The 72089-nt window shown below is 41.2% G+C and overlaps 1 long non-coding RNA gene across 2 annotated transcripts; it reads left to right on the top strand.

The window, feature by feature from the left end:
* The first annotated feature begins 12201 nt into the window (after window positions 1–12201).
* On the top strand, window positions 12202–51365 carry LOC142015861 (uncharacterized). 2 transcript variants are annotated; one of them, XR_012646235.1, is made up of 4 exons: window positions 12202–12249; window positions 38719–38801; window positions 47362–47461; window positions 50896–51365. It is a non-coding gene; the product is annotated as an uncharacterized LOC142015861 (long non-coding RNA). The 2 variants fall into 2 exon arrangements; XR_012646234.1 differs by lacking the exon at window positions 50896–51365 and having other exon boundaries at window positions 47362–47811.
* The last annotated feature ends 20724 nt before the right edge of the window (window positions 51366–72089 follow it).

Here is a 72089-nt window from a genome sequence, read left to right as displayed (position 1 = left end):
CAGAAGTCTTCTAATTTTTCTTTATGAAGAAATATGTTTATATCCATATAGAATGATTTATAGCCATCCTGCCTTCCTCCGGTTCCGTGTACACCCTAATATACTTGTTGGATCAACAAACAGAACTTCTTCTATCATTGTATAGAACTATATCAGCTTCATCTGAATGGGATTGATTGAGTGAACTTAATAAAAAGGCCACTATAAAAAGGAGACTATTTTTATTGTGTATGTGGGCCAAGTCCTGTTCACATTAAAGCAATGTTAAATTTTCTTGCACTGAACTGTAATCACAATAGTGCCCATAATTAGTGATGTTTGCCATTTACAGAGAGCAAAAATGGGTTTAGAGTCAACATGGGGCAGAATTAGGACTTAAATTTCACCTTTGCATTTCTAGAATGTATGGTAACTCGTCCATTAAGAAGGGACATAAAGAACTACACACTGGCTGCAGCCCTGTTCACTAGAGGTTGAACCTTTCTAATCTGGCACTCTCTTGTCTAGCAACATCCATATTCCAGCATGATTTTAGTTAGCCAGATGACATCTTATCATGGGTGTAGCCAAGTTTCCAATGTCACATAGGCTATGTCTAGATTACAGTAATCTGTCGACAGACATTTTTGTCAGAAGATACCTTAATGAGCGGGTCAGTGTGGAAGGGGGATGCTAAATTCCCAAGGCACTTTTGAAAATCCCACCCTAAATTCTCAATCTTAATTCCATGATGTATGTCTAGCCTAATCCCACTGATGTCAATTTCTGACTCTCTGTCAGAATTCCTAGCTATTAAATGTGCATAGAACATACTTAACTGGCTCAGAGGGCCACAGGGAGAGGTAGCTTATGAATTTCTGTACAAAGCTTTTGAAGAGCTAAAGCAGCCTGTAAATATTATTAGACTTACTATTTAAAGTACTGAGTTATCACTGGTAACCATGAATGCTCTGACCAGATTATGAACCCTTACTCCTACTAATAAGCAATTGTTCATATGACTAGTCCATTGAAATTCAATTGGGCTGTTATTGAAACTAACTGCTCACTAACAAGAGTAACGATTTCATCTGGGCCTAACTTTGTAGGTGTGTGTATATACAGAAATTTCAGAAACATTTTTTAGGAGAGTGTCTGATTAAAAAAAACAGCTTTTTTATGAAAATAGCAATAGTATGTACTGAAGTTTCTTATGTTTCTCCATAAAGGAAAAAAATTAAATATGTGAAGGCTGAATCAACAAGTCAAGATTTAGGCCTGAGCTCAGCAAAAAAATCATACAAATAAATCAATAATCTGTGTCACACATTTCAACAAATGTGCCAAAACACAATCTCAGGTGTGGTCCTCAAAAATCTAGTATTTCACAAACTAAACTCCTTGTAGCACTATTGGACAGACTTAAATTATAAAAGAAAACAGTTTGTATATTCTGATTTTTTTTCTCTTCAGGAAACCTTTGTTAGTCTGCTAAAATATATCCCATATGTTTGAAAATGCAACTGGAGTAAAGTGGTCCAGATCTTTAACTGGTATGTAGTTCCACTCAAGTCTGTACACTATGCTATATAAGTCATAAAACTAAAAGCGTCCTTTTAAAATCACCAAGTGCTTCAGAGTCATACTAATGACTTTGTGGATAGGATTTCTAATGTAGGCCTCTGACAACTTCCCTTTCCTGTCATATTTATTTTCCCCCCGCACTAGCTAAATATTAATAACAGATTATCAGAGGCCCAGGTGAGAGATATTTTTAAGGATTTATACATTTACTTCTCAAGCAGAGAAGTGACCTATGACTACTAAATGTAATATTTTTGTCTGTATCCCAAGAAGTTCTGTCTTCCAGTTATTTTGACCATTACACTTAGGGCTTTATTTTGCATGGATCTTGATGTTTGCTGTCATAATGCAAATGTTGGAAGTTAGGCCAATGAAATCTGAAGAAACTCAGAACAAGTGAAATTACTTTGGGTGAAAGTGGAGGAAATGAAGCAAAATAAACAAACCTTATCTTTTTATGGTCTTGTTTACAGTACTGTACAACAAGAAAGTAACAGTGCTGGACCAAGCTCACCATCAGTAGGGAACACAGGTGTGCCCTTAGTGGCTTGTAGCTGAACGAAACCTTAATGGGCAAAAAGAAATTCAGTGATTTGCTATAAGGTGATTCACCTCAGCTCAAAAATATGCTCAATGCAAGGAAGAGGGGAAGTTTCTAAGAGCAAGTTATTCCGCTCACAATGCTTTGGATTCAGCCATGACTCATCAGTGCAATTTCGAGCCATTTAGGTACGATCTATACTGTAAATTTATAGTGGTAACGATCTGTCTCTCAGGACTGTGAAAAATCCACACTGCTGAGAGATGTAACTATACCGACTTAACCCCCCATGTAAATGTAATAAATCAGTGGAAGAATTCTTCTCTGGGGGGTGGATTACCTGTGCTGGTAGGAGAATCCTATTGACATAAGCGGTATCTACACCAAAGCACTACAGCAGTGATGCTTCTGTACCATTTTAAGTGTAGACAAGCTCTCAGAGGCTGCTCTGACTTACATCAACTGACCTTCCGCCAGCTGTGACTTGGCATAGCCTCGACATACCGAGTCCCATCTTTTCCCGCTTTCAACCCAGATAGGATGCATTCCACCACCCTGAGACAGAGCTGAGGCAGCAGATGGCAGAAGGGCCAGTTGCCGCATTACACCAGCTGAGAGCTCTCCTGCACAGGGGAAATTATCAACTGACTGGGGAAAACCAGAGTGCAGATGACACACCCCAGACCACTTGGAGTGCAGAGCTCTGGTCATAGCACGGCCTGACTGGAAAAAAGTGGAAGATCCACGAGGGAAGGAGCTGGGGCATTATATCTTTTCCCACTAAGGCTGTGTTAACCTTTGCAGAGGTTGGATCATAAAGAGATGAACTTAACTTCTTATTATCAAATTTAAATGTGAACCTCCAAAGGGAACCCTCCCCACAACATGTACAACCATCTCCATTGAACTTCCCTGGTGATGCTCCTTCCAAATTTCTTGCCTTCGGGGAGGCTTAGAGTTTGGAGTTGGAAGGAAGAATAGGGGATGGATGAAGGAAGGTCATCTTGAATGAGGGATTTTTAATGCTGAGGCATTGCAACAGTCTCAGCCTATGTGCTCTATGCTTTTCTAGGCAGGGTCTGACATTTGCAAATGCACCAAACCGCAAGCCCAAGGTTCAGTTAGTAGAGACAAAAATCCCAAACTTGATAGTTACAGAGATTGATGCAAATGTTCTGCACAGCTTTAGTCAGCATCCATTTGTGTTCCCACAAAACTAACACCTTAAAACTCAGTCAAACCCACCAAGTCTCACCTACACTCATGTTGAAATCAAGTGAAACTGTGAATTCCATATGACTGTGAAGCAAAGCTATAAAATGATCTGAAGTTCACCAGTAATTTTGCTGTTTTTAACTTGAAAGTTTTGTGTACTTTAGAGAATCTTACAAGGTATGCAGTCTGTGCAGCAAAAGCCAAAGCCCAAATGTTCGTACACCATGACAATGTCAATCCTGCTTACAAATCTAGCTAGACAGACAGACCAGATGCAAGTTTGGAGGATATTACACAGCTCTACAAACTAATCTTTCTGTACATTGTGGGCTTTTTCATAGAATTATAGAACACTAGAACTGAAAGGAACCTCGAGAGCTCATCGAGTCCAGACCCCTGCCTTCACAGCAGGACCAAGGACCATCTAGATCAGGGGTCTGCAACCTGCAGCTCTTTAAGGACTTCTCTGTGGCTTCCAACAAAGTGAAAAAAAAAGAAAAAAGAAAAAGTCCCTCCTGGTTATTTTCTATAAAAGGTGAATGGCTAAAAGCCCACAAATGAACAACTCAGTAGCTAACTGGCAAATAATATGTGATCTCTAAAGGTTGAATGATTCCCCTAGTGGCCTCCAGAGAGAGAGAAGGTTTAGGAGTGAAAGTCAGGAAGACAGTGGTACAAACACATATGTAAAGTATGAGAAAATAAAATGTTTGTGAACATCCTGAGGTAAACATATATCACATTACCAATCATGCTGTGCGCACTACTCTTGAAATAGGGGTTACAAAAATTATGGTTTGAGGGTATTTATTAAGGACCATCTTGTATTCACATGCATAGTGGCTCTTGAATTATTGAGTTTTTTACTAAACTGGAAAAAAAAGCTCTTCTTGCTATTTTGGTTGCTGACCCCTGATCTAGACCACCCCTGATAGATGTCTATCTAACCTGCTCTTAAATAACTCCGGTGATGGAAATTTGTGGTGACCATCCTCACAACAGGGACTGCAACAAAAATCTACATAAATATTATATTTTTTTACTGGCATGATGAGCTGTATGTGCATCTATTCTGTGGTCTCTAAAATCATCCTTAATCAGACTTCTTCAGATATTTTTTCTGCCCATTGTGTGAAAAAGTACCACAAGTAGCAATAGAGAGGGTCATTGTTGAAGATGGCCACTGCTAGAAGATGCTCACATAACATTTAGAATGGCATTCTTTGCTGACTGAACTATCCCAGGGGGCAGGCTCTTGCTACCCCCTAAGAAGGCAAGTAAATACATGAATAGCTGCTGTATACCTTGAAAATGTTGTTACGTGCTGTGTTAAACCTCATGGAAACTAACTGTACCCCCCACCCCCCACACACACACCACCCTTCATTTGGGAAAACAGGAAGGAATAAGTAAGCTCTTTTATAAAATGAAATAGTTAAACCCATAGCCTCCACAACTGAAAACACAGGCACATGTCATCACCCAGAAAAAAAAAAGTGTGCTGGGTATATGCGCTGTGGCAGAAGGGTTTTGTTGGCATTGTTTGAGAAGTGAGATCTATTAGAAGGAGAAGATAGCAAGGCTTCACCAGGCATATCCACAGAAGGCTGGTGTCCTGAGAAAAAAAGCTAACAGGCAGTTTTCAGGCCTAGAAAGGGGCTTGCAGCTATTTGGCTGTTTGAGTCCAGCTACAGCTGTTTGAGTCCAGCTGTGTTTAGGAAAACAGGACTTGTCACATTTTTTGTAAATAAACAAGACTGCATCAGAAAAACAACTGAGTCCATCACCATTTCCTCTTCCTAGTGGAAACAACCATCAGAACCCTTAACTTTAGCTAACTGCATGGGTGCAGAAAGGGGTAACAGTACTTCAGTGGCCTTCATAATAAAGACCAAATTATGCCCTGCCTGCTAAGGCTGACAGAACCTTCCACAGAAATGCAGCTAACCAAAATAGGATTTCATACTTTGCTCACCTTCTGAACATTGTATTGTATTTCCTGGGTACTGAAAGCATCTGTGTGCCATATCTGACATAGCCAGCTTTCATGTGTCCATTCCCCTGGGTTATTGGTGAAGAGGATGGTCAATAATCTCTTTTGAACATTGGGGAGAGATTCTGCCTAATTGCAGTGCACAGGGGAAAAAATATGCCTTATTGTGCCCTTAGTTCATGTCAGCAACAGAGGGCAAAGAGTAGACTAAGATTTTACCAAGATACAGTAACTTTTTATCTCAGTTTTCTTATATGTATAGAGGGATTGAATGAAGATGAAACATCAGAGGAGAGAGCAAAAGAGAACCCAGAAGGAAAAGAAGAAATCAGATAGAGAAATTGAAAACAACAGGAAACACACAAGGCATTGCTCATCAGGACTCCATTCACAATTCTTCATATGCAGATACATTGGGAGGTTTTGACTTTAACAATGGAAACTATAATGAGACAAACCATATGTGAGAGGCTCTTGCTGATATGCGCTAGACAAGCTATCCCTGGGGTTGCCAAAGGCCTAAAATGTAGTGTAAATGTTCAGTTTCTTCTGCTAGGAAGAAAATACAGTAGGTAAGGTAACATTTTTATTGAACCAACTCATGCTGATGAAAGAGATGAGCTTTCGAAAGAGATTGGTCTACCTGACTCTCTAATGTCATCAGACCAACACAGATTTCTGCTTCAAGTAATCTATTTGGTGTTACAGATCTCAGCATGTAAAACAGATTTCTAAATTCTTAACATGACTTCCTTTAACATCCAGGATTTATTAGCCAACGTGAGCCAGAACACCTACGCAGCTGAGCTCAAATTGATTCAACTGCAAATAAGGCTTCACAAAGCATTTCTTTGCTTTCTTTCCCCAAACCAAAACATTTAGTTTGAATAAATTAACCTGTTTTGACTGGGCAATACAAAGAAATGGCTGACACGATATGGAAAAATATTGTCCAGAGTTGGCTCTAATTTTGCTGACCAAAGCACTGTAAATATTGCTAAAGCATGTGTGTTCATTTTTGCTGGACTTCTGAGGTAAGCCTCATGGAGGTTTGACTCCTAAATTACTAACAGAACCCCCAGAAGACTGGTGACTGGTGGAAAAGTAAACTGAATGTACTGTGCATAGGCCCTCAGCCAACAATACCTGGAATAAATGAAAATAATATTTAAGTGGAAATTCACACAATAAATGTGTCTAATCCTCATCCACTGCATGCGAGCCCTTATTAGAAACAGAAATGAAGGAAAGATCTATGTAGCATTGTATGTAGGGCAAAAATTAATAATATTTGGTTGTCTCTCAATAACTTGTTTGATTATTAATTATTATTATTATTTGAACTATTATGTTTCCTATAAAAAATCCTGGTCTTTTTCAATCAGAACCTTTTGGAATAAAATACTTTCTGAAAGAGAGCATAAAGTTCCTGGAAAAGAGAAGATTGAGGGGAGACATGATAGCAGTTTTCAGGTATCTAAAAGGATGTCATAGGGAGGAGGGAGAAAACTTGTTCTTCTTGGCCTCTGAGGATAGAACAAGAAGCAATGGGCTTAAACTGCAGCAAGGAAGGTTTAGGTTGGACATTAGGAAAAAGTTCCTAACTGTCAGGGTGGTCAAACAGTGGAATAAATTGCCTAGGGAGGTTGTGGAATCTCCATCACTGGAGATATTTAAGAACAGGTTAGATAGATGTCTATCAGGGATGGTTTAGACAGTACTTGGTCCTGCCATTGGGGCAGGGGGCTGTACTCGATGGCCTCTCGAGGTCCCTTCCAGTCCTAGTATTCTGTGATTCTATGATACTTTATGATTGTCCATATGTGCTGGCCTCCCGTCATTTACATTTTTATTCATGGAACATCATGACTACAGTTACACTACAGCGTTCTGTCAACAGACGTCACTGTCAGAAGAGCTTTCCCAACAGAACTTCTGTTGACAGAGCGCAGCCACACACAAAAGCAAACCTGAGAGTGCTCTGGTCTGTCGACAGAGCAGCTGGGCTGCCCAGCTGCTCTCTTGATGAAACAGGCACCCGGAAGCACAGCAGACAGGGCTACCCATTGTTGTGGATGCCCTGCCTGTTGAGAGAGGCCCCGTGGGGGCATTAACACAGTTTTTTTGTTGAAAGAATCTGTCGACAGCAATGCTCTGTCTCAAAGCTTTGAGGCAGAACATTGCTGGCAAAAGTGTTTTCTCAAGATATTGTCGACAAAAACCCATTTTGTGTGTGCACATGCCACGAACTTTGTCGACAATACCGGGGTTTTGCGGGGAAAACCTGCTAGTGTGACCATAGCCCATATTTATTGTGCTTACTGTGCTGTGATCCACACTCTACCATGAACTAAGAAAAGACTCCAAAAGGAGCTACAATATAGGCGAGGATTCCAGTTGTATAGCAGGGGATGGGGAGCATAACAGCTCAGTGTGGGACTATGAAGTGCAATAGACTGAATTTTGTTTGCTCATTACAGGCCTGATCCAAAGCCTACTGAAATCACTGGCAGTCCTTCACTGGGCTTAGGATAAGGTCCCATATATTTTTGTTGCTTAAGAATACTGTTGTGCCAGGTTCCCATTTCATGCATGCTGGTTTCCCATGCAAACCACATTTTGTATGTGTGTATGGGTTAAACAGTGATCATGTGGGCCAGAAGCAAAAATGTATAAAAACCCCCTCCACCTCAACAAGACCTGTACACACTGTGTCTACACGTGCCCCAAACTTCGAAATGGCCATGCAAATGGCCATTTCGAAGTTTACTAATGAAGCGCTGAAATGCATATTCAGTGCTTCATTAGCATGCGGGCGGCAGCGGCGCTTCGAAATTGACGAGCCTTGCCGCCGCGCGGCACGTCCAGACGGGGCTCCTTTTCGAAAGGGCCCCGCCTACTTCGAAGTCCCCTTATTCCCATGAGCTCATGGGAATAAGGGGACTTCGAAGAAGGTGGCGTCCTTTCGAAAAGGAGCCCCATCTGGACGCGCCGCGCGGCGGCAACGCTCGTCAATTTCGAAGCGCCGCTGCCACCCGCATGCTAATGAAGCGCTGAATATGCATTTCAGCGCTTCATTAGTAAACTTCGAAATGGCCATTTGCATGGCCATTTCGAAGTTTGGGGCACGTGTAGACACAGCCATACACAGCTGTCTTGATGAGTGCAGCAGAATGTGTTGCAATTTGTACTCTGCACACTGATTTCTGATTCTTTCTTTCTCAGATCATTCCCTTGGGATTTAGAGGGGAGGAATTTTTCATGCCATTTCATTAGCTAGTAGTCATATATTACCAAGAGGTTGTCTAAGAGCCTGGTACTGCTGAGTTCCTTTAGACCTAGTTAACATTAATGGGCTTTGAACACAATCAGCATCTCACAAGACTGGGCTTCATGCGTCCACAATCTCATCTCCTGTTTTCAGTTGAAAAAGGAATGACTGAATGCACAATAACTTATGCAAATAGTCTTGTGCTGAAATCAGTGACATCCAATAGCCTAAGGAAGAATGAAGTTGAAACTATGATGAGAGTCATTTTTCACTGAGGCAGAGAGAGAGGGGTAGCCTTGCTTTAACTAAAGGAATCCATGACAATGCTAACAAATAAAATTTATGTAATTTACTGGCGAAAAAGCAAGTTGTGTTTCTCGGCTGTTAAGATGCAAAATTGTGTGATTAAAGAAATGAAAGCTAATTGCATCATTTTGCATTGAAGCATGGATTTGTTCTCCACATACCAAGCAGATGGTTAGCTTCCTGCAATCGTGCATTATTGTAGTGTGTTTGAAATGGAAGGGAGAATTCCTGAAGAGAAATGGTTGTTTTTTGCTGAAGGAGGGATTTCAAAATGTTTAAAAGGATGAATGTGTAACATAAAAAGGAAGCTAAAGAAATGTCTATTGTTCATTTGACTAATCTTTACATTAAATCTTTTCTTCCAAGGAACGGATGTAGCATCAGTTACTGCTCTATCAGAGCATTCTTGCATTTTTGTAGAAAAGCCAAAGAATATTCAATTTTTGGAAATGTTGACAATTGCTTCAGGACAGATGACAGATACAGTACCAGCAACCTCCCTCCTGCCTTCCCCCCACCTAATAGCAGAGACCAACCAAAGCAGCAGGTAAAGAAGTATTGAAAACTGATATTTGAATTGCACTTAGTGTTCAGGAAAAAGATACAAGATGCAATCCTAGCTCCATAAAAGCCAATGGCAAAACTGCTATTTATTTAAGTGGAGAAAGGATTTTACCCACTGTATAAACTGTAATGTGAACCTTCATAATTTTGGGGGCAATAATGAAACAACCAAAAGAGGAGGCAAAGGCATTGTAGAAGTGGGTCTGAATTTCATTCCTGAAATCAGAAGAAGTTTCCTAGATCTTCTTTTATATTTGACTGACAAACCACTGTAGAAGATTAGCAGATAGCAAATATGGAAACTTCAAGCCCACGTCACCACGTATTCCAGTAGGCAGCAACTAAACATTTTGTGACTCTGCTATCAGGCCTTTAATAGGGGAATCCGACTACATAAGAGCCACTTAACTGGAAAATGGTAAGTCAGCTGCAAAATGCTTGCTTAAAAAAGCACTGTTAACTAAAGATGATGACATTTTCAACTCAGAGAAAAGTTGTCAAGGAAAATGGCAGTCACAGTGTAGTCTCTTCTCCAACCAATTCCCCACTGTTTGTTGTCACCGTGGACCAGCGTAGCTACTCTTTGAGAACATTTTGCCCACATCAGAAAACCACCTTGTAACATGGCTGAGTTTGAAATATTCAGTCACCTCAACTCAAATGTAGGTGGTCTTACACTTGTGGTACAAAACAGGATGGAGATTCATTGGCAGACCCTTGTAGGAAATTTGCCAAGCACCAGTCCTAACTAACAATCTCCAAGCTATGCTATCATAAGCAGTAAATTCAATCACAAATATTCCAGATTAAAAGAGGGAAGAGTAGAATCATGAGGTCAAAAAAGAACCAAAACTATCTGCTTTCCTCCAGTAGAGGAGGACAGAAAATACCAGCGACTGAGAGAAGTTGTGTATGCCTGTTTAGATGACTTCAGAGGATGCCTGTTTTTTTATTTAGAAGCTTACTACATCAGGAACTAAATATTTTCCTTATAAATAAGTAATATGACCAAGTGCAGATCCAAGCTTTCAGAGAGCTCAGAGGGATTTGGGATCCAGGATTTTGGCTAAATCCACTACAGAAGCAAATCAGTAGCAGATGATGATCTGGATCCAAACCTCCTCACTGTCTTAGAATACTCTGCTCTAGGTGCTTGGTTCTTTACCTCAGAACAATATGTTTTTCTTAATATGTTTGGGTGGCATGCCACACACCATTTGTCATGAATGTAATATGTACTATTGCATCAGAATTTTATAGATTCAGGATAATCCCATCCTTTAAAAATATCTCAGCTCAGTTTTACTCCTCATACAAAATTCTGATCTGGACGGAAGCTTCCTGCCCAATCCTGCAAAATAATGAGCACCTTTGACAAGAATCTCTAAGTAGTTGAGATTCTTGTCAATGAAGGTGTGCAACATCTCCCAACATCACTTGTGTGTAGCGACTTTTCATTCTATGTCAACAGTGTGTTACCATTGTTAACACCCCAGACCTCTCATAGCAGAGTTTGTGATGGTTCTGTCCATTCTGCATGATACTGATCTCTCTAGCCCAAATTCTGCAAGGCACTTAAACACATACATAACTGTAGGCACATAAGCAGTCCCATTAATTTCAACAGGTCTACTTATATGCTTATATTTAGGGATTTGCCTGGCTAATCCCCAGTGGGGACATTTTATTTAAAAATCTGAGTGCTTGTGTTTTCAAGAGGAAAACATAACTCTGTCTAAATTAAGCAATCTAGGAGTTAACATAGTAATTTGCTTAATAAAAATAACTGTAAGCTCTCCGCCTATGTAAATAGCCATAGGCGATGTTGGAACATCTAATGTTTTTAACTTGTTGCCAGGTGTTCTTTAATGTAGCCAAGAGGCATCGTTTATCTTGTCAATGGGAAAAAGATTCTTTTGCATGTAACTCAGTCCTTTCTTCTAAAAGATGTGCCTATGGGTTACATATGGGAATTTAGTCACAAGGCCATCAAGCAAGACCATTTAGTCTAATATGGAATATACCTTTGGCACTGGCATAATCTCTTTCTAGTGGAATTTTGGCCCAACATGCAAATAAATAATGGCTGACCCCTTTAAAAGAATCAGGTTCTTCATCTTTAAATTTACTTTGCTACAACAAATTTTATGAGAGCTCTTGGAAATTAATGTGCAGTAAAGTGTAAAGGTTCCGAATACTACTTTCTGAATCTTTGAATGTTTCATGAACAGGTACTCCCAAAATGACCTGCTTTCCTATTCCTTTCACATGGAGCCTGAATTTATAAACAGCGACACTTACTCAAACCCATTTTAGCACAGTTAATGGAGACAAAACACCATCTACTAATGCCAATGACAACTAACATGTTATAACATTACTTTTCCTGCTTCCACAGTACGTACAGTAAATCTCAAAATTCAGCCTACGATACATAAAAAAAACAAAACAAAACAAAACCTAACATCTGTTCTGCTTGTATGGTAGACATCACTGTACAAAATTATATTTTAAGGTCTTTTTGGAATTGCTGAGAATTACAACACACAAAGAATAAGGTGTTATGGCTCTTTGTCCTAGTGGAAAAAAAAAAAGAGCCAATGGCTGAAGTTAAAGCCAAGACAAATTCAAATGAAACTTAAAGCACATATTTTTAACAGTGAGGGTAATTCACCATTTGGATAATCTGCCAAGGGAAGGAGTGGTTCTCTATTTCTTGAAGCCTTCAGATCGAGACCGGATGCTTTTTGGAAGGTATGCTTAAGTTACATACATGTTACAAGACTCCAGATAGAGGTAAGTGTGTAATTTTATGGCCTATGTTATACAGGAGGCGAGAGCTGATGATTTAGTGATTGCTTCTGTCCTGAAAAATCTATGAAAAAATATGCTGTAACAGACTTACTATCTCTATCTTGTGAAGATATGTCTGCTCATTCACTTGCTGCACACCATAGCTCAGGTTCTCACCTAGTGACACGTGGCTGCTATTTTTGTGGAAATTATGATAATACCATTCTTCCTTCACTGTCTTTGCAACAGAAACCGATAACTATTTGCTTAGGGTCACTGAAGAAATGGAGATATATCTGTGAGCTTCACTGGGCTATGGATCCAGTCTTTAATTCAAATCAGGGATGAGGACAGAGCACAAATGTGTTAAAAATCCTGGCTGTAGAGTAAGCTACAGTTTTTGTCAAACAAAATAGCCATGTTAATTTAATCTCCTGTAAAAAAAAAAAAAAAAAGGAAATGAAATGCTTGCCATCTGGTGAAAATATGTTAAACTTCAAAGAAAGGATTAAAAATAATTAAATAAAACTTTAAAAAGTTACTTGACTTTTTTTAGGTTAGAAAATTATGCCACGTTTAATGTTATAAAACATAACTACACAATACTGTTGTAGCTCTTTAAAAAACTAAAGGAAGCTTCCTGACTAATTCAAGCTCTTTGGTCACAGCTTTTGCCTTTATCGTTTTATTTATTCTGTAAAAAAGCCTAATACAATCATGTTACTGGACTTTGCATGAGTGTGTATGTTTTCTTCACTGTACATTAACAACTGAAATTCACTCTTTAGGCAAAATCTATATGAACAAACAAGCCTAAACAGGTCAAGGTATGCAGAAGAGGAATAAATACATCTGCAAGCAGCTATGAGATTTTAAAATTGCACTCAGGCCCTGAGTCAGGAAAATATCCTTATTTAGGAAGGACACATACTTTTTAGCACAGTACTTTAAACATGTGCTTAATAGGAATAGGCTCAAGCTCATTCTTATGTGCTTTCCTGAAGCAGAAATCTCAACAGGCTATGGAAACTTGAGAACAAGAGCTAGAATTGTATCATATCCCTGCAACTGAAGTAAAAACTGGGTAATCCGCCCTGGCATAAATCATGGCTTTCTTCGTATACTTAGTGGGGGAGAGCACCAGTGTAGCTACATTGATGGCTGCTCATCACTTGATGGAAAAAGGACAACTTCCAAAAGTAGACAAGGCCTCAGCCATCTGTTCTCCTTCTGCTTCTGTGACCCTCATGCACAAAGCTGATGATACATTGGGGACTATGAACACCTACACAAATAAGCTCAGTGGCACACAAATGCATTTGCTCACACATAAAATACCTGTGTTTGTGCATAATGCCCAACTTCCTGCAAATAAAAGCTCTTTCCCAAACATTTGTTGGAACAAACTCAGTCACATGAATGTTTGTGGAAAGCTAATAAAAAGGTAGGCATATGGCTGAATAATTTTCCCCACTTTTACGCTTTTCTATTCACAAAGAGCAAACAAATATGGTACTCTCTTTATTGTATATTAAAATGTCAATAAAATGAGAAAGAGGAAAATGTTGTCTCTGTAAGTGAGAGAAAATTGTCTCTCCTCCAGAATAAGTGTCTGAACATAAAATAAACACTCCTCTATAGTAAGTAGGGGACACTTCTCCATCCAAAGGCCAGGTCACAGAACACAGACAATAGCATCTGTGGGAGATTTTCAAACAGATGTTGATAGAGGCTGGAAACCAGACTCACAATTTCTTCTCTGTAAACAACCATGGAGAACGTCCACTTCACCAGTGGTTCCCAGGCCTTTTAACAACACGACACACTTCAATGAGACAAAAAATTCCACAGCACACCCCACTTTTTCAGCTGAATCACTGCTCAGAGCTGTCACATTTACTTACATTTACTATGGTTACAATCTTCCTAGAGAGGTTTGCAACACAGCAGTGTATATAACAAGCTGAACAAGGATCAAATGCATTAATGTTCCAAATCCACCATAGGACACACCATTTTAGACAGCGAGCACAGGCACATTTTCAAACCCTGCTCAACTGTACACTAGGGCTGTATAAACAGGTAACCACTGACAGCAGGCTCCCCTCCCTGCCAGTTCGGTGGAGCGGGGATTTAGCATTTAAACTGCATTACAACTCCAGCGGGCTCCCACCGTCCCTCCACCCCCCCTTGCCACAGCAGGGTGTGGGGGTGGCAGCTCATTTAGACTAGGAAGCAGCATTTCAGCTGCCTCCTGGTGCAAACAGGGTCTGGTAGGATCAGGATTTCTCTTCACGGTGGCTCTGCAGTGGGGGGATGGGAGGAATTGATGATCCCAGCACCAACCTGGGACTCAGGCAGCCTTGCTGCTTGAGCCCCAGCTGGCACTGGGACATCAATTCTCTCCCAGCCCCTACCCCCCCACACCCTCCCGGGGCTCTGTAAAGAGCTGCAGTGAGGGGAAATTGGCAAAATTTCACTGCACACTTGGACAGTTCTCAGCACACTTCAGTGTGCTGCAGCCCACTGGTTGAACACCACTGTGCTACACTCCTCTGCTGTCATTTAAAAATAATACATGTAGACATATGTAGTGTTATGTATCCTGTGCTATGTACAAGGAGGCTGACAGATTTACTGGGGGTGGCGCCGCAATCCTTGAAGGGGCAAGGCAAAGGACAGCCCACCCTCAGGGCTACCCAGATCATACCATGCTCTTAGTGATGTCTAGACCATGCCACCCAGGCCCCTGGCAGGGATTTAAAGGGCCCAGGGCTCCAGCCACCACCACTGCCATACTACATCCCTAGTGTGCAGTTGAGCAGAGTTTGAAAATGCAGTAACAGCCAGGATCACTTTTGAATCACTGGGCCCCAAGGCAGTTGCGCCTCCCCAACAGATGTTCAACTAAGTAATTGTAACAGTCCCTTCTAGCCTTAACACGGGTCTTGTGGGAGATTTCCATTTTTATTCTGTCCAATGGCACTGGTCAGAAAAGCATCTGTTGTCTTCCTTGCTGACAGCATTCCATGCAAGCTGAGTGCTTGGGCACCTGCCCGGGAGAGATTCAGGTGCCACCCAGCTGATGAGTGGAGCGCCCTCAGCCACCCACAGTGAGCAGCCTGGGTTTCTACTGGTGGTGCACATTTGCACCTGCCTTGGTGCACATAAAATTTATTCCATCCATCAATTTAAAAAAAATTAGAGGAAACACTGTTTGCCAATTACTGCTAGTTATTACTTTGTGGTAGCACACGGAAGCCTCAATTAGGACAGTATTGTTCTAGGTGCCTTACTAAGATACGGTAAGTGATAGTCCTGTCTCAAAGAGTTGAATTCCTCATTTGGATTTGGAGATTAACCTTTCCATTTATAATCCTCTGCAACAATGAAAAGTGCAGTTACTTTCTTAGCTAGTAATTATACCATCATCATCTCAAATGCCAGGGCCTGTCCCTTTCTGAACTTTTATCATGTCATAGCTAGTATGTCTTTATCATCTTCCTCTTTATTTCCACCAGGTATGTCACTGGTTCCTCACGCACCTACTCCTCATCTTTCTTCCAGTATGTAGCAATTTAGCCCTGTTATTTAGTTTAGTTATTGGACCAGATGCTCAGCTTGTGTAAATCAATGTAACTGGCAGAATCTTCGGTACTGGAGTTAGGTACTGGAGTTAGGCCAACTTACTCCAGAAAGGAATCTGTCCTTTTAAAGCCAAATTAAGTTTTATTGAGTGTGTTTTGAGGTCTCTGGACAAAGATCACTATGGAAGTGCAAAATATTATATTTTAATATTTAAAAAGCAGCAGAAAGAGTGAAGAAAGCCCTTTAGGGAAGAGAGAAGAAAAAAGGGAGCTATGCATTTTTTTTTCCATCCGCATGCACCAAACAAAGAGATACACTGTTTTCTCCAGCAAAATGAAACGCCAAGTTCCATGAAGCTCAGTCACAATTCTGGCTTTTCTGAAGAGCTTTCCTAACATGTTTCTAAAACATATTCCTATGGGTGGTCTACCTACCACAGGATTTCCAGTGCTAGCAGGTTTGTTTATAAAAGTAAGTATAATAACAACAGTTGTGTACATATACATAGTTGATGTTTTTATTCTGAAGGAGAAAAAAAGGAATGATAATTGAATATTTCTGTTTTATAAAATCATATTTGTTTGTTATATTGAAGTAATAATATGAATAGCCAGGATGATTTCCTGTAGAAAAGTAAATAATAACTGATTCTGTTATTCTCTTGGAGTAAATGCAAATTCTGTTGTGTCTCACTCTGAACAATATAAAGCATAGTCATCCAAGGGCAACAGCACTGAGGGTGGAGGTTTTGTATACTATCGAAGAGAACACAACAGAAGTGTATGGGTGTTTTGGGAAGCCTGAGCTAGATAAGGATGTTTTGCTGTTACTGCCTAATGCTAAATAATTTCGCCACTAGTGGTCACATGCTGCACTAAATCAGCACGTTTAACTTGCATAGGTAGAAAATTAGCCTTGAAGCTTGGCTCATTGTTTACATAAATGAAAAAGAGCACAAAGCAGTTATGCTTGGACCTGATTGATATAAATGAGTGTACACATGGAGAATCAGGTCCTTAAATTTATTTATATTCAGCTTCTTCAGATCAAATTCATATTCATTTGCCGGTTCCCTGCATTCTTAGGGACTGAACCTCAGCATGAAAGATGCATGTTCAGTAAAGATGCATTTTGCTCAGTTGTGGTTTAAGATTATGCATTCATTTCTGTATAAAATGTAGACAACATGCTTTGGATATCTTCGGAAATGTGTATGGGAACTTTTCTTGCACAAAACCCCGAATGTGGATGTGAAGATGAAGTAATGGTAAAAGAAGGTTTGGTTTTTTTAAAGGAGAAATAGCTCTTCCCACCTTATTGACAATTTCCATGCCATCTCATGCAAAGGAAAATACAAGCTATTCAAAAAGAAAGCAATTATGAGATAGCTGTGGAGAAGAGCAGAGAGAGAGACTTAGAGGCCACTAACTCTGAATGTTTGACATAAACCAGGTCACCTAGATTAATGTTGCCACTGGGCTGTGTAACTCATGTTTTACACGATCAGCTTTTAATTTACAGAACCATCATAAAGAATTACAAACTGTCCTAAGGCTGTCTGTGCCAGGCTGATACTGCTGTATGATTTCCAACGTGATGCAAAGAGCTCTTAGAACAGCTGTTGGATCATATATCATCCATTTAAATTAACAGCATTAGTATATATTCATTAAGACATTCTTATTTACAGATCCACCTTTTGGAAACCTCAGAAAGAAATCCACCATTCTGCTGAAGAAACTACAGTATTTTAAAAACATCCTACAGCAATTCTGACCCAAATCAATGAACATTAAGGAGTGTTAGGTGTCTAAGTACTTTAGGATATGTCTACATTGCAATTAAACACACTTAGCTGGTCCTTGCCAGTTGGCTCAGGCTTATGGGGCTTGTGCTTCAAAGCTGTAGAATTGTTGTGTACGTGTCTGGGCTGGGTTGGGTCCTCTGGAGCTTCAGTTTTTTAACATCTGCGTTGGTTTAGAAGACAATCCCAGTTTGTACAAATCTTATTATTATAATGGAAGAGAAACACAAGTAACTGTAGGGATATGCCATGAACTGAGCCATCAAGTTTCATGTAGGAAATTGGAGTTTGAATCAATGGAAACTCTAGGCACCTGTGGAAATCAGACTGTGTATGCACTTACAGTAAGGAGTTTAATTTCAGCAGCAGCAGCAGTAACCATGGGCTCAGCGCCCGTTAGTGTCTGATGCCTCTCTCATTATTTCCTTCCATCTTTCCCTATCCAGTGCAGAGTGGCTTAGTTTCTGTAGACTAGCTCCACACCAATCTACTACATCATCTACCCATTCTCTGTGGAATCTGCATCTCCTATGTGAACCATCCATTATACTGAATACCAGGGTCTTGTTTTTTTCATTTGTCATTCATTCTTCAGATATGCCCAAATATCTATAACTTCTGTTGTATAACCTTCTGCAGTAGGTTCTCTTTCAGCTATATGTTCCTATATAATTCCTCATTGGTGACCTCCTGTATCCATCCTATTCTCTGGATCTTTCTATAACTCCTACTGAATGCTAATATCCTTCTCTTCAAATCTTCTATTATCACCCATGTCTCACATCCATACAACATGCTGCTGAATACACTCATTTTCAAGATGCTCAGCTTTGTTCCTAAGCTAATCACTTTGCTTTTCCAGATCTTATCCATTGCCTTCAAACTCACTTTTGTTTTTGCTTTTCTAGTCGCTATTTCCTTCTTACGGTCTAGATCATACTTTACATTGCTCCCCAGATACATGAGCTTCTCTACATTTTCTAGTTCAGTCCCATCTACACTGATCTCCCTTCCTGTTTCCTTATCTCTAAATACCATTGTTTTTGTTTTATCAATGTTCATAATCAGTTCCTACCACTTCCCTTCCTCATTTAGCATCTGCACCATTTTCACTAGCTTCTCCTCATCTTCCTCAATTATAACTATGTCATCTACAAACTTCAAGTTGTTAATTCTTACCCCATGTGCATATAACCCTTCTACCTCTTCTTTGATCTTGTCCATGACTCTCTCTAGATGCGTGATGAGGATACTCAGCAATATCTGATCTCCTGGTCTTGTACCTCTACTCACTCTAAACCAACTTCCCAACTCTTCTGCACATTCTCACTGCTGTCTCCACATTATCATTGATATCCTTCAACAACCATATCAGTCTGCTATCCACTCCGCGTGACTTCAGCACTGCCCCAGTTCTGATTTATACTGTCAAATGCCTTCTGAAGATTGATGAAACAACTGTAAATGTTCTTGTTCTTTCATTGAGCTTTCTCCACTCTCAGTCTTACTGCCAATATCTGCAGCACGGTACACCTCTCTTTCCTGAACCCTGCTTGATTGACTGCTATATGTTCTTCTATCTGCAATCTTAGTCTCTACATCAGTATCAGCAGCAGCACCTTGCCTAGATGACTTGTTAGGGCAATTGTTCTGTAGTTCTTCCACTCCAATGCACCTTCTTTCTCGTGTATTGTCACTAGCATGGATCTTTCCATTCCTTAGGTGCCTTCACTTCTTTCCATGCTACACTACATAGTGTATTTCCTGAATCTTATTTTCTTCACTATATTTAATCATGTCTCCCATGATCTTATCATTTCCAGGGCTCTTGTTCTTTAGTCATTTCACTGCTCCTTCTATTTCCTCCTTCGAAATATTGGTCTCACTCTCAATGCTCAGTGGAGATATCTCTTTCAATTCTTTAATCAGTCTCTCTGAGACACTCGGGTACAACTGTGCTTTGTATAAATAGGTGCAATATCGCATCCATTGCTGCACAGTCTTCTCCTTGTTCATGAGCACCTCTTTGTTCTCATCTTTGATCACCATCTGCTTTGGTTGCTACTTCCTATTAATAATCTTGATAATCTAATACATCTCCCTGGTCTTACATTTGCCATGATACCTCTCCATATCTTCACACTGCTCCTCTAACCTTTTTGCCTTATTCTTTTTGGCCACTTTCCTGAGCTTATTGTATTTCACCCTATATTGCCTTTCTGCCCTCTTGGAAACATCCCTTCTGATCTTCAGTGCTCTCTTCTCTTGGGCCAACTTCAATGTCTCCTGCATAATCCACTTCTTATTGATCTTCTCTTCTTCTGGAAGAGTCTGCTCAATTGCCTCTTCTATTGCCATGGCTATCCCTTTGACTCTCTTATCTAGGTCTTTCTCTGTGGCCGCGTTCCTAATCTTCTCTTCAAGAGCCACTCTGTATGCATTCCCTATTTCTTCCTCATCTATCCTCACCACATCCCTTCTTTTCTTAAACTGTGTCTTACACTTTCTCTTAAGTTTTATCTTGATGTTTGTGATCCCTAGACTGGTCCAAGTGTATATCCACTCCTTAGAAAGTTAAGCACTGCTGTACTGAGGTTACCCATCTTCTTATCAAAATTATATCTATCATGTTCTTGGACTTCCAGTCATTTGATCCCCATGCCTGCTTATTTCATTCCTTTTGTTGGAATCTTGTGTTGCAGATCACCATCTCATGCTCCATAGCAAACTCTAGTAGTTTCTCATCTCGTTCATTTCTTTCTCCATTTTCAAACCTTCCCATGACTCTCTCGCAACCTTTGTTATCTGTTCCAACCTTCGCATTCCAGTCTCCTGCAATGATCAACACATCTCTCTTTGGTATCTCCTCCAGCATCTTTGTCAAGTCTTTATAGAATAGCTCAGTCTCTTTCTCCATTCTGTCCAACATGGGTGCATACACCTGAATGACAGAGCTGTTGAACGGTTTTGCTTTGAATCTCACTACTATCATTATTGCACTCACCGGTTTGTATCCTAATAATGCTCCTCTAGCTCCTTTGCTAAGAAGGAATCTGACTTCTGCCCCATGCTTTGTTTCGTTCCCTGACTAAATGACTTTGTAACCTCACATCTCTCCCAATGCAGTCGAACTCATCTTTGCCAGTCCAAGTCTATCGCGTCAATATCTCTCTATCTCCTTCTGAAGAAGCTCTAATTTTCCAGTTGCCCACAGTGTTTGGACATTCCATGTTCCAGCTGATAGCATATGTGTTAGTTCTAATTTTCTTTCAATAGCCAACTTATTGACCCAACCCTGATTGCTTGGTTGGTGTCATGGACCTTGTTTATCCTGGCGACGTTCAAGCCAACATCTTTTATCATTTAGTCAGGTTTCATTCATATTGTTTCACGGTCAGTGTATTCTCACTCATCTGACCAACCCTCCTCCTCTGTCCAGGCTTGGGACTGGCATGGAACCCCCGGAGGCTTCATGGCAGAGTTTAATTTGGGACTCCCAAATGTGAACAATTTATCTAAACTTTTGCAAAGTAAAGAGAGTTTGGGGAAGAAATGAGCTAAATTTTCTCAGTCAAAGGCCACAAAGACATCCTAGAGGGGAACTGGAGGGCTGAAGCTAATTTGTACATAATGCAAATGATTACCATCACTCTCTCTTTCATAATAAAATGCAGCCTGAAGAGACCCTTAGTTCTAGCATACTTTGCTTTCAGCTTCACTCAAACAGTCTGGTTGCTCAGGTAAAGCTGAGTTTTGTTAGAACATCCAGCTCATATAGTCTTCCATATGTGAAAGCTGAAGCCAGGTTTCACTCAGACTAGTCCTGATTTCAGCTGTGAATTTTAAAGTAGAGTTTGAATACACTCTGTGTGGTTAAATGTATATAAACTTTGCTCAGAAGCAAATACGGAGATCTAGTACTGGTAAAATGAGGAGTAGCTGGCTAAGGTTATTCGCCTTGAGTGACAATCTCCATATCCTCTAATGCAATCAAATGCCTAACCAGTTCAAACAGAAAGCAACTATTGGAGATCTGCAAGACAGGGAGAGGCCTACGGGCCCCTCATTCCAAGACTGTTAGATATAAACCAGGGCACTTGTTTGATGTTGCCGCCAAACTGCCTAGCCCACATGTTTTACACTCTGGAGCTTTTATTTACAGAGGCTTCATAAAGCAGTACAATCTGTCCCAAGGCTGGCTATACCAAAGCAATACTGCTGCATGATTTCCAGAAAGAAATAGCTATACTCCTTCAAAAAAATAAATAAAAAAGCAGTTATACAACATGACCTAGTTCTTTTTAAAGTGGTTTTGAGGAAAATACATTTTCTTCACAGTGTTTGGGGTTGTTTTTATTTTATTCTGAACCAGCCAGACCAGATTTCCCTTTGATTTAGTCACCTGTAATTTTTACAGACCCATTTTTTCTGGCTAATAGAGCTTAGATATGAGATCTTGGTAAATTGCAATAAGCAGGAGCTGCATATAGCCAGGGTTCCAACCCTGTGATAGTGGGGATGTCATTTTATTACACAGGTTGTTCTTTGAACAACCCCACTCCTCTCACATTTTCCATCAGACAGATCACCTCCTGCCATTAGCCCAGTGGCAATTCTATAAATTGTTTATGTTGGGACATAACATTAGGAAAGCATTTTTTGTATCATAAACTATGGTCTGAAGAAGTGGGTCTGTCCCACGAAAGCTCACCTAATAAATTATTTTACTAGTCTTTAAAGTGCTACTTGACTGCTTTTTGTTTTGATACCTTCTAATAGGCGGTAGGGGGAATATCTCTGGATCGCCAGCAGGTATTCTGCAGGTCACCAATGATCCTATGACCATAGTCTATTAACCATTGGCTTATCATATCTGAATATATGCAGAATTACTTGAAAAAAATTATTGTGCGAGGAAAAAACACTACCAACCTATTGCTCCTGAGCAATGCAGTTTTATGACACTTTGTGCACCTGCCCAGGGTGACCTCTTAATTTCTTTGGTAATAAGTTGCTGCTCAGTGAGCTGAGTCTGCTCTGACCAGCTCTGCTTTGCATCCTCAGAGGAAAGGTAACCTCCACAACTTATAAATAACTTGCTGCCTACTATAAAATTTTTGAATAGAGTTCTTGCTGAGCGTGTTCATGCAATTAAAAACACCCCCTGATCTTCACATTTCCGCTGTCTTTCCACCTTTTGTTTGGCACATTCCCTTGTTGTTTCTTCTCTTAAATTAGATTTTGAAAATAGCAACGCATCTAAGGGGCGGGGAGGAGCATTTTATCTGTGGTCCATCTGACATCTAACCTGAGCCCTATGGATCTAAACCACAAGCATCTATTTTTTTGAGCTAAAGGGCAGTTACATCAGCGCAATGGCAGTAGTAGACTCATAAGCCTTTGAAAGTGGCCTAGATGTAATAGCAGGAGAGAAAACCAAACTATGATAATATGAGTCACATGGACTCTTTGGAGGCAGGGGCCATCTTCTTTGAGCACAGTGCTCAACAGAATAGGGTCCCCGTGTTGACTGGAGCCTATGACTGCTAAGACACTACAAATCAGAGTGTGGCAGCTGAGTTTTGGACCGTAAGAACCATTTCATTATAGCAGGTAGTTTTGATGTTCCTCCAACAGAGCAGGGACAGATGGATGGCGGTGTATTCCTATCCACAGACAACATTGTGGAGCAGTTCATCGCCAGCCACTTTCCCAGAATAGCTAGAAATACATATTGTTTAATTATACCTCCTATTTTTTTACACAATTCTTAGCAGGCTATTTATGCGTACTATTTCCAATAAAGCCAGATTTATTTCTAATAAAGCCAGGTATATGAGCAAAATTAGCAAAACAACCCTATCCCAGGAGGCTGTCTTGGTTACGACAATCTTGCTGCCTACTGAGATGAATGAGGGCCACTTAATATGGCACACACACTAGCCTACATTGACCGTCACTGGTATAATATCTCCTGAGACAGCTCCTAAGCTCCTGAGCTGCTGCTAACTGGTCACTGGTACAGTGAGGGTGCAGCTTTATTTATATGGAAAGAGAAAGGCATTATTACACTTGAGCTATCCTCAGTTTGGTTGCTGTCAGACATCTGATTTGCACCCCGACCTGGGGCCTCTCGGCTCCTCAGCTGTACTGGACGTGCCTCAAACACAGCAAGCCCATTGTCTCCCCTGTCTCAGGGTGGAACTGTTCTCTGACGCTACCTATCATAGGAGTCTAACTCGGGATGTTAACGTTTCACTCGTTAACCAGTAAACCTTATCCTAAATGGATAGGGATTACCAGTTACAGTTAACTGATGGGGGGCTGGAGAAGCCCCCCACTTGCCACAGACAGGGGGCTGCTCCAGCCTCATGTGGCCTGGTGTGGCCAGGGAATGCTCCAGCATAGAGCTTGTCTACTAAGTCTGGCTCAAGAGCCCTTCAGGAAGGGACACTCCAGCCTGCCTGGAGCAGCCCACAGCTGCCCCTTTCATCAGTTAATAGGTTAAACTTAACATTGCACCTGTTAACTAATTAAATGGGATTTTATATCCCTGGGTCTAATTTAGATTGCAGAAGTCTTTTGGACGGTCATCTTTGCAAAGCACAATGCACCGTCTGAAATTACAATAATAAAGGCTATAGGAGTGGTCTGCTGATTTTGTAATGATTAGAGTGAGGCTGGAAGTGGTAATGTGTAATAAAAAATAACTCCAATCAGGATGAAAAGTTAAAATCTGGAATATATTGGCAAAACTGTGCAAACCAGAATTTTGTTGCCTCTTTTAGGTCAGTCATTTTTTTCCATTTAGCTAACTTGGAAAGGTTTTGTTTCTATTTTGACTTTTTTTCTTTTGTAACTATTTTTCTCATTTAATTAGTCAAAAATTTTAAAGGTTCTTTTGTACTGGAAAACCGGAATTTTTAATTTTGAAATTGCCAAAATGAAGCATTCTCAATTATAAAACATTTTTTTGCAACGTTCTTTTGAGTCAGGAAATTCCTTAAACTCAATGGCTACTTCATGAACATGTCAGTTTGGGCAAAAGGGGACATCTTTTTATTAAGAAAAAAAAAAAGAAGAAGAAGAAGAAGAAGAAAAAAAAAAACCTGAGCAGCTTTAGCACTGATTACATGCAAGTGACCCTGAATGGAACCGCAGTAACAGTATTTGTAAGTAGTTTACTATTATCCTTTGGAAACAGGAATTGTAATGGCCCATACTTGATCCCACTTGAGAGGAAAAGATTAAAATGGTGACTTTCAGTAGCTAAAGTAAGGAAACAAGAATATGCAAGTGCAACCAATTATATTTCAACTCAAACCAGTACCTAGGCAAGGCTGCAACTCCATTGTCAACAGGGGTGTTATCATAAAAGACCTTTGAACACACTGGGACCATTAAAGAGATATCTTGCATGTGCAATTACTCAACACATCTTTAAAACTGCAAACACTTGTTAACATGTGGTGAAAATTAGACCTGTGAGCGATTGGGAAAAAAACATCCCACCTGGCACGCATGCTCACTTATGTTTTATTTTTATAGGTGCTTTCAGAGCCTCATGGTCCAATGAAAGCAGAACCAAAGTCAATGGAGGAAAATTTGAAAGGGGAAAATGACTACGCAGAGAACTGTGCTATTTTTTTCCTAAACTCCACAAGTTTTCCCTTCTCCCAGACTGGCCTCCCCTCATAAAAAAGCAAATAAATGCATCTCTAAGTCTAACTATATAAATATTGACAGGTCCTGGCTTCTTTCTCTGCCTGTGTTTGACAGACAAATGGCAGGGAGTTTGCAAGCTTTTCCAAACAATCCCACTGGGCTCTTTCTGTCAGCCTTCAGGTAGGTCCAAGCAGCTCTAGTACAAACAAGGTACATTCCAATACCTCGTAAGCATTCTATGGTTATAACTTATAGGGGGACAACATTTGCACAAGTCAATCATATACAGATGAGACAAGCAGCAATAGTATCTATAGTTTTGCAAGCTATGGTGTGATTTTTCACTTGACTAGAAAATAAACATCAATCTCTGACTCCCAGATTCAGAGAAGCTGTTTTCAGTGTTGACAGATGACAGAACAAGATGCAATGGTCTGACGTTGCAGTGGGGGAAGTTTAAGTTGGATATTAGAAAAAAGTATTTCACCAGGAGAGTGGTGAAGCACTGGAATAGGTTACCGAGAGAGTCTGCAAAATCGCCTTCCCTCATGGTTTTTAAGTCCCAGCTTGACGAAGCCCTGGCTGGGATGATTTAGTTGGGATTGGTCCTGCTTTGTGCAGGTGGTTGGACTTGATGACCTTCTGAGGACCTCCTTGATGACCTCTTGACCCTGTCCATCTTTCTTGCACCATGCAAGCAGGTCCTGATTTGAAATTATTCTTGGCCAAAAAAATAAGGAGGATCCTCCAAAGGCTTCTGGTGTGAAAGGTCAACAATTTAGCAAGGTCATAATCTGTCATCGACCAGTATTCTGTTCCATATAATAATGTTGATAAGACATAGCTCTGATAAAACTTCATTTTGGTGCGGATGCTGCACTGTGATGACTTTATGCAGAATTCAGACTTACGAAGATATTTCTGGCTTTACTGAGTCTGATCTGAATATCGCTTCTGATGCCTCTATCTTGTCTGATGGTGCTACCCAAGTACATAAAGCTCTCTGTGGCAGGTAGGTCATGGCTATCAAACTTGAATAATGCTGGTGCCTCAATGTTTAGGGTCACGTTTTCCAAAGGTGCAGAGTCAATTTGTCTTCTCTTGCACATGACAATGCATATGGCAGAGCAACACAAGGGCTGTTTGATTTTCTCTGTTAGACCAGGTTTAATCCTACCGTGGACTGTATCTTGGAACAAACTGCATAATTTCACATGATGGTGCAAGAGGAAAATTTCTTATTTTACAGAAAATATATCATTTCTCCTGCAAAAATCTCCCACGTTTGCCAAAAGCAAAACCATACAATGATGTAGGTGAGGGTTTCCTCCCAGTGCTGTTCAATATATCAGCCATGGCCTAAAACAAAGGATTCATTTCTAATGTTAGTGGTCTGAGTGTTTTCTTTACTGAGGGTTAGTTAGCTGTAGAAACATCAGCTGTGGGGATGGACAAATAATTCCATATTTCGAAACACTCAGAATACTGGGTGAACTTTTCATCATCTCCCTGTGTATAAATAATCTGACATATTTATTAGTGCATAAATTTTAGCTGGAATTGATAATACATACAAAGGGACACTGAAAGAACCATTTTAAACTTTTTATAACTGTGAGAACCTTAAATGAAATGAACCTTAGCTGAGCTGAAGACAGGTATTTTAGAGCCAAAAAACATAGGAAGTGTTGACAGTTTAGAGAAGGAAGTTGGAGTCAATTCTCATTTGTTCTAATAACTTTTGAGTCTATCTGGAATCTTATTAATATTACCGCAACATTTTTCCCAGGGGTCTTATTACAATTTGGAGAGTAGCATCAGCCTGTTTCATCAGTCCTATTCTTTTAGTTTTTATTGTGCTGACAAAATGTTTCTGGTCATATATCAGCCTGAACTCAAGTATATATCTTAAAACAAAGCTGGAATAATGTTTGCAACAAGTATAAATATTTGCTATGTCATGTTAAAGAACTGGAAAACACTGTCCGGGTATGTTGCATTTTGTCTAGGGGTTTGTCTACGCTTGCTGTTGGTGGTCAGTTTTCCAATGTTCAATTTAGTGGGTCTAGTATGGACCCACTAAATCAAATGCTGAGGGAACCCCTGTCAAACCAAGTACTGCTGGCAGCCACGTGCTGTGGGGATGGAGGAGAAATTCCACCTAAGGTAGGGCAACTTTCTCTACACTATTCTCATAGCTGGAGTTGCATATCTTAAGTCGACTTTCTCCTCTAGTGTAGACAAGCCCTTAAGCAGCATGGACAGAGACTCTAACAGTCTATAATAGTAACTATCTTGGAACAACTTGATTTGTAGCAATCAAACTCACAGTCATGCAGCAAAATGGCTTGGCTTTCTACCACTCTTATGCCAAATACCTCCATCTCCTGTTCTGTCTATGCGTACTAATTAATAAATAATAAATGATTAACACTTTATTCTTTAGATGTGTGATATTGAAGCTTGTCAGTAAAATTCCTTTTCCTACAACCACAAACTTGGTATGAATGCATAAACATAATATTAGAGTGGTTGTGCAGTTTATACTGGGCTCCTAAGAATTATCAAGTCCCATATATAGGTGCTTTATTTAGTAACTTCCCATATAATTAAGAGCTCAGTACTCTGTTACCTAACGCTGCCATGGATATTTCAATAGTGGTGACATACGTGAGGCATCATGTTACTGCCCCTGAGACTTGTTTGTAATACCAATTTACCAAATGATGTGGCAATTACATTAAGTTCAGTCACATACAAAATCTGCTTTTGAACATGTATATATTGCTACCATCTGTTGTTAGTGTTGAGAAAATTACATTGATACTAGTTTAAAAGTCAATGTTCACAGCTTTCTAAGATTTAAAAAAAAAAAGAATAATACCCCTTTCAAAAAGACTGTGAACCGGGAAGGGCCACTGCATGTTAGGTTCATTCAGTAGCGCAAGGTAGAGGTATAAGAAGATCGCAAGAAGGTCAGATTGTGCAGTGACAGGAAAAGGTCCCATATCTAATAATTAATGTTTTTTCCCTCTGATATACACTTTGAAGATTGCAGGTTAAAACCAGAAATCAATGCACAGACTGAAAAAATGGTACAGATACTCTAAATGCATCTCTATAAAACTAGTTGTATAATTTTCATTCAAGGGATGCCATTTTAAATGAATACAAAAAGAAAAAACTCCCACTCACAATAAGGGCAGATGACTTTGCAGGAATCATTGAGAAAATTTACATTTCTATACCAGAAAATGCGATACATTTCAGAAGCTTTAATTCCAATCAGTGCAGTTCCTGGCACTGATTTTCAAACTTAATATGGTTATTGAATGATCATGGCCAATTTTCTCTTGTGGAATGCAGCAAGGGGGGGTCTAATGCTTCATATAAATGATTTGATTCATTTGTTATAAGCATGAGTTCTAGGACTGTTTTGTTTTAAAGGTTCCTGATTAGCATTAACTGAGCAATTCACTATCCAAACGGAAGAATCATATTTTCAAAAGACAGCATGTGAAATACATACTGACAAACTTTTACTCCAGAGATATACACAGAGAGTACTGGATAGCTTCATTTTTGCAAAGATGTTTTGAAGAGCTTCAAAACTTCTCCCTCTTGGACCCAGTAACATGGATTATGCAATTCAAGGGGTCAATAGGAGGCTGCATATTAAACATCTGGTACTTTTTCTGTAGTTCCCGTTATTTCTCTTGCTTTGCTTTTTCCATATTGTCCTTTGTAAGCTATGCCTTTTTAATGGATATTAGTTTATGAGGTCAGATTAGTTCCTGGTATAATACTTTTCAAGTTTTCCTTCCAACTATGGCAGTTAAATCCTGGACCACTGCACCATTTCTGAATATATAAGCGTGGCACGGCCTTCTCAGTACCACCCAGTACACAGATTACCAGCTCCACTGCCACTAATGCAGATTTCCGCTTGCAATAGAAAGCACAGTCCCTGCAGTTCCATGGGGGTAGGGAAGAAATGAACAATGGTGCTCGCTCATTGTGCCACTGGCTCTTTCCTAGTGATTCCCCCAAAACTCATCTCCACTTTGCTGTGGAGAAAAATGCAGCATGACATGCAAAGAAATTCTATCTGCATGACCTTTAGCTGGCACAGTCTTCTTACTGCTACACTGTATGACTTCTGTCAAATAGTGTTACAATGGTATAAATACTACCTAATGTTCATAAACTCCAGCTATGCGTTAAGCACAGTGGAGACCCCCCAGTGGTCCAGGAGTACCACATAGTTGTGGGATTATTATTTCTCTAATAGCAGCAATTGCCTATGTGTGACACATTCCCTTGGTACACAGTGGGCCAAACCTTACTCTGTTATACTTGCATACTGCATTGCTCCACCTCTAGTCCTGTCATTTGCCATTTTTAAAGCCCTTTAAAATATTTAACGTGGTTTTAAAATTACATTTTTACCAAATTGATGTGAGTATCCCTCAGTTATTTAACTCCATCAACCACCAGCACAATAAGCAACACTTCCAGCCACCCTGGCACTCAGCATTACATCTAAGTTACCATTTTTTGCCTCTGTTCTGCTTCTCCTCATTTGAACAATCCTTCTTTGGCCAGCAAAATGACTACCTGCCACCCTAAATCACAACACTGGAATGGCACAGCTCCCACTACTGAATCATGTGCCAGGCAGGACTTAACAGCAACATCACATTGTTAGGATAGTAAGTCAATATGTAAAATATGAGGTCAGGAGAGTGAGAGGGAGACAGAGAGGAAGAAAAATGATTGCTTTATAAATTCAGAATGTAAAATTAAAGAGCATTAAATCAAACAGCAAGCATCCAAATACACTTTTGAAGTGAGTCTGTGCTTACGAAAGCTCATGCTCGAAACTTTTCTGTTAGTCTATAAAGTGCCACAGGACCCTTTGTTGCTGTCATCCAAATACAGTTATGTCTTTTATATCCATCATTCTGTCATCCGGAACCCTCCAATAACTGGCATTTTAACCATAAGTACATTTTAGTTATGTTTTCCATAAGTACAGTATAGTGAAAGTAAATACAAATAAATACAGTAAATACAGTATAAGTTTACAGTTTACAGAAATGCTGTCGTTCGTACATAAAGTACCCTGCATCCATTTTGGTTTGTTTCTTAATATCTAATCTTGTTTTTCTTTAGTGTTATGAATTGCTAGGTATAACTCTCTATTATCCAGAATATTTGAATATTCGGTAATCTCCCAGTCCCGGGAGACAGATATGAAGAGTTTACTGTATGAGATGGAGCTGTTTTGCACAGCAGACAAAAGAAAAATACAACACTAAAATGAAATTCAAAGTTATAGTTAAAATTCCACACTTAATTTAATGCCACTTTCTTTTTTAAAGGACACTCTGCAACTTAACTGACAGCCAAAATGTAGGTTGTACGATGGGAGTGGGAATGAAATGATTTACGAAATATGCATAAAGTGAAATGGTTTCACCTGGAGGAAGGATTTCACTACAAAGAAAAGAGAGGAAAACTGTAAATTTAAACATTTCTGATCTCAGCACTATACAAACACAGAGCAAAGTACAATTACTATGCCAGACTGCTTATGAGACAAGTAAAAGAGGAGACAACAGAAGGATGCAGACAGGCAGGAAGGTACAAGTAAACATTGAGATAATACTGGTCAACATGATAATCAATGTATCAGTGTAACCGTGGCCTAAACATTGGTGAGTCTTTGTTGGACTTACAGCAAATGAGCATTTTAAGGGTGGTCCAAAGGAGGGTAAATAGGAGTTTGGAGCGTGGTGTCATCACAACAGTACATGAAAACCCAGAAGTGAATCTGACTTGCAACCAAAATGAAAGCGTCTTCAGTTGTCCAAGACAAGGGTAACACTAAATGCGAAAAATTCTGTGACTCATCCAAAACAATACAGGTTAATACCAGCCCTCCTTCCATCAATACGCTGATTGCTATGGTAATGAAGAGGCACCTGCGATGCTAATGGAGAGTCTCATAGGCTGGCGCCTCTCACGTTTTATTAGTAACAGTTGTCTCCTGAATCACCTTCTCTCTCTGTTTGCACTTGTGTGGATCCCCTCTCTCCCCATTCACTATCCCATAACGTCTCTTTGGCATCATAAATACAATAAATGGACATCTCTAGAAGCAGATGAAAATTAACTGTGCCTGGCCACACTACCTGCAAGTATCAACAAGTGCTCCATGACCTACATGTTGGGAAGTGATGCCCTAGGACTTTGGATAGGGGCTGAATTACCATGTGCCTACTGTCAGCAACCTCCAGTGATGTTAACCCTGCAGTACTGGTGTCTTTGCTCTTTCATCTCAAAAATATTTCAGAGGATGAGACAAACAGCTGCTCCCCCTAAATGATTTTCATCTATAGAGTTACACAAGGCTTTGTCCTATTGCCCAGTATGTGTAACATTAGGATAGATCCTTCAATCTAGGATTCTCAAACTTCATTGCTCTGCATCCCCTTTCTGAGAACAACAATTACTACACAACCCAAGGTTGGAATACCAAAGCCAAAGCCCAAAGCATTTGAACCCAAGCAGCAACCTGTAACCTGTACCCTGCCACTTACGGCTGAAGCCTCAGGCTTCAGATCTGGCTTGGTGTGGTGGGGTTCAGGCTTCAGTGTTAGGCCCCAGCAAGTCTACACCCACCCTGACATCTCTATTACAATGTGGTTATAACGCACTTTGGGGTCAGGGCACACATTTTGTGAACCATTGCCTTAGATGTTATGCACTCCGACTGTAACCCATACACCTTCTGGCTTTCACTGCCCTGTACAGTGGTGCCTAGTCCACTTACAGAGAAAGAATGAGCACAGCTCCTGCTGCTGAATTGTGTGCAAGACTTTTAGCTCAAACTGTAGCGGCTCCTACACTAAGCTGCAGAGGTTCCAGGTTCAGTTCTGCCTGTTGGTGGTTACACAACACCGCCAAGAGGCTATTTAATCTCAGACCTGCTCCTTCTTATGAAGCACAGTATGCACTTTAACTTTGTTCTAATCCACCTAGCTAGTGGGATGCTGCTAGGTATAATCAAGAAAAGTTAGTACAGAGTTCCACTCCTAACTTAGTGAGTTCTTGCTTTATCCAGGGTCTGATCCTGTAGCTTCTACACATACAGATCTTCCATTGTATCTCTAGTCCAGAAAGTGGACTTCTGAAATATGGACATATATGTATCTCATAGAACTAGAAGGCACTTCGAGAGGTCATCAACTTTGTTATCTTACTGTAACAATATGCAAAACAAGAGGCCCACATCTACCCAACCATGGGTGGCTATACAAGGTGGACCAAGAAGGCAGAATGACACTGTGGCTCCCATAGACTCTACTGGGATGATGTGCTTTCACATGGTCTTCTGTTAAGAATCGGAGTTTAATGCTACAACTCACTCCCAAATGTGTCATGAAGGGGTACAACAACTGCTGTGATACATCCTCCTTTGGGAAAGTTAGGTCTATTATGTACCTTATGTCTTAAACTCTATCAACTAAAATTTCTTGCCTACCTCCTGCACTAAGAGAAATACGGAAAGAAAAATAAATATTATATTTCCTTCCAACCCCTATTATGATTGTTATACTTAGTTAAAACTAGAGTCTCGCACATTTACTGATGCTAGATAGCACTTTAAAAGTAAACTTCACTTAAATCTGTAGAGCTCTTTGTGGATCAAGGTATTGTACAACATGAATAAAGGTGATTACATGGCAAGAAATCACACGGATCTAACAAGAGCGTGCAGGTTCACTGTCTCATTAATTTACTGCCTAGAAGGAATAAGCGCCCCTTTGTATTGTCTTACCAGTGCAGATAATGCTAACTAATGAAAAGAGAAACTGCTTGCTGAAGAAAAATTAAATACAGGAATCCCTTGAGGTGTGCAGGATAATGTGGAATGCAACCCTCGCGCACCTTGAATTTCATGTAAGTCAGGGAGGGCTTGGGGAATGGGAGGGAGCAGGAGATTAAGCTTGGGTGGGTCAGGGCTGCAGGGGTGATGGGAGGATGCTGTTGAGCCAGGGGGTGCAGGGGGTTGGACTCAGGCAGCAGGGGATTGGGGTGGGGGTGGAGCCCAGCCAGGGGGTTGGAGATGGGGTCACAGGGGTGGTGGGCAGGGGCTAGGAGCTGGAGCTCTGCACATGCATGCACGGGAGGTTGGGAACCCTGGGCACAGGTTGAAGCCGGAGCCCCGTGTGCTGGGGTGGTGTGAGCTGGGGCTGCAGGGGGTTGAAGGGAGAGTTGAATGGGGTGAACTCGGATGTGGGGGTTAGCTGGGGGTGTAGTGCCTCATGCACCTGCAATAGCTGACAGATGGACCCCCACATGTGCTGGGGGCAGTGAGCTGGGGACGGTGGAGGGGTTGAGCAGAGTGGAGGAGGGATTGAATGGGAGTTAACTGGATCAGGGGAAGTTTGAGCTGGTGAGGGGCGGGGCAGGTGGTTAGAGCCCCTTCACACGCTGGCAGTGGCTGACAGCAGGAGCTCCACATGTGGGGTGGTGAGATTGAACTGGGCGGGGGAGAGGATTGCATAGGGGTGCACCAGTGCAGGGTGCTTGAGTGCAGGGAGGGTGGGAGCCTCACGCATGCTGAGCAGGGTGGGAGGAGAGCTGGGGCTGCACAAGGGTTGGTGTGTGGGTCTGGGTCTGCGGAGGGAAGGGCCAGGTGTGGGGCTTGGGGCCCAGGTGTGTGGGGGGTTAGGAAATGGGGGTTGGAGCTGGGTCTGTGGGGGCTTGGAGGGGAGCCACAGGCATGCGTCAGGAGACCCCAATGGGGGGAAGTGAGCCGGAGCAAGCGCAGGGGTGAGCTGGGGCCACGGGGGCAGGGGAGTTGAGCCAGCGGGGCGTTTAATGGGGGTGAATCAGCGTGGCTGTCAAGCAGCACTGCTCTGGGAAGCAGGGGGACGGCGGGGTTTAGCCCTCCTGGCAGTGGCTAGGTGGGCTAAAAGCCTTCCCCCTACCTCCGGTGCCGAGCGCTGCTCTGGAAAGGCAGTGGGAAGGGGCTCTTAGCCTGCCTAGCTGCCCACAACTGCAGGAAGCTAGGCAGGCTGAGAGCCCAGCAGCTTCATGTTGAATTAAACACACTTTAAAGTGAGTTTCATGCAGCATGGAGCCATATACAGCAAGGTTTTACTGTACGAATCAGGATCAGCTGCATAAGAGCCAGGTCGCATACTCTGGATTCACACACTCTGAGACCTTATGGTATTTCATGCCCCCTCCCCCAATGACTATAGAAAGAGGAATCAAATAAAATAACAGAGCTCTAAATTGTCTCCAGACTTTTCTCTGTAGCCCCAGGATTCAGAAAATCCTTATAACACTGCCTAAGATCATTCCAAAATGCTGCTGATGGTGAGCTGCAGATGTTACCAAAGAAGTAACCCTGTTTCAAACACTGACCTGTTAGGTGGCACTGTTAAGTTATGCTAACAATAAAGGGAAAGCCAAGTAATCAGACAATACAGATCTCAAAAGTACAAAGCATTGCTGGAAAAGAAATGACAGACTCTCTTCAGCGTGTAATGCTCCTCTACTGCCAGAATCGCATACACAGGTTTTTCCTTCCTTGCCCCAGCCATCACAGGTGGTGATACATGATCTTCGCAGAGTAGCATAGACAGGATTAAAAATCAGGATGAAAAGGGAACGTCTGCCTCTACACAGGCGATGTGCAAAGGAAAAATTAACAAGAAAGGCCAAATACTGAACTTGACTCAACGCAAGAACGCTCCAGCCTTTCCAAACCCAACTGTTGCATAAACACCTTCTGTAACTTCCAAGTCCTCCTCTGGAGTGACTGTGCAGTGCATATGCCACTACCTAACCATTCCTTTTCCTAAGAGGGGAGTCTGCGAGTTCAGGTATAACCTCTGCATTGCATTCTTGGCTAAGGGATGCGGTTTGGGAGGGCAGTGCATTTCCGCCTGGCGGAGTGACAGCTAGGCAGACTGAATGGGACTCCCAACCCTGGTGAGGAAAGCTGCACAACAGCAAATCACATAACCACTCTGTGCCTCAGTTTCTGTAACTTCAAAAGCAGCGGTGTGGACTTAAACTTTTTTTTCAATAATGCTTGGAAGCACTTATCCTTGGGGAGAAGGCACTACATGAGTTAAAAGTCGATTGTTCAGGCTTAGTGACCGAATCTTTTCCACTCAGAGGGAGTTTTTTTACAATACTAATTACTTCAGTTTGTGCTTTCCCTCCCAACATTGTGTCTAATTCAATTTCTCATTTTTCATGAGGCTGTTTTTCTGTCTGTCTGGCTATAGAGGGCAGCATTGATGAGCCATCCAAATACAAATCATCTGGAAAAAGATGTAGAAAAATGATATAGTTATAAAACTAACACAGTGTCTTTTCTTGTGATGGCAAACTGAAAATATGACAAAGGGAAAGAGAAATTCATTAGCACAGCACCACTCACATGGGGTGACACCTCAAGTGCCGATGGAGGGTTACATTTTTTCCAAAGGAAATTTCTATGTATACCTTTTTCTAAGAAAATGAACTTTTCATTCCTGCTTCAGAGTTTAAACCATTTCTGTCTCATTTTAGTGAAGAAATGGGGAGTTAGCAATTAGGTTTCATTTTTAGTTATGGAAAGGCTTCAGAATGAAAGAATATATGATGTGTCCTGAGGCTGCCTGCATATTTTACTATCATGTTACCTCTAATTTAGCCAATGAAATGCAGGAAGGGAACTCTTGCATATAACTACATGAAAAGTCTATATTGGTGTATCATTCATTTGGCTCTGCTCCTCCGAACAAGAAGTGCTTTTCATTCAGGTGTGTTTATGATGAGTAAACTTGACCAGATGTTAAGTCTTCTTTGTATTTTACATTGTTTTATAGCTCAGTTTAGTCAACTGGAAAAAAAAGGCGACTCGTTTTTTTTCTCTCGTATATATATCTTTTCTCTGTGGTTACAGACCAACTAAAAGCTAAAATCCCCTTAGGAATATGGTACTGTATAAAATATATATAATGTAAAGCAATGGAGTTATATAGAATTAGAGACAGAACTGGGGAGAGTAAAAAAACTGATTTATAGGATGGATTGTACATATTATGAAAACACAGGTCCAGTGGTTTCATACATAATAGCAAAGTGCCTTCCTTCTCCTGTGCCCAAGAGAGCTTATAGCTATATTTGAAAACATATTTCTATCTTGGTGGCAAGAGGACTGCTCTAGAAAGGAGAATACAGCACCACCTTTTCGGTTTCATTAAGTTAAACACCTTCATAAGATTATCACAATTCATGTTTATCTTTCCATGAAAGGTCTTTAACTATTCTGTCTTATGTAGAGGAGATCTGCCTGGAGAACGCTAATTCTTTAAGGAGCAGCATCAAATATCCTTTCCCATTTCAAATCCTCTGAGGTCAGGATATATAAAGAGCTATAATTAATGTATCAAATAACAATTGGCAAAAAGCAAAAATGACCGTGTATTTTAAGATCCGATCCAGACAGCTAAAGAACCAAATAGAAGATATATTGCACTATGTCTTACGTCAATTGCCAGATGGTCGGGCATCATAACATTGTGTGCACGGACACTGTTGACATTCAAAGTGTGTGGTCTGTCACAAGACGGCAGTGCTATTGTCTAGAAAGTATGATGTGTTACTACCTGGCTTAGAATCCCACAGGGATTCTAGACACCCAGGCAAGAAAGTTCAGTTTGGATTTATAGAATGGTAATTTTGAACATATATCTCAGACCTCAGAGAGGCTGGTAAACAGTGGATAGCAATGTGGACATACATGGCTAGAATATTCCCCTTATTAAATTAGATATCTAGATTTATTCCAAGAAGGAGTTGTCAAGGAATACTTAGAAATAAAACTCTAGAGACCTGTCACAGGGACCTCTACTCCCAGCTAGGTGGCCCCTCCTCTTGGGGTACTCCCACAGTCTTCCACGTTGAGCCTGATAGTTCTTAAATGCACTACCCTGGCTGAGCCATGGCTGCAGTAGCTAAAACAGACAATCTTCAAATTCACTGCCCAGATTGTGCCATTATTCAATGGCTGGTTGAGGAACACAGACCCTCCTCCTATTGTGGATTCCAGTTCAGAGACCCTATTTCCAGCAACTAAGGTCTATACTAGCACTTCCTGCCAATGCTCTGGACTCCTTCCTGTTCTGCCTATCCATGGCTTACATTCTCCAGCCTTCTAACCAAACCCTGTCTCCTGGGTCTAATACCCAGCCCTTCTTTTTCGGTCTAAATTTCTTTCCCTTACTTTGTCCTGTGAGAGTGCCTGCAGCTCTCTTCCTTGCAGCCTCTTTCTGCTACCTGTAACCTAGCTCTGCCTGTTGCTGCACAGGTCAGCTTCCCTTCACTAAGGCTTTCCTCTCAGCCAAAAACTTCCCTCTGTTTTCAGCCTAAAAGGTTAACTTCGAATTTCTTCAGAGGAGAATGTGGGGAGCACAAGAACCCAACCTGGGGTTTGCTTTTCTTATAAATCTGCTTATTGCTTTTCATTTTCTGTAAGGTACATAAGGGTTTTACACTCATGACTCCTATTACATTTAACAGAAATTGTCTGGCTGGAAGTCTACCCACCAAGGAGAAAGTGGGACCTTAGCACAGAGTACACAATGTTATTTTCCTTTACAATAAAATCATTTTATTAGCTTGCAGAATATGCTTCGAAATAATGGGCCATGGCATTAGTTAAATCCCCAGAAATGAAGAAAAATGAGAGACTGCCATGCTACCCTGGAGTCATTCTGGAATGCCTCAGGGTTGAAGCATGGACCCTTATGGATTCCTTGACCACAAGTTTGCAATTTTACACTAAGAGGAGCAATGAAAATCACCTGGCAGTGTGGACACAGTGCTTTTCTTGTTCCCACTTAACTATGGGCAGGCTAAGGGGAAAGAGGTTAAACTGGAGTTTGTTAGACTGGAATCTACACCACACATGTAGAGACTGGGTCACTCCCACTTTTGGAAATGTGCCTGTAAAGTTTTGCTCATGAACTCCATGAAACCTGATGCCTGCTAGGTTTGCACAGCTCCTTTCAAGGGCCCATCAGCTATTTTCTGCACAAAATTAACTCACTTCTTAGTAAGTCACACTGTAACACAGATGTTCTGAAATCCACTTTAAACATATATTGGCAAATATGCAATTCATTCATTTTAATTATTCTGAATATCATTTACAGCCCTAGCCTTATGTGAATAGAAGTTATTACAATGTATGTTGTTAATTTCTATTAGCATTAGCATATGTCTGTTAAACAAAAAGCAATTATGCTAATACATATATTAAATTGTGTAAACATCTATCAAAGTGCTAAAATTGAGAGAAACTATGTTTAATTCCTTTCTCACTTACCTTCATCCAGGCCTGTTTGATTCCGTTCATTGCAATGGAGTTATTTCTGCTTGTACATAACATCAGCCGGTCACATACGTGTATATTTAACTAGTAAGTAAATGGTGATTTGATACATTGATTTAATTATCTTTTCATAATGCCTTCATGGATGTTATAGAGCTGTGAGGGACAACCTGGGCTAGTGAGTGGGCTGTATGAGCAGCCCTCCATCTCAGTGGCCACAAGACTGTCATAACCAAGAAGGTCTCCCAGGATATGGTAGTTTTGCCAACTGTGCTTGTGTACCCAGAATTTGCAGGATGTGCCAAGTGAACTGTAGCAGTGCTTTGATTGGATGCAGAGGGAGTGCACGGCTCTCCCAGTCAATGTTGTGTGCAATTAACATGCACCTTATTCCACATGTTCTTGCTTTAATTGTGTGCCACTTTAGTAATTGCAAAAGAAAGGTGGGGGGGAACCCACTATGCAGATGAGAACCAGCAGATCTGGCAATCCTGTGCATGGGCAACAGCGATCCACAAAGTCTCATGGGCCACAGGTTGCCCACTAATGTTATAGACTGTAAGTGTAGACTGGAATTGCCCCTATTGCACTTTTATAGATCTCCTCTTTAAAAATATTCACAAAGCTATATTATTGTATATGTTTTGTAAACAATATTATGCTTTTGAAACTGTTTCTAAATTGTTGTTGTTTCCTGAAGGGGGGCTTTTTGCTTAGAGTTACACTGGTGTTAACCAGGAGTAACTTCAAAAGCAGTGCAGTTATTTCAAACTGACAGTACAGTTCGACCATATATGGGTGTGTCTTCACTAGGAACTAACTTCAAAGTTAACTTTAAAGTTAGCCACTACTTCGAAGTAGACAGCAGAGAGTCTACACACATTTTCCCTTACTTCAAAGTTAATTTCAAAGTAGGGAGCCCAACTTCAAAGTCCTTACTCCACTCCTGTAGTTTAACTTCAAAGTAGGGTCTCTGTAGATGCTCAACTTTGAAGATGATTGCTTAGAAGTTGTACTTCGAAGTAAGCAACTTTGAACTTATTTTTGTAACGTAGACACAGACTATATGTCCCATCACTTTTTCTGGGGCAACAGAGACAGGATTGGAAGAAAATTGCAATGGGTCATTGGCTTCAATGAAGGCACTCTAGATTTTTGCTGGCGTAAGTGAAATCAGAATCTGATCCATTGAAAATGATAGTATAAAAAGCATAGTAGACATGTTCTTTAAGAGGTGCTTTTATATTTGATTTACAACATTAGCCTTAAAACTCTATTACTGAAAGACACTAACTTTTGCATTGATCTATAAGAATGAACTCTGGGTAAACTTACTAATAGGGTCAGGAGAAAAATCTTTAAATAACATGAATCAACTTTTGACTGCCCATACTTTGTCAACAGGTTTAACTTGCAACACTGGATCACCCACATGGACTGTAAATAAAAGCCATGCCCTATAGGATCCACGGGGTGCTGCATAGCCTTACCTTTAATTTGGGTGGTCATTAATTTTAAAATGTTATTTAATGAAAAAATACTTGTCCAAAGTTAATAATAGGATTAATAGCAAGGATAATGAGAATTATGGCAAGACAAGGAAAAATCAGGGGCAGAAAAGGAGCACATTTGACAAGTTAATGATCCATTAAAGCAAGGGCTGGCTCTCTTTAGGTCCTGCATTGTTCATTATTCAACAATAAATTTAATTGACAGTGATAAATATAAGCAAGAAAGATGATCAAATGAAACAAGAGAACTTTCTCTTACAGTCACTGGGTAGAACTTGATATATGATTTCAAAGATTATTGAATCCTATCTTATTGGTATTGATCCTTAGAGTTGCTAAATGTATTAAAGTATAAAATGGTAGATCATTACAATGAGAAATGCTGGAGTGGAGAAGGAAGTAAAAAGGGAAGGTAACTCTCAAAAGACAGATTACTGGCCTGGTTTTCATGCTTTTTCCAAAAGCTACCTTCTTCACCACATAATCTCAAATTCTGCTACTACTGAAGCCAATGAGAATTTTGACTCCACTGAGAACAGAGATGTGTGAAAGTTTGAGGTGTCAATCTGAGTGCCATATCCCCATATCTTCCATACCCCCTCTCCCTCAAATTTAGAGGGAATGTTCAGCTGCAGGAGTTAGGTTCTGGACCTTTTATAGTAAACAGTAGTTTAATTGAAAATGTGTTCCAATGAAATTAGACCCAGATCTACAAAGGTGTTTCAGCTCCTTACTTCCACTGAAATCAAGGGAAATTGGGAGCCTAAATACCTTTGTGAATCTGGACACAAAGTCCAGTATTATTTTACAGAGGCCAAATAGCCACATGGACCCTTAATTCGTACTTGTAACATTATTAAAGTAAGATTTTGTAAATTCTTCTTTCCATAAGGGTGTTAAGTTATTTATGAGTTAGAAAATCAAGATACCTCTGCTTTTGTGTAGCAAAGAACCTGGTCAGGCAACTCAAGATGTAATTAGAAAGCCGGCAGCCAGCCTCAGTCTTGACTATATGAAGTTAAATACATACAATTTGTCGATTAAAGAACTGGATCATTACATACATGTCCATCAGGACTGAAACACAGTCAGGAAGAATGGATGAGAGTCTGCTTTTAAGCAGCATGTCACAGAATGTGCTACCCCTTTAAGGCAGACTACGGATCCAGTATCATACAATGAGTAGGACTGGAGAAAGAGGGTCAGGTTTTCGGGATGAACACAGTGAGATGTTACACCAGAGGCTCTGGAACACAAATCTGGCCATGGTGAACACAAGCATCACAGCAAGGCCTCACAGTCACCTTTATGTACTCTAAAGCGTTTGGAGAGGTTTCTCCAAAAGCTCTGCCTGCTTCACATGTAACAAACTACTAATCATGGGCGGTGGGTGAACTTGGAGCTGGAGAGGCAAGCTCTCAGCCCTGTCACTTCTGTCTTAGGCATCACCCCGCCACCCAGGGGCATTCTGGGATCCAAGCTCCCCCCCCCACAACCTCCGCCACACACGCACACTGCAGGGACAGGCCACCCATCTCCCCAGACGGAGGTGCACAGCTGCAGTCTCCCTACCCCAAGTACAAGGATGGAGCATGGCGTGTGGTGTCCCTGGCTTCAAAACGCAAGTGGCACCTGGCCCTAGCCAGCCCTGGGACAGCTGGTGGCAGGGCACCAGACTCAGCAGTGCTGAAGCCCAGGCAGCCCCAAGAGACTGGGGCAGCCATACCGAATGGGGGAGGCTGGGGACTGAATTGTGAGTGGGGACAGCCAGGCAGTTTGGGAAGGTATTGCCTTCTGCTTCCTCTTATTACCACCTCCCATGCTACTAATCAAACACTCACTGCCCTCCTAGCAGCCCAGCTTGCTATAAGGTAATTCTAAGAGTTTAGCTTGCAGGGAAGATGGGATTTGACATTGTTTTAGGCTAGGATCCTGGAAAGGAGTGTCTGAGGATACAAGAGCAGAAAAGACTGGGGAAAGACCAAGATCTATAAGTTAGTCTAGGAATGGCCGTGGAAAAAATTTGGCTGTAGGTTTGAGTTTGTTTAGTCTGGAGAAGAGAAGACTGAGGGGCATTGTAATAACAATTTACAAATGGATAAAAGGGTGTTGCAAGAAGGAGAGAGAATAATTATGCTCTTTAACCTCTGAATATAGGATAAGAAGCAAAGGGTGTAAATCACAGCAAGAGCAATTTAGGTTGGATATTAGGAATAACTTCCTAACAGACAGGGTAGTCAAGCACAGAATAAATTGATTGATGAATTTGTGGGATCTCCATCATCTGAGATTTTTAAGAGCAGGTTAGATAAGTACCTGAGTACAGACGACTGGACTTGAAGACCTGTCAATGTTCCTTCCAGTCAAACACTTCTATGAGTTTACAGGGATACAGACTGCCATGGAGGATTGTTGATGAGAGCTGACACCACTTTCCAGCTGAGGGCTCCAAGACTGGTTTGGTGGAAGAGAGAGGGACTTCAGCTCTGAAGGACCAGAAGACTTGAAGAGATGTATGTGAGATGGCCCAAATCAGAACCCCAGATCCAGCCCTAAAAAATACATAGTCTGAACTTGGGGAAAGTTTGGATCTAAATCCAGATTCCACTCCTCAGATCCAGCTTTAAGTCTCAGCTTCTAATTCATTGGGAAAAAATTGTTACTTTTCAAAGCTACTGTCCAGATTTGTGACAAACTACCATTTGTTGTTTGTGGGTTCATTGTGGTTTAGACTACTCCTCTGCACATGGTAGTCAAAATACCTACCAGAGGGGTAGCCGAAGAGGGTCTTTGCCCACAAACACTTGAGCTCCCAAATATCTGTTAGTCTACAAGGTGCCACAAAACTTCTTGTTGTTTTTGAAAATACCTACCACCGTTCCTTTTATGTACTAGCAGGCCGCATGGTTCAAGGTAAGCTACCGGACTCTGCTAGAATTGGCAAGCAGTGTGTGGTGATCCTCCATCCTCCTCCCCCTAGTTCACCACTCAGTCAGCTAAGCTAGTGCTGGCGGTGTCATAATTGTTTGCTGACATTCACAAGTGAGGGAAATGTGAGGGAACTGAGCCTCAGGGGGCATCTCTGGAGCTTAATGCCTGCAGGGGCTATCCCTGGTGATGGTGTAGCTTACACAAAGCCCTTTGATCAGGGTTGTGTCTAAAGACATCATCTTAAGTGACTAATGCCACTAACACAATTGATAAAATGTACATACTCTAGCTAACATGGCTAAGATTGATAAAGTATATTCTAACCCAAAAGACTGTTCCAATTTAAATGGCATCACTACACAAAATATCACTGTTGTAATCATTAATATTTATAAACCCATAACACTTAAAGTAGTAGTTTGGGTCCCATTGTGGAAGGCCATATAATTTTCTCTTTCTCTCTCTAAATACATATCTAAAGGTAGCGCATATATATATATATATAAATATATATATATATGCGCTACCTATAGATATATATATAGGTGTCTGCTTCCCTGCTTGTACGCTTATTGGTACAAGCACAGAACAGAACATTTGTTACTTTTTCAGAGGAGTTATTGTTTTAAATTGTGACTCTTACCTAGATGCTGCTTCCTATGCTGCTGTTCTTCTACCCTCTGTTTGAAAGCACACACACACACACACACACCCCTTGCAACGATTGTGAAATGTATACATTGATTAAATATATATTCCAGTATGTGGGCTACTTTCCATGACACTACATTCCATTTTCTCTGACAGAATTTAATTTCAATTAGCCAGTGTCAAATCCAGAATAACTCAGTTGATCTGAAGTTAATGTGAGAAATCCTCATTTCCACTGAAGTCAATATGAGTTTTGATGAAATACAGTGGATTTACTCCAGATTTTTCTTGATGTTGGACTGATCAGAATGTAGCCCACTGTTTTGACCTTTTCAGTAATCTGCATTTTTCAGGCACAGACTGTACCAAAAGAGCACCAAAGAAGTGTAGCCAATTATTTTAATAAATTATTTCAAAAGCTCTTAGAAAAAAGAAAATATGTTACTAAGCCAACTCTTTTCTCCTGTTTTTCTTTCTTTTTCATTCTCTTATATAAAGTATATTAACTAAGCTGGCTTTGCTTAACAATAACATACTCTTGTGCCCACAGACTGAATCAGGATGTTGATTTTGCACAATGGATATTCTGCATGAGTTCTTCCCACTGAAAGGAAGAACAGATATTCAAAATGAAGGTGGAAAAATACTTTCAAAGCACAGAAAGAAAATGACAGCTTTCTCTCAGCCATTACACCTAGAAACATCACTTCATTAGATACTATTCCCTATAATCAAAATTCACAATTAAAATGGCAGATTTTGAAGAAATATATACAAGTAATCATGGCTTTTACTAATATGAATGAATTTTCCTTCACTATAAGTGGAGGAAATATATACAAGCTGAACAGCTCTCAACCACCACACCACAGAAAACTGGGAGCCAGGACTGGTGGCTGTAAACTAATTTTATGGGACTATGGGAAACTTGGTCACACCCAGCTAACTAAAATCATATTGGCTTACAAAGTTTGCCAGACAAGAAAGTTCTGGATTAGAGAGGTTCAACCCGTATAGTTACTCTGATCTTTTCCGTCTTGTCTATAACAAGTGCTGTTAACAATAATTTTGTGTGCCATGAATGATAAATTATCATCCAAGTTGTATTTAGTCCAGTGTGCAGCTAATAGACTGGAACTTGCCAGTCTGTCTTTTCTCCACTCCCAACCTGGTGTATATGATCTAGTAGTAGCAGTAGGAGGCATCCTTCGATCCGAGGGATCATGGGTTTGTGCCCCAGTTGGACTGATTCGAGCAGCGTCTTCTGTGGCTGTGCAATCCAATGCGGGAGTGGCAGTCCTTTCTGCACTGTTAGCAGCAGTAGGCAGATGTCACTGTAGTATCATGGGCATTGATCTTCCTGAGGGCTCTCCTCTCTTCCGCTTCCTTCACCAAGGTAGTTTCATGCATTACAAGAGCTTCCTTCACTCCCTGTTTCCAGACATGCCTGTCTGAGGTGAGCGAATGCCAGGTGTTCACACTGATAGAGAGAGTGCTGAGGTCACGCTTGCACGTGTCCTTGTAGCGCAATTTAGATCGCCCTTTCAGCCTCTTTCCAGACACCAGTTCGCCGAAGAGGAGGTCCTTCGGTATTCAGCCATCCGTCACGTGCGAGACATGGCCCAGCCAGCGCATACACCTCTGTTTGAGAAGGGTAAACATGGAGGCGGTGCCTGCCCTCTCAAGCACTGTGCTATTGGGGACCTTGTCCTGCCATGAGATACCGAATATGCACCTAAGGCAGCGCATGTGAAATGTGTTGAGCTGCTGCTCTTGTTTTGATCGCAAAGTCCATGTTTCACTGGCATACAGCAGTGTGCTCAAAACACAGGCTGTGTAGACCTGGCACCTTGGTGGTACAGTGAGCTTATTGTTAGCCCATACTCTCTTCATCAGCCTGGAGAAAGTTGTGGCAGCTTTTCCAATGCGCTTGTTGATCTCGCTATCAAGTGACAAGTTGTCTGAGATCATCAAGCCTAGGTACACGAACTCGTGGATGACTTCCAGTTCGTAGTCTAGCACGTTGATAGATGGCTCATTACCCACGTTTTGGCCCATCACCTGGGTCTTCTTTAAGCTGATTGTGAGGCCAAATTCCATACATGCATCTGCAAAGCGAGTTATGAGTGACTGCAGTTCCTGCTGAGTGTGAGCAGCAATGGCTGCATCGTCAGCAAAAAGGAACTCCCTTAGACGCTTCATAAGCACCCTGGTCTTCGCTTTAAGCCTGGACAGTTTGAAGAGGTTGCCGTACATTCTCGTGTAGAGAGAGATGCCCCCTGTAGCAGTTCCGAAGGCATATTTGAGCAAAACTGCAAAGATCACTGTATATGATCACTATATTGCATATGTAACACCAACGCATTGGGTGATTGGCAGGAGGGAATGAACCTGCAACCTTAGGGGCTACAGCCCTGTGCTCTACCGCACAACTTAAAAGCCCGCTGGCTCTCAGTCACTGCTGTAGAGCAGAGACTCTTCCTTGTTGGTGGTGGTCTGAGTGCCTCTGGGGTGACATACTTCCCTCAGCTGAGGAAGTACATCCTGAGCTTCTGAGACCTTCCAGCAGTTCATCTCTGACAAGCCCCCACTTGTAATGCCAATGGAGGCAGGTCATCAGCAGAAGGGATTGAACCTGCAACCAAAGGGGCTAACCCTCTCTGCTCTATCACATGAGCTAAAGGCCAGCTGGCTCTCAACTGAGGCTGTAGGGTAGAGACTTCACTCTCTCCTGAGTCCTTGGTCCCAGGGCCTCTGGAGTAAGGATGACAGAGACGGATGTCCCCTGGTTAGAACATTCGTGATAGGCCTGCATTCAATTCCCTCTTCATCAGAGACCTCTTAGGTGACCTTTGGCAAATCTCAGTCTCTCTGTGCTTCAGTTCCCCATCTGGAAAACTGACATAATAGCATTCAGAGGGTGTTGTCGGGTACTCTGATACTATAACAATGCGACACTATAAAGACCTAACATGATTTGACATCGGAGGACTAACATATGTCACTGATTCAGCAGTAATTATTAGGGCAAAATTCCCACTTCATTCAAAATGTGGTATGCATGGATAGGAAAGCAATGATAAAATACAGTCTGAAGCTATATGCATACTCTATGCACAAGCCTATTTGGCAGGTCTCCAGCTGAAACCTAATCAGTAATCATGACCACCGCTCAGATTACAATCATGTTCTAGCCATGCCTCTACAAATCCCATTTCAAAGGCTTTCTAACTGTCCGTCAGAAACAGAGTACCTCTCCGCAGAAAAGGTATACGGCAAACAGATTTAGTTTTTATGTTTCTTAACAACAAATAGACAAACCCAAGCAACTCAGTGCTCAAAATAATGGGGAGATGGCAGCTGGGAGCTATGCAGTTGTCCAATAGCCATGGAATCTGATAGTAAAGGCCACTTCCAGGACGCAATCCCCTGTCTTAACATACTCCCAAGATTTTGGTGCAAATGCCTTAAACTGCATTTAAAGATCATAACAACTATTTGCCAGTTGTGGTTATTTACATAAATCAGGTTTTTCTGCTTTCTCTTTTCAACAGACTACATCTCAGCACAGAGAAATAGCTCAGTGTGGAGAGACAGACACCGGTGCATTTTAGAGAAGACCGTCTCTACAGCGTGGAGTGTTTGCATGTGCAGGTTGGAAATTCTGCAGCCAGGCCGCCACATGGAATTGTTTCTGTAAAAGTGCGATGACAAAGTAACAACCATGCTTCCCTCATGGTCCCAGGGAAGCAATGGTGCTTGGTCACATGTCCCTGGAGGCTGGTTCATGCCGAGGTGGGAGAGAGAAATGTACCTGTTTCCTTCCTGCCCACTTACAAGTAATTTTCTCCCAGGAGGGAACATGGACTGAGCAAAAACTGCTGATACAGCCAAGAATCATTTTTAAATACACAACTCTTCTGAGAGTTCTAAAACTCCACATGCTAATGCAGATTGCATTGATACTTGCTGTGCCTTTTGGTGGTGATGGCTACTGTGTGTAGTGCAAGTCACTCATGTATTGCTTATGGTATGTTTGCATTGCCTGAGTGGTATTTTTCCTTGTTTTCTGAGGTTTACCTTTTTGGATCCTTAATGCTTCATTATTTGATGGTTTGAAGTTCAGGTTTGGCCTCTCTCTCTCTCTCACCAGACTCTGGAGGACATGACACACACAATGTCAGTTTTAATTCTGTGTTAATTTAGTTTTTGCACTCTTTATTCCCATTGAGTTCAAAGAATAAAAAGTGCAGACTCAGGCTCTTTATGTAACTCATCTCTCCCTTTCAACTTTATTTACAGCCAGGATGGAACTAAGCATTGTTTATTTGTTTATTAATTCTCAGATAACTGTCAGAATTAGGCGCAATTTAGTGCTTGTCAAGGCATGGATTTCCAGTAGGCATTTAGCTATTGTCGAGGTATGGATATCCAGTTTTCAACTGACCAATTTTATAACATAATTATGAAACCAGTTTTTAAGCAAAGAAAAACTATTTTAGCTAAATTTCATAAAAATCCATGTAAATATCTGTCACATTATGATTCAACATGATTTTAGTTATCAGATTAACTTTTAAAATAGTTCTTGAGCACTTCCTTCTTACTAAGAATTAGCCCATTCTGAGCGAATGCTATTTGAACTCTTCTTCTTCAAACTAGTCTTTCTTTGCAGTTACCACCTTCTGACTGGAAAAAGGGAGGATAGGACTCCAGTAGCCAAATAAGTCACTGATGTATAATGTGAGGAATTCCTTCAATTCTCTCTCACACTGGAGTTCAGTCAATTATCTCTACAAAACTTTCAGCTTGAGATTTTTACAGGTAACAAGGGGATTTATACACACAACTTATATTAATTTTAGACCTTAGTTGGCTCTAAAAATCTCCAGTTCCAGAGAACAAAAGTCTAGGGCCCTTTAGTTCAAAGTAGAGAGAGGACCAGGCATCAATGGTCATATCAGATCTGAATTTCTCCAAACTTTATTTGTGTTCAGTTCCAGATGTTTGGCTTAGTGCCATCTCTAGTTTAAAGTAACTTTTTTGCATTCAACTGTCTATACTACTGAGTCTAAATATACTGTATCTTATGTGCGCTTTGTCAGCACAATCTATAAATGCTAACCGTGTGTCATGTAGCAATTACCACAATGTATTTTTAAAGGATGTTATTAAAGCATCAGCAGGAAGGAACACAACACACATGAATCAGACTGTTCTGAAAAATGGCATCCAAAAGAATTAATAAAACTGTATTACCCTGTGTCCATTGGACCAGCAGTATAAACATCCTAAAATGGGAATTAATGAGTGGGTAGGAATCCAAACCGATGCATATGACAACAATCAGAAGTAACAGGTCTCATGGGAGCACCGAATCGGGCATTGGGTAGAACAAATCAGCAGAAGAACACAAAATATGAGGGATGCCAAAGGCTCAAAAGACCAAGAGACAGAGAAAGAAAAGTGCTGGACAGGGAAATAGGAAAACCCGTGAAACAAATCATGACTATACACTTGAAAAGCATTTTAAACATATTTTCCACATGAGCAAGAGTTATTGAAAATACTGTACATATCTGTAGAGATGTCATGACCAGGTCTGGAAAAACTCGGGACTGCTCATGAACACAGGATATTTGCAGAGCTCTGGAGAAGGCAGAGGTTCCTACTACTACCCCCTGTCTGAGCTCCTTGGTTGTGAAGTGCCCTTTGCCCTCAAATTGGTATTTCTGTAGATGCTGTTACAGAGTCAAGACCTAATATTATGAAGCATTTTTATATAGCAGTTTCCATGCCCAAAGCAGTGGGTGCACTTGTTAACCCACACAATACCCTGGGACAAAGGTGGGTAACTTGTTATCCCTTCTTGAATGACAAAGACATTAAGACAAAAGATTAAATAAATCCCTGTCAGAACTAGCGTTAGAAGTCAGGACTTCCAAGATCCAGCTATGCTCAGTCCTTCATGCAAACTATTAAAGGTATGAGTGACATAATTTAATTTCTAAACTATCATTATAAAGATGACATTGCTCTGTCTGGTACCACTGCAAGCCTGCTGGCGCACATAGCTACTCATGCAAGCATTCTGGGTGTTCCTAGAAATTTATAGCTCTTGCAGTTCCAGAAGGACTCTAGTATTTCTCCATGGGAAATATTTAGGGTAATATTTCTAACTCTGGGTTCTCTTATTACGCTCATTTATGAGTCACAAAGAAAGTTATTTGTATGTAATACTTTATTAGCGATACAATGATAGTTTTGAGCGTTCCAATTTGTGAAAGAAAAGGTATTCTTAAATGTGTTTTGGTCTTGGATGCCCAGTATAGGCATAGAGGTCACAAAACTGCTCCTTTACTGAAGAGGAGTATGCCCATAACTTGGTGAATGTATTGCCAGATTGAAAAGGAAACCATCTTGAGTGTGGCAAAACCCGAGAAGGCTCATATGATTTGAATTAAGCTCAGATAACCACACTTCACTCATTGGAGTTTGGATGGAGAGTCTGAAATTCTCTTGAGATGTTTGTCAGCTTAACAAGAGCTATGATTGACTACTACTTATTTTAAACAAGAAGAAAAAAAGATTTCAACCTGTTTAAAGACTTCATTGCACTTTTTAGGCCCTGTCAGAGTTTATTTCCTATGTAGGTAGGTAAGTAGGTAAATGAGATTAGATAGGCAGATAGATTAAAAAGATGATATCCCCTTATTGAAATTTAACTGGTGATTTACACAGGCAATCGCAGCAATGAAGGTAACTGCACCTGTAAATGAGCTCTACGTTTGCAAACAGGTCATTTGTTTTCATATAACTTTAGAAATCCTATTTAGGCATCCAGTAAAATAGATATATTAAGGAATACCTGCTGTCAGGCTATTCCTACCAGTGTGGTTTTCACCTTCAGTGCTTTTGGTATGATGTCCATCTGTGCAAACATATGGACATTATTCCTACCAGTGAGTTTTCTTGTGATGATACTGGCATACTGAATGATACTGCTGCATAAAAGATCAGAGCTTATGTACTGAGTTTATGTTCCGTGCAGCTGAGGAAGGATTCTAAGCCATTTTTCTCCTATCTAGGTCCAGGTCTATCTGCTGACTGAATCTCTCACTTTCCTCAGTGGAACTCAGAGCACCTGTTATGCAGCTGTAAATTACTCTGACTACAGCAATTTCAGAGGGAATATGTATACTGGACCCACCACATGGCCATGTCCGACTCTGGTCAGCTGACTTGGGCTGCAGGCCTATACGTTGCTGTGTAGCCACCTGGATCTGGGATCCAGGAACCTGACCAGAGTGTTCCAGAGCCCTGCTCCAGCCTAGGCCTGAATATCTAAACTGCTGTTGAACAGCCCCTCAGCCAAAGCCCTACAAGCAGTGGCAGATTAACGTAAGGGCAAAAAGGGTAGTTGCCTTAGGGGCCCCAAATCTCCATAACTCCATTTTATTTAAACAATTTGCTTCTTTAATGGAACAAAAGAAGTGTGTTGTGTCATTCTTATTTTAAAATTAATGTAACTGTAGTTTTATTATGCATCATTAGTACTAATACGCAGGAATAGATTTTAAAGCATAAATAATGATGTTACATTAATATTTTAATATGCTGGGCAGGGGCAAGGGCCCCACCTGTTCTTAATCCGCCCTTGCCCATAATCAGGGGATCCAGGCCAGCTGTGAGCATTTAACCATGTGTAGACATACTCATAGGGCTACTGCTCTGGATGATGAGCTGTTGAAGTTCTGTGCACACAGGCTACCCCTAGACTGCAGGCTTCTGTCAACAAAACTTCTGCATGCGTCCAGACTGCAGATCTCTCTAATGGCATCCCTTGTTCCATGAGGAAGGAGGGATATTTCAACAGATGGTTTTTTTCCAGCGTTTGGCCCTATGTGGATGGGCCCAATGTCAGAAAAGCTTCTTCCGGCAGAACTGTCGGCAAAAAGATATGTAAATGCATTGTGCAATTTGCTTAACTCTTGCCAACAGTTCTCAGCAATCTAGACACAACTTCGGTCTGGTCCCTTCCACCCTGGCACAGAAATGGGGAAGGACATAGGACAGTCTACACCGCACAAGTATTATCATGTGAGACCAAATGATCACAATCGTCCCTATACAAATATGAATCTATGTCAAAGAAATCTTTAGCCGCCTCCTTTAGGGTAACTTTCCGGCTGCTTTGCATTGATTCAGAGTATCAGGTTTGTTAACCATTAAAATCTAATGCGGGTGGCCTTTGCTTATCAGTGCACATTTTCCTTCACTGTTTCTACCTTTTCTGATTAGTATTAAATGATAAAAAATAACCAACAATGGGATATATTGTTTGCTCACAATCACAGTTTTTTCCCTGTCAGCCAGCAGGGAAGTGCATAACTTCCTCTGCTCTGTTTCACCGGACACCAAGCTTTGCCAACATATTTTACAAGAAAGAAAATTAAAGCATACCTTAAACATGAAACTAATTCCCTTAAAACAAAGGCAGTTGTGTGGAATGGATGCAGCTCTCTGGAAGCATTAAGTTATGAGCATAAGATAAAGCAAAAATTACCTGTGATATTCTTTTTTACTTCTTATTTCTGGTGAAATGAACAAAAAATGTAGACAAGGGGTGTTTCTGTGCCTCTTGGTTCTATAGGACTTTGAGTTTAACCCAAATATCTGTGTATAAATGTGCTATACCATATAATTAGATGATGCCTTCCACACTAAAGTGGTTACTATAACTATCTGTGACCTTCCGTTTGCTGGTGGCTGTGCATTGTTGGCTCATTCAGGGAAAGATGCACAGGAGCTTTTTGATTGCTTTGTTACTTCTGCTCACTGATTTGGACTCACAGTGAGTCTCAAGAAGACAAAAGCTTTTGAAAAGAGCCCAGTACTCCAGTGATCACTGCTACTGCTACAGTCCTTTAGGCTGTTGACAAGTTGTGATGGACCGGGGAGAGTGTATGTGTGAGACTCAGGCTGGATGTGTGTGAGACAAGCAGAGCAGCTCTCAGCGGCTATGGATGACCCTGGGGCTATAACCTAGGCTGGCAGGTAATACCTCTGCCCTGAACAAAGAGGAGGGAGGAGCCGAGCTGGGTTTGATTCTGGGGGTGGCAGTTAGAAGCTGGAGGGGAGAGGGAGCTGGAAGGCAGCCAGCCTGGCAAGGGGGGAAGCTACACCCCAGAGGGGCACCCCTCGGGATCCTCTCCCCAGGATGGGTTGGAACAACTGTCTCTGACTGCTGCACTGACTCTTCTGTAAGAAACTGGGACTCTGTTGCCTAATAAACTTCCTGTTCTACCTGCTGAGTGAGAGTCACTCCTGCCTGCAGACGGGGTGCAGTGCCTGGGGACCCCGGAACCCCATCACACAAGTTCTGCTACTTCAGAAGTGTTCTGTCCTCTAGCATAAATGTGGATCATGACACATCTGCTCAATTAGCCAAAATTGACCAAATGCCTATGGTATTAAACTCCATACCAAAGCTGCAGTTTATCAGGCAGTTGTCCTGAATATCCTGCTGTATGGCTCGAAGTCATGGACAATATATCACTGCCATGTTCTGAAACTTAATCCGTTCCATATGCGCTGTCTGAGGAAGATGTCCCATTTGAATTGGTGGGACAAAACGCCTAACATTGAGGTTCTTAAGCTGTGTGGTGCCCTGGGCATGGAAGCAATGCTTACGAACAGACAGTTACACTGGACTGGTCATGTTATGAGGATGGATGATACACAGATACCAAAGATGGTCTTCTATGGCCAGCTTTCTCATGGAAAGTAATCTATCAGTGGTAAGTATAAGAGCTATAAAAACATCTTAAAGGCCAACATGAAGTCATGCAGCAAATCAACCAAAGATCAGGAAACTCTCGTTCAGGACAGATTGTCCTGGCAGCAAACCACTGTACAGGCTCTTAATTGCTTTGACAGTCAGCATACTGTAGCCAGACAGAGTCTCCCCCTTACAAGCCAGCTTGCTCGTTGCCCCCCCTCACCTTGGATGATAACAAGGGCATAGTTGGTACCTCACCGCACATTACCCGGCCACCGGCTAACACATACCTAGGCACTACACAGGAAAAGTGTAGGATCCAAAAAAGAATATACAATGCCTGCAGCTGGCAGCTTTTTATGTGATATCTGTAATCGGCTCTGGCAATCAAGGATTGGTTTAGTCGCTCACCAACAGCATCATAGAAGATGAGATCCATTGATCAACAGCTCAGTCCAAGAAGAAGAAGAAACGATGCCTTCCATGCTACTGAAACACTTTAAGGAATGCCATCCTACCCTTATTGCATGCGTGCAACCTGCTCAGTTTAAAGTAACATGTTTCCTTTTCAATAGGTACATTCTGATGTGTTAGCAAATATTTTGTGACATTACTTATTAGATTACCTGTTCGAAAGAAATCAGTTCCATATTTGTCCTGTCATAAAGAAGAACCTGTTAGCTTTATCCAGCAAATTTATTTGCACTAGCTTCTGGTATCCTTTTTTTTACAATGTCTTTTTATCGATGCTTCATCTTGAATTATATAGCCTACGGTTTGAGGAAGGAAGGAAGAACTAAAGGCATGTGGTAACTTGATGGAGGTAGTAAGGGACATGTGCAAGCAATATGTGTTTAGTTTATGCTCAAAGTTAATGTACTGAGATAATGCATGTAGTTGAAGTCTGCCCTCAGATGTATTTAGAATTCATACATCCTGCATGTGGGCATCTGGGGGCACAATGTGGAACTAGTGCTTCACATCTGCATTAGGAAATATCTGTGGAACACAATTTGGAAATTGTGTGGCCAGATTTTCAGCTGATGTAAACTGGCATAACTCTATTGACTTCTATGAAACTATACTGCTTTACACCAATTGAGGTACTGATCTTGCAGATTTAAGTTGGTGGACTCTAGTCATGAAGGGCCAAAACTATTCCAGATGTAACTCGAAAATGAATGAAGTTACACCAAGAATTATTTTTTCCTGCATGCCTCTGAATGCTTTGCCTAAGATGAAAAGTAACTGAAAAGTAACAGGTCTACAATTAAACCAATGAGCATCTCATTCTAAAATAACATGACAGAATGTAAATGTATACAAGATACGATCCAACAGTTTTATGACAGAGTTGATTAAGGCTGCCCCAAGGAAGATGAGCACACGGTGCTGTCACCAAGGTACAGGAGCCTGGAGCAGAGAAGATGTGTGGTGGAGAGACAGAGAGAGCATGGAGGAAATGGCGATCATAGGGAAGAGTTGGCCTGGAAAAGAAATACCTAAAATTCTGAGCAGAAAAGGGGAGACTTTGAGTAAAGAATGGAAAAGAGAAGGAGAATTTGAGAACCTCAGAGAGAGAAAAAATGAAAGCAGAGAAAGAAGAAGGCCATGTGATGACAGGAGAAAGAAGACCAAGTAACCCTGAATTATTTTAATAGTACAAGTATAATCAAAAGACTTGTGTATCTGAGTAGTGTTCTCTCCACATTTAAATCAATCATAAACAATTGCTTCAATTAATCTTTCGTTGAAGATCCCCAAAGACAGCCACACCTCCTGGAGATGGATCTGTGAATCATCATATGCATGTGACTGACTCACCTCCTGTTTAGATTTTAAGTACCTTTGAAAGGGATTGAATTATATTTTGCTTATATCATACTAGCCACTCTGAAGTTCCTCAATAAATAACAGTGCGTTATTGGTAGAGCTTGAACCAATTTCTATAAACCTGAATTCAGAAAAGCACTTAAGCCCATGTTTAGTAGCATTAAAAGCACATGCTCAGAGATAAGCATGCTTAAGTATTTTGACAAATCGGAAAGGGTTTAAGCATATGCTAAGTGCTTTGCTGAGCACATTTTGTAACCTCACCACATCCATCCTTACAATTCTCTAAACATTATTAGGAGGAACTAGACCACAGGCATCTTCCACATACACCGGTTATGGTTCCCCCGAATGAGTTAAGTTTCTCACCCAGGGCTGTTTCCAAAGAACAAGGAGAGTACAATGAACCTGAGATGATGAAATTCAAAGTTAAGAGAAATTTGATCAATTAATGTTAATACTAACAATGCGTGCACCAAAGGAAAAATGTAAACAATATGCTAGCCTTTATAATTTGCTGTAAGTTGTGAATGTGATTCTCCTCTGCCAGCTGTTTTGCTGGAAGCAATTAGGTAAGCATTCTCAGATTTCCACTAGGAAACTTGAATAATTGTGTATTTTTGTAAAGTTTTTTTGTCTATTTGTTAGCGAAATAATTAGACCAACATTTGGCATGGACCACTGTCAAGGGAAAAGCATTCCTATGACTAACAAGAGATGTTCTCCATTGTATCACAAAGTGTATTGAGTGCCAAACATGGGCAAATATACAATATATACTCAGTATGTGGTAACACGGCATCTTTCCCTGGTATGCAGAAACACAGCTAGCCTCAATATGTTATCCAGTCTGAATAAAATACTTCTGCTTTCTTTGTATATTGGCCCCAGTTTTCAGATATGCCACACTAGTAGTTGAGTCAGAATGGAAGGTGTAATAGAAGGGGCTTTGACCTACCTTTCCTTCTCCTGTTTTCTGGGGCAGCTGAAGGCCTCTCCAGCCTCCCAGTGAAAGCACCTTTCCTTCTCCTGTTTTCTGGGGCAGCTGAAGGCCTCCCCAGCCTCCCAATGAAAGTTAGAGCAGCCTCAAGGCTACACAAGCCATAAGATTTTGATTCCTATTTCCCTTCAGGCTTTGCAAAGCATAGAATAGCTCTAGAACAGTAAACATAAGATTTGATCCCTTAATCATACACTCCATCCCAGCCTTCTGCTTAGTTTAAGAGATGGGAGCAGGAATGGTATAGAAGATTTATGCCCATTCTACCCCAGCTAGGACAGGCCTTCTTAGGGCCTTTTACACATCCCAAACAATTTAAAGGGCCCTATGTGTAAAAAAAAGAAAAAAAAACAGTCCCATTGTGTAGCATAACTAAAAAAGGCCAACGACAAGAAGTCCATATTTGCCCTTTGCCATCTAGGGATCCCACCACCTTTCAGTTCCCATGTGGTTATCTTTTACTAACTTGTTTAAACATCCACTGGGTGAACCTGTTTGGAGTTTTCTGTTGGCTCTGGTAGACTTTCCCTCCTGTACTCGACTGAGCAGTGCTCAACAGGACAATAGACCAAGTCTGGGGAGAGTGTTTCCAGGTCCTTTGGCTCAAAAGGCTCTTTTTCCTCAGATGGATGGCTTCCCAGTTCAGGTCAGCTGGTGCATGGCTCAGCAGCAGCCCAGAGCCAGTGCCTGGCCAGCCATAAATAGAAAGTAATCCTCAGACATTCTGCCCCCAGTTTTATATCAAGCAAATGTTCCTAATTTTCTTTGTGTTCAAAGATGGGCAAAATTCCTTTAGCCCATCTGTAACTATCGCTGCAAGGGATGCCACATGGCAAACTGCAGCTGTAGAAAGGATGTGGAGTTTTGTGGGCATGTTTCCCCTTCCACATCTTTTAATATAGGAGAGGGAATGTCAGGAGCACAACAGTTACTGGGTGGTGACTTTTCATCAGCAATCTGCATTGTTCACAAAGGGAATGAAAAGCAGCAATTTATGTGCATCAATTGCTGCAGTAGAGCAGGGATATCGCTCTTTGCATTACACCATTTGGGAGACTGACTGCATTAGGAGCATTTACAGGGAATATCGCAGTTCAGGTTGACAGTGTGTACAAGATACATGACAAGACACCAGACCAGAGCAAAAGATAAAAAATGAAACAAACTACACTTGGTCCACAATAAATGATGCTTTCATACGAAAGAACGCACAAGTGTTTCTATTCAGATTCACATTGTTATCACTTACTATGAAGTACTTCCTATAGTTCAGGGCTGAAAATCCAGTTCCATAATGCTCCAAAGTTAAACATTTCACCTATTATTCTTTCCTGTCTGTGTGTTTTTAAGAGTTTCCCATAATTCAATCTTGAAGCTCCAACTGTTTAAAATATATCGAGACAGTATATATAAAAATTTTCTTGACTAGTTGGGAGATTTATTCTGTAAAAGAGAATGAATTACATCGGAGAGAGTCAGATTACTGTGATAAATAGTTTTAGATGTTTATTTTTATCTGGAACGATTGTTTACTCTCAGCATTACAACATCCTATTATAGATTCAGCAGTGATATTTCATCACCTGTTGAATGCTTCTTTGAATTGTAGGTTGTCTAACAAATGTGATTTAGCAGTTCCTGTTGCTGGAACTTTATATGATTACTTACTTAGAAGCTGAACTGACAGCAGTAGAATATTTCCAGTACATTGGTAAAGGCAGAAAACAAACTGAGAAACTGAAAGACTCTTTTACAGTGAGGCCTCACTGGAGTTGATTTGGTGACCAGATGAAGCATTAGCTACTAATTACTTCAGTATTAATGAATTCTAATGTGCCTTATTAAAAATGTGTTCATTTATATAGGACACTGATTATTATCGTGATGGGTATATTGTAATTGCATTTGGTTAGGTTAAATTAGATGTGATTAGATAAAGGTGCATTTCTATTTAAGATCAATATAGATTTTGTCCTGGAATTAGTTTGTTTTAATTCTCTTGTATTAAAAAAAATTCACAATGGTCCCACAGTATGAGTGCCATTTTCACAAGCATTACTGGTGCTTGCCCAGACATAATGAAAGTAAAACAGACAAAGAGTGGCAGGCACTAAATGGTTAATTGTGACATGCACTCACTTCTACAGATGGTGCTAGCGAAAGTTATGCACAGATATTTATGCTAGAATAGACTCTTCAGTTATTAATCCAGAGTCATACCTGTTGACTCATTGAAGAAAGCAAAAAGAGTCTAATTTAAAAACTTCAAGACACAAATTTCTAAGGTGAATAAGAAAGCAACTACTATTGAACTGAGGGCTCTACTCTATTGTCCTCACTGTAAGGACAGCCAAGTTCAACGTTTCCCCAAGAACCATCCTCAGAGTCAACCTGATCTCACTTGAAGTACCAGGTGTCATCTCAAATTTTTCTGCTGAGCTATACGAGAAAAAAGCCTTCAGATAAGATTAATACTGCACCCTAGGTTTCATTTGGGGGGTGGGGAGGGATAGATCAGTGGTTTGAGCACTGGCATTCTAAACCCAGGGTTGTGAGCTCAATCCTCAAGGAGGCCATTTAAGAATTAGGGCAAATAGATATCAGGGATGGTGCTTGGTCCTGCCAACAGGACAAGGGACTGGACTAGATGACCTCCCAAGGTCCTGTCTAGTTCTAAGAGATATGTGTATTTCCAATTACATATAGTTCTCTGCTCCCTCTGAACTTACACCTTAGAGTTTAGTTGAGATACTTTGGAATTAAATCTCAATATAATACAACAGACACACTCAAACTTCCAACTTAGAAAAGTTCCCAGTAGAGTAGCTACATTATACTATACCCAGCTCTGTAAACAACCATACCATCCTGACCTCCCATTCCTAATAATTTTCGCTTTAATTTAAGTTAATCTAATAGGTCACCTTTCCTTTAAGCAAAACAAAAAGGCCCTCACTGAAACATGATGAATAATTTAAAATGTTGTCACATTAAAGCAGTGCCTAACTTCAAACCACATATTCTAAGATTTCTTCTGTGTCTACTCTAAGTACAATAATACAATCATCAGAAGCCACTGGATTTAAAATGGAGTACAGTTTGTGATGCCCCCATTACCTTTATTCAAGAGAAAATCAAGTCTTAACTGTTAGTTTCTGTCTGTCTCCCTTACTTAATTCAGCTCTTTCATGATTCAGTACCATACATAATAGTGACCTCCAGTTCAGCAAAGTATTCAAGCACATGCCTAGGGCTTGTCTCCATTATGCGGAGGACCAACACTACAGCAATCAAGGCACCAGCAGTCAATTTATCATGTCTGCTTAGACATGATCAATCAATCTCTGAACTTTCTCCCGTCGACTCCAATATTTCACCAGGACTGGAAGAGTAGTCCCCACTGACCTTACCCATGTGGAAGGTGCCACAAGGAGTATGTTGACTTCAACTACACTATTTGTGGAGCTGAAGTTGTGTAGGTTAGATAACATAGGCCTTAGGTAAGCAAATAAGTAGTCCTACCAAGTCACATGAAGCACCTTGTTAAATGGGAGACATGACTGGAAAAGAGAAAAACAGAGGGACAGAATGTAATGCAGCTCCCCTGTAAATTACAACGGTATCCCGAGAACCCCAGCACTGCTACTTTATTAATACCACAATATGAAACCTGTAGGTGTATATATGCATACACGCATGGAATTATCTTTTACAAAACAGCATTGAGAGAAAAAGAAGTCTATAAAATGTCTGGAGAATTGCTCCAAAAAGATGGTAGGAATCACCCTTGAACATTAGCTATTAGCTTGAATATTAGCTATTATAGATAGTTGTCATGTAGTCAATGACAGAATATTGCATTTGCATGTCAATACTTATGGGGGGGGTTGACACACCATGATCGATCATCTGGAGATCGATTTTGGCAAATCAGTAAAGATGCAGCAAAACTGATCTCTCTCAGCTCGGTCATCAACCCTTTTACTCCACTCTGCTGAGTGGAGTAAGGGACATCAGCACAAGCCTGATGAGCCTCAATCTACACCAGGGAACAAAGTCAGCTTTTATACGTTGATTCTAGTTACGCTAATGGAATGGCTAGAATTGCATATCTGGGATTGACTTTGATCCCTGGTTTAGACCAGGCCTTAGGCTATGTCTAGACTGTGGTTGCTATTTCAGGATACAAAGCAGCAAGCCTGTGGCTTTCTTCTGCACATAAAATAGTGCAGCTATTTCAGGCGGGGTATTCCATTTCCACTACTCCTCAACATGAAGGAGTAGAGGAAAACTTGAAATAGGCACTTATTTTGAACTCCAGTGCCATTTGGATTGCTTAAATTATTTCAAGCTGGACATGTGATCTAGACATACCCTCGAAAACTGGACAGAAGCCAGTAATTTAACATTTAGACAGACAGACAAAGAGATGCCACCCAGACTATCCCAGGCCTTTTTTCTCCAGTTTTGTTGTAAAATAGGGGGACACTAAACAAATACTAACATTTAAGCTGATGTCCAGTATCTAGGCAAGAACTTGACCAGTATGTTCAAAGTATCCAGATCTTATTGTAATTCAGCTCCAATGCAAGCTAATGCACAGAATGCCTAGATATATGTTGTACCTTGTCTCGTCCTTTGTGTTCAGAAACTTATGTTTTGTATTGAACACACTGTAATCATGTTTTCATCTTTTTCTTTTAAAAATGCTAGTAAAAATGTTCTTTTAAATATCCATATGCTGGCACACGCAGGCTCATATGGTCTTTCCCAGCGCTTGTTCGGTCCTATGCCATGTAATTCCTGTGCCTGTGCTGTACCTTTTTATGGAAGGTGAAAAAGTAGCACACACTTGATATACCTCCTCTTATGAAATAGCAGGGGTATGTGTGAAATTCTCAGGCTCTGTGCAGGGTCAACTGTGTTGACAACTATTCCACTTCTGGACAATTGTAGCTTGAAGCAGCTGCTGAATGGGGCTTACACATAGCTACAGAAGTCAGATACTGTTTTCCTTCAATTTGCTTAAATAGTGGCACAGTGTTCAAGCCCGTAAATGAAGTCATAAGGAAATACTTTTGTCTAATTACCTGTTTTAGAATGCCTGCCGCATCAACATGCTCAAACAGAGGTTTTAAGGAAACGCTGGAGTATGACACAATTACTTTAAAACATATACACACACACATTGTGAAAAGGACATTAACGAACCCTGACACATATTTTTCTTTCCTTTTCAAGAATAAGAAGAGGCATGTTTAGGAAAGTATGTTTAGAATTGTATGTTGCCTGAATCTGATAAAATGATAATTAAGCTGATGTTTAGGGCAGCCAGATGGTTTTGTGTAATCCAACTGTCTTGCTTTAAGTGCCAAGGGATGCCAAAATCATAATAAGCAGATAATTATTAAGTAGTCTAATTAAGTTTTGCTGAAGAACACTTCTGGAAACATACCTATATTGGCAGCTTCTAAATCATAAGTTGATAGCACTGCAAGAAGTAGAAAGGTACCCTTGCGGGGAAAATGATATAGCTACTTCAAGAAGAAAATATTTATGTATCATTAAAAGCCTGTTGTCACAGAGAGGCAGCCTTGTTAGTCTGTAGCTTCACAAAACAAAAAAGCAGTCCTGCAACACTTCAAAGAATAACAAAAGTCATTAGGTGATGAGTGTTTGTGGGACAGACCCACTTCTTCATGTACATGAAATTAATTTAACTGAAGATTGAAATCACAGTTTTGCTGTATTCATCCTTCAATGGGATGGAGATCTTATTCAATATTTCAGTGGGAAGAGTAGAGTCTTCGAACATCTTTAGCGAACCAAGAAAAAGCAGACACTGCAGAAAATTGTAGTATCAAAACTGCCACTTTTGTGATATATAAATAACTTTAAAAACAATAAACCACAGCTTACCTGCTGCAGGATTCAAACTAAGATGATTTGATTTGGTGGGTTTTACGATGGTCACCATTTATCTCTGCCACTGACTTTCTGAATGGCATTGAGCAAGTCACTTAATCTTTGTGTCTAAAGTTACCCATCAATAGTTTTGGGTAAATAAATGCTTGTAATAGTACTTAATTCATCATGGCATTTTAAGAGCAAATATAGTAAAGTGTTGTAAGATATGCAAATCACAGCCCTGTGTGGTGTGTTCTTACTTCTATCATCATTTTTTCTCTGGGGATAACTTCTCATGACCCCTACAGCCTTCTCATGTAATGATGGCCTTGTCCTCTTCCCAGGAAGACTACCTTTGGTTGCCCTGCAAAGGAAGTGCATTTCAAACAGTGACATAGCCACCACAGTTACACTATACTCCAGAAACTGAGTCAGGTTGATGGCTATCTGCATCTCTCTGAACAAGGCAGCTCACCTTTCACTTGGGGGAGATTGCTGATAGAATTAACTTGCATTCTTTCATACAGAATATTGTGCTAAAAGATTCAGTAAAGGACTATGCAAAAGTGGAATTAACTGCATTTAGCTGGTTAAAATGTACCACTCTCTGAACAAACCTCCAAGAAATAAAATACACACACAAACTAAAATATTTTAAAAGAATATTTACAATCAATTTTAAGAAAAGATACAATTAGCATTACAACATCTGATATTCATCTAAATATCAAGGGGTTAAAACACTCCCTCTATCATTTTCTACAGAAGCATTGCTAAATCCAAGCACAATATATTATAGGTTGAATTCAAGAGTATACAACATAGTGTGAAATTATACCAATGCATGATAAGAATTGGTTTCTTCTTGATTCTTCTCCTCTCCTTTCCTCTATCAGCTCAGTCAGTGCAGAAGGGTAGACCAGATTATGACAGGGACACTTCATTGTGAGAGCTGGCATCCAGATTTTGAAAAATAAGAGATTAAACTGATGCTCCTAAAACTTGATTTAGGCTTCAACAAAAGTGGGTTGGTTTTGAAAAGTGTTGAATGCTGTGGTTGATGGAAGCTACTTGTTACTTTACACTTTTGAAAAGCAGCCCACCTTATTTAGGATCCTAAGGGCTGGATTTCCACAAACTACTTAAGTGATTTTGGAGCAAAAGTTTCTTTGAAAACCATGGGATTTGGGCCCTTAGCACACTTAGGTTCATTGAAAAGTCCCACAGAAAAAGAGGATCACAACTTCAGGCTTCTTGGCCTTCATCAACCTCATGGCATACTGCCATCAAATGAGCAATTGCTAATGATTATACTGACCCAAAGGTCTCTAATGCATCTTCTCCAGAGCTGACAGTTTCAAACGTACCAATAAGTTTACCTGTCATGACACAAAGCAGGAAATTGTTGCTGCTATAGTTACAAATCCAGAAAACTCTTTGCATATTTTCAAAGCAAGTAAAATGAATCAGATTGTTTATTTTAATCTTTTTCATTTTACATATGTGGCAGAGTACAGCTCTTAAACATGCTGGCTGAAAATAAAGCTTGCCAGGCTTTGGCAGGGCTAACCTTAGCATTTTACAGACTTCTAAAGTTAAGTACACTTCATTATATTGGCTATGCGAAGAGAAGAAATGGCAGGTTTTGGTTGCTGTTGGGCTGGTTTTGTTGGCTTATGGGTTTTCAATTTTCAAATGTCAAGATGGGCTTATAGTACATCAAGCCCTGCATCTCAGGTGACTTCCCTCATTGCTGATGCATTTAGCCACGGGGTACTAGCACAGCAGTTACTAAGTGAAGCAACTGCACCCCAGCATTTGCAGAGGGAAAACATGGAATAACTCAGTCAACTGAAAATGTACCGGGAGTTTAGGTAATGCACTAACGGGTGCAGCCAGAACATTCAAGCTAATGTTTCTACTCTTGAAAAAATATGTCTGGGGGACCATTTAATGACAACAAATAGTTAGCAGGACCTGGGGTTTAAGTCTCAGCACATCCAGAAACACAGTGCCTTCCAGATATTGAATATTGGCATACTGACGGGTGCTGTCTTAGAGAGAACATTGAGTTACGAGAGACCAACAGCATAGCACCTGGACCTTTAATAGCACGGAAACATTTCGCGCAGTTCAGTCGCCATGATGTCTTTGTTATGCCTGCCAACAAAACTGAAAACTAGGCCGGATTAAAATGGCCAGGTGGCATTAATCAAACCCAAGGGACAGAGTTGGGGTAGATCTTCCAGACTCAATGGTAGCTGAAGTGAGAGCAGTGGTCCGTGTAGGTGAGTCACACACCTACACATAAGTGACCTAGTTTTGATTGATTCCATTTCTTTCCTCCGCTCTTGCTCATTTTTGTTCCAAACTTGTGGCACAGACAGAGATCACCTACTAAAACCCAGCCCTTTTCAAGTCAGTTTTGTTTTCAGGAAAAGGACCCAGCCAGCTGGCATAATTTGCAACAAGACTTTAAACTCAGCACATTTTTGCAAAACAGTTTTCCAAAATGAAACACAAAGAAGTACAAAAAATGTAATTGGGTTTGGCAACAGCTGGCACTGCTTTGCAGTGCCACAGAGATGGGTCTCTTCTACTGCAGCCAGCAAAGACCTTTATGCCAAATCTGTGCTCGTCTGAGCCTGAAAGAACCACTCCTTTAGCCAAGAGGCAAGGAGTATAAGAATTCAACGCAGAGCCAGATGCCTAGCCAGAACAGAACAAGCTGTGTAGACTGATTCTTTAATGCTTAATATTTGTTTTGGTTTCCATTTACCACTTTAAAGTGGCTCTATGGCTCAGAGCTGAGAGCAGGAATCAGCCTGATCCACCAGCCCAGGGCAAAGAACAGGCAGCACCCGAAGCAAGCAATCTTTCCCCAGCCATCAACCCAGGCCAAAAAAAGACATAAGCAATGGCAGAGCCTCAGAGAGCTGTAAGTTATTTGGATCGCAGCCCACAATAACATCAGAGACAGCCAGGAGCATGGTAAGTCCTACAGGTCCTAGGGGTGATGGTCCAGGGAGGTCCGACTTGTGGACCAGGGAGATCCAACCTGTAGAAGATGACACTGGATTAAATTTTCAGCAGGTCTCCACCTATGCTGCAAATCCCTTCATAGACACATGGAAGGAACAGAAAAGGAATGAGTTTCCAATGTTCATGCTATACTACAGCCTTATCCATCTCAAGTTCTGGTAATCAGGCTATTTGTTGTCATATGTGTAAATAAGGTGAGGCATATTCATAAAATACACAGACAAAGTCATATCATTTGCATAAAAACTCCAAGTTCCCAATACTTTAGTCTTAATGTGGGAGGGCAGAGCTGATTAAAGAGAGCACACACTATTCTCCAGAACCTGAAGAAAGGCTAGTACAGGTTGAACCTCTGAACTCTGAAACTCTTTCGTCTGGCAGAACCATGGATGCTGCTGGACCAGAGAGCCCCAGAGGCTGGGAGTGGAGCCACAGAGTCCAGTTGGGAGCCACAGAGTCCTAGTCAGGCCAGCAGCAGGAAGCTGGTAGCAGCTGATGAGCTGCAGCTGGGGCCTCGCCAGTGGCAGGGAAGCTGGCACTGGCTGGAGAGCTGCAGTCATATGTCCCTGCTGGGACCAGGCTGGCAGCAGTGGGACCAGAGGCCAGGAGCCCTGTTGGACTGGAAAGCAAAGCCCAGTGGCTGGTGTTGGCAGCCTGGAGCAGGCTGACAGCCCAGAGGTGAGCCTGGGAGCAGGGACCAGTGGCCAGCAGGTGATCATTGAGCTCCCCTAGTCTGGCAAAATCCCTGGCTCATGACTACTCAGGTTCCAAGGGTGGTAGACCAGGGAGGTCAAACCTATAGAAAATGACACGGGATTAAATTTTCAGCAGGTCCCCACCAATGCTGTCAACCCCTTCATAGACACATGGAAAGACCAGGGAAGGAAAGCATTGGATATCTCAGTGGTTTGATCATTGGCTTGCTTAACCCACAGTTGTGAGCTCAGCCTTTGAGAGAGGCCATTTAGGGATTGGGGCAAATAGATTAAGAAAAAATCTGATAGGGATTGAGAGAGGTCCTGCTGTGAGTGCAGGGGACTGAACACGATGGCTTCTGAAGGTCCCTCCCAGCGCTATGAGATGATGTGAGTTCCCAAAAGCAACATAGACACAAAGGGTCTTCGTGCAGATGGCCTTGTCCTCCTGTGGATCCCTTGTGATCAGGACCTGGACAGCCATAGACATTTTGTCACCCAAGGTGGGAAATGTTTTTGGCATTCTCCCTAATGCCACCAACTCAAAAGTTGAAAGGAAAAAAACCAACATGGATTTGGTACCACTAAAAAGTGGCCTGCAGGTTGACTGCCCTGATTGCCCACCCCTGAAGCCAGCTAGAATCTATGGAATCTACGTTCACAGTTTTCTGTTCATTCCATGGCAGCTGGATACTGTATTCTATTCCCCTTTTGGATAACAAATCTGCAGCATGCATCTTCCCCAACTCCTTCCTATGGGTTTACTTTTTACGTGCGAAGAAACAACCAGGCCCCAGGTAGTCTGGAAACCAAAGACCGAACAGACCTTTAAATTCAGCTCCAGGAACCAATGAATGCACAGGACAGCAAAATCCCTGGTTCAGGACCACTCAGGTTCCAAGGGTGGTGGACCAGGGACGTCAAACCTGTAGAAGATGACACAGGATTAAATTTTCAGCAGGTCCACACCAATGCTGTCAGCCCCTTTGTGGACACACTGAAGGACCAGGAAAAGAATGAGTTGGATATCTCAGTGTTTTGATCATTAGCCTGCTAAATCCACAGTTGTGAGCTCAGCCCTCGAGGGAGGCCATTTAGGGATTGAGGCAAACAGATTAAGAAAAATCCGTTAGGGATTGAGAGAGTTGAAAAGTTGAAAGGAAAAAAAAACAACATGGATTTGGTACCTCTAAAAAGTGGCCTGCAGGATGACTGCCCTAATTGCCCACCCAGAGGCCAGCCAGAACCTATGGAATCTAGGTTCACAGTTTTCTGTTCATTCCGTGGCAGCTGGATACTTCAAGCTAGAAAATCCAAGACAGACAAATTTTTCATAAGTAAATAAAAGCTGAAGCAGCCAAATTCTGGATTCAGCTTTATGTCTTAGTGACCGTTAGACTCTGACCACTGCATCGCTGTCTCCCTCTGTTCCTACAGCCCATGTAGAATTGATGTGACCCTAGAGGTCATTGTTGTCACCCAAAATCTTAAATGAAAGCAATATAAATAAATATTCTAGATGTGGACATTCCTATTTCTCTGACCCCTCATCCTGTGCTCCTGACATTAAGAAGATTAGGTTACCTATTAGCACTATGTTAGTAGACTGACAAAGAGGTGGAAAGCCCTTCTTTTTTCCTTGGGCTTCAGTGCCCATTTTAACAGTTATACGAGTACAAAATATGGTTGCATTTAAAGTGGTTGATCCTGTAAGGTGCTAAGCACATCAGTTCCCTCTGAAAAGTCAGTGAGAGTTGTGAGCTGTAAGAACCTTGTACAAAGTGGTTAGTTTTTTATAGATCAGGGCCACAGAACAAAGTATGATTGCATGCGACCATGGCTGCAAACAGCTGTTAGGTTTACTTGATATGACTATAATCTAACGCAGTGAACCAGGAGGCATTTCAGGAGGCTTGTTTTGTTTTGTTTTGTTTTTAAATTTCACTCACTCTCTTCTTCTCTTGAGCTGCTCCATTTGAATTAGCATTTTGAGCTCAAAGATCACTTGGTCTCAGCTCTGGGGGAGTATTGCTGGAAAGTTTGAGAAAGAGCCATTCAACCATTTTTATATTATAAGGCACTTGGCTTTTGAATGTGACACGTTCTAGGCAGGGAATTCCCATTGGATAGATGTCTTTCAAGAGATTTATTGTTAGCATTTGAAATCTAAGTTCCACACTTGACAAGTAGAACTTTTCACTAAGATCCGAAAGGATGGTAATATGCTGTATTAAGATGAAATCATAACTCATGTCTATGACATGAGACTATTACATGGTGGGCAACAATTTTTGATGGAGGGGGCACTCCACGATTTTGGCAATTGATCAAGGACCAGACTTTTCTATGGTGGAAGTGTAGGGTCTGGGATGAAGGTGGGTGCAGAGGAGAGCTTGGGGTAGGGAATGGGGTGAACAAGAAAGTGTGGGATCTGAGAAGGAGTTTGGTGAAGGAGGGCATTGCCCTGGGGCAGAGGATTGGGATTCTGGTCCAGGAAGGGGTATGGGTGCAGGGTCTGGGAGGGACTTGCAGTGTAGAGGACAGTGGAGTGCAGAGGGTTTGGATGGTGACCTGGAGCAGGGAGCTGGAAAGCAGGAGAGACTGGCATGCCCGAGGCAGGATCTGGTTGAGAGGCACTTACCTATGCAGCTCCCAGTCAGCAGCCCTGCCAGTCCCTCAGGCATACTCACTTGGCTCAGAGTGGCCAACGTGGACTGCACCATGTGCCTTTCGATGACATGTGGCAGGCAAGGGATAAGCAGGAGGCTTCACAGAGTGCCCCCACACCAGCAGAATCACTCAGCTCCCATTGGCTGGAACCAGCACAGGCACAGGGAACTGCTCCCCACCTGAGGGTCCCGGTGGGGTGGCCATGGGCTAGACTGAATGGCTTGAAGGGACGGATCCAGTCTGCTGGCCATATCTTGGTTGCTTCAGCTTTATTAGTTCAATAAGAATAAAATTCACCCCTATGCACAGGCCAGCATCAGAACTATGCATCACATAAATGCCAGTCAGATTCTGATTCTTACAGCTAATGTAGACTTCTGCTACACAGGGTGCAGTCATCCTCTTTGCAGTGAAGAAGGTGAAATACAAACCACAATCCATCCCAGGAATGTGTTCAGCAGAGAATTGCCAGGAGATTCCAATACATTCCAATACATTGCCAGGAGATTCCAATACACACAAGCAGCCACATGAAAGTGACTGAAGGGTGTCTTTGTCCCATGACAATACAAGAACATCAGCAGTGTAAACAGCTTGTTGGCAGGGAGAAATCAATGGGCTGTTAGTTACAAGAAGGTATGGAGGGTATCACGTCCTTCAAGATATAAATATGTAAGGTGGGAAAAAGGTTTGTTGAAGCAACGAAGGAAAGGAGCTTTGATGGATGTGTGAGGGAAGGGTAGGTGGGGAAGACAGGAGAGTGACTGGAGGGTTAGGAAAAACACAACCTACTCGAACTTTTGCCAAACTAGACTGAAGTTCACAACTGCAGTAAGCACTGAATCAAAGCTAAGTTCCAGTGGGTTCAAGGCTCACTGTGAATGTTTCATACAACTTTACAAGTTACCAATGCAAGCACAATCTTGGAACCAGTTTAAAAAGCCCAGCTGATCCAAGAAACAGCACCTACACTTCACCAAGAGTATCCTAACTAGAACTAGCAATTACTGAGATTTGAAATGATTTTCTCCATCACCCACACACACATCCCTGGACACACACATAATATAATTAATATGAAACAAGGGTTTCAAATACCCTGATGGCAGAGGGGTTAAGAACAACAACAGTTACAAAGCCCACTGGCATTTGAATCATCCGCTAATAATACAGTGTTTATGACCCTTTGCCTTTTCATAAAAGCTGAATATTCAGCAGTGTTCCATTGTGTTTTAAAATAAGTTTTCGAGAGGATTCATTTTCCTCTTACAAGTGAAATAGATGACTGTTTACTTCTGGGGTTTTTTTTGTTTTGTTTTGGGTTTTTTGGTTTGGTTTGGTTTTTCTGGGTTTCTTTGTTTTGTTTTGTTTTTTTGTCAAACTGTCAAAACAGTGACCTAACTGGAAGCCACTTCCTGGCATAGCCACCATGGAATCAAGAGTGCTTCTACTTCATGGACTCCAAAAGAACCCATGCAAGCTGGCTACCCACGGGAAACAGCTTGCTCCAAGATAACGTGGGAGAGGAACAATTGCACCACTTCTTTCTCATTTTACAAAAACATGTGAGTCCTTGTGTAGGCTCCAGCAGCATCTCTGTGCCAAGCATGACAGAAGGGAGATTGTAACCTTTGCAAGCTGCCAATGACCCAAGAAATGTATATTTCTTCAGGGGTTCTGATTTCCACCGACTATTACAATGGTGGCCTTGAAATAGAGAAAAATGAATATTAACATGCATGGCAGAAGGTACCTGATCTTATCTGAGGAACGTGTTGTCTTTGGAGGCCCTAGGTGTGAGTGTAAGTTCACTTCTGGCAGCAACAGTGTGAACAAGGTATCAGCAACAGCCTTATCTGATGGAAAGAGCCCTGAGCCATGCGCCTTCTTTTCACATTACCGAGGATTTTTTTTTCCATCAAGTGAAAGACCTGCACAAAAGTTGGTGGTGAATTAACCCTTTCTGATGGCCCCACCATCCTTTCCTTTCTACATAACCAAAGAGGTAAAAGCATTGGTCTTCATGCTGCATTCCCCCTACCCACTCCCTGCACAATTGGCAAAACAGGTAAATCTACAAGCTCATATATGAAAAATACTGGCTGAATCCTGCAGTGCTGACTCGGGCAAAACGGTCCTGACATCTGCTTGAGTTAAGCACACAGTAGGCCATAGCTAAGCACCCAGGCTAAATCAAAGCAGAAAGATTTACAAAACCTTCCATTTAAATGGTCTTGAGTTCTTATTGAGGACAGCAGCTGTCCAGCATGTTTATTCAAAGCCAAATTCTGTCCCTGCCCACTTTCTGTCCCCTGCCAAAGAGGGACCATGTTACTGCTGTGGGAAAACCCAGGCCAAGGGGAGGAAGGTTCAGTCAGGGCAACTCAGCAACATGTCTACACTACCACCCTCCTTCAAAGGAAGGATGGTAAGTTGGGTGTTGGGAGTATACTAATGAATTGCTGTGCTGCATGTGCAGCACTTCATTAATCAAATTTTGCTCCCCCCCCACCCCGGGGCAACTTCAAAGTTTTAAGGAGTAAAGTTTGAGGAGTAAAGGGACTTTGAAGTTGCCCCAGGTGGGGGGGGCGTGGATTTGCTTAATGAAGTGCTGCATAGGCAGTGCAGCACTTCATTAGTAAACTCCCACCCACCCTCCTTCATTGAAGGAGGGTGGTAATGTAGACACAGCTGAAGGCAGGCATAACACAAAAGAAGCAGATGACAAATTATTATTAATGGACTGGAAAGTATTTGAAAGCAGCATTGGGTAAAATAACATGCAGATGGCTTTTTAAATATGTGCACAGTAAAAGCCTCATCCATGGCCACTGAAGTGACCAGGGACCTTTGCTCTGACCACAAGGGGTGTGCATCAGGCATTAAGTGCACCTGGACAATAAGGGCATGTCTACATGGCACCTGAAACTGGAATAAGATATGCAATTTGCACTAAGCAAATTGAGTATCTTTTTTCGAGTTTATTTCAAACGAGGCTATTTCAGCATTTTGACACTGTCTAAACAGCACCAAATGTCAAAATAATGCTCTATTTCAAAGCATCCCTTACTCCTCCTGCAATGAGGACTAAAGGGATGCTGAAATAGTGGGCATGTTATTTCAAAAAATATTTCAAAATAACGCGCACCTTTCACAGACACGGAGGAGCTATTCCAGGATACTGAGGTATCCTGAAATAGCTCTTCCACGTAGACATCACCTAAGCTATGTAGGTATTACAAAAACAAATGTTCCTGCCCAAAATTTTCAGCCTGGGTGATATAATTACTCATAATGCATGATAGTGTCCTGACTAGTGAAGTGTTTTTCTGGCATAAGTCAATTCCCCAGTGA

The sequence above is a fragment of the Carettochelys insculpta genome, chromosome 7 (genome assembly GCF_033958435.1).
Source record: "Carettochelys insculpta isolate YL-2023 chromosome 7, ASM3395843v1, whole genome shotgun sequence".
Lineage (NCBI taxonomy): Eukaryota > Metazoa > Chordata > Testudines > Carettochelyidae > Carettochelys > Carettochelys insculpta.
The sequence above is the reverse complement of the archived record's forward strand: the minus strand, read 5'-3'. Positions and strand labels throughout refer to the sequence as shown.